The sequence below is a fragment of the Hevea brasiliensis genome, chromosome 17 (assembly GCF_030052815.1).
Source record: "Hevea brasiliensis isolate MT/VB/25A 57/8 chromosome 17, ASM3005281v1, whole genome shotgun sequence".
NCBI classification, from domain to species: Eukaryota; Viridiplantae; Streptophyta; class Magnoliopsida; order Malpighiales; family Euphorbiaceae; genus Hevea; species Hevea brasiliensis.
Window position 1 is genome coordinate 56,515,634 of NC_079509.1, and position 72,089 is coordinate 56,587,722.

The 72,089-nt window shown below is 31.7% G+C and overlaps 4 protein-coding genes, 1 long non-coding RNA gene and 3 pseudogenes across 5 annotated transcripts; 3 read left to right on the forward strand and 5 right to left on the reverse strand.

Annotated features, from left to right (window-relative positions):
- Window positions 1-7,033: 7,033 nt before the first annotated feature.
- Window positions 7,034-9,301, forward strand: LOC110672104 (disease resistance protein RPV1-like). The gene is made up of 3 exons (XM_021834774.2): window positions 7,034-7,810; window positions 8,000-8,441; window positions 9,006-9,301. The coding sequence occupies exons 1-3, from the start codon at window positions 7,034-7,036 to the stop codon at window positions 9,299-9,301; spliced, it is 1,515 nt and encodes a 504-aa protein (XP_021690466.2).
- Window positions 9,302-24,930: 15,629 nt separating this feature from the next.
- LOC131169233 (protein COP1 SUPPRESSOR 2-like) lies at window positions 24,931-28,243 on the forward strand. The gene is made up of 6 exons (XM_058139919.1): window positions 24,931-25,183; window positions 25,278-25,478; window positions 26,220-26,343; window positions 27,015-27,088; window positions 27,371-27,528; window positions 27,777-28,243. The coding sequence occupies exons 1-6, from the start codon at window positions 25,068-25,070 to the stop codon at window positions 27,935-27,937; spliced, it is 834 nt and encodes a 277-aa protein (XP_057995902.1). The 5' UTR covers window positions 24,931-25,067; the 3' UTR covers window positions 27,938-28,243.
- An 827-nt stretch (window positions 28,244-29,070) lies between these two features.
- On the reverse strand, window positions 29,071-31,628 carry LOC110637953 (subtilisin-like protease SBT1.8; annotated as a pseudogene).
- Window positions 31,629-35,061: 3,433 nt separating this feature from the next.
- LOC131175313 (protein COP1 SUPPRESSOR 2-like) lies at window positions 35,062-37,490 on the forward strand. Its single transcript, XM_058139040.1, has 4 exons — window positions 35,062-35,082; window positions 36,418-36,519; window positions 36,736-36,947; window positions 37,194-37,490. The coding sequence occupies exons 1-4, from the start codon at window positions 35,062-35,064 to the stop codon at window positions 37,354-37,356; spliced, it is 498 nt and encodes a 165-aa protein (XP_057995023.1). The 3' UTR covers window positions 37,357-37,490.
- Window positions 37,491-38,602: 1,112 nt separating this feature from the next.
- LOC131175604 (subtilisin-like protease SBT1.8) lies at window positions 38,603-41,035 on the reverse strand (annotated as a pseudogene).
- An 8,826-nt stretch (window positions 41,036-49,861) lies between these two features.
- On the reverse strand, window positions 49,862-55,730 carry LOC110642625 (subtilisin-like protease SBT1.8; annotated as a pseudogene).
- A 1,082-nt stretch (window positions 55,731-56,812) lies between these two features.
- Window positions 56,813-59,486, reverse strand: LOC110642624 (subtilisin-like protease SBT1.8). Its single transcript, XM_021794734.2, has 2 exons — window positions 57,697-59,486; window positions 56,813-57,556 (listed from the first exon to the last, which is right to left on the reverse strand). The coding sequence occupies exons 1-2, from the start codon at window positions 59,309-59,311 to the stop codon at window positions 56,892-56,894; spliced, it is 2,280 nt and encodes a 759-aa protein (XP_021650426.2). The 5' UTR covers window positions 59,312-59,486; the 3' UTR covers window positions 56,813-56,891.
- A 9,347-nt stretch (window positions 59,487-68,833) lies between these two features.
- LOC131175412 (uncharacterized) lies at window positions 68,834-69,411 on the reverse strand. The gene is made up of 2 exons (XR_009145602.1): window positions 69,172-69,411; window positions 68,834-69,055 (listed from the first exon to the last, which is right to left on the reverse strand). It is a non-coding gene; the product is annotated as an uncharacterized LOC131175412 (long non-coding RNA).
- Window positions 69,412-72,089: the final 2,678 nt, after the last annotated feature.

The window sequence follows — 72,089 nt, forward strand, 5'->3', positions numbered from 1 at the left end:
GTTAAAGGTCTTCCTAAGATTAATTATGAAAATGAATTTCAATGTAGGGCCTATGCACTAGGAAAGCATACTAGAGCATCTTTTAAATCTAAAAATATTGTTTCTACCGCTAGGCCATTAGAATTGCTTCATCTTGATTTATTTGGACCCATGTCTCCTGCTAGTCTTGGTGGGAAGATATATGCTTTAGTTATTGTTGATGACTATTCAAGATATACGTGGACATTCTTCCTTGCTCACAAAGATGAAACTTTTGAGAAATTCACCTCTTTTAGTAAAATGGTTCAAAATGAAAAAGGTTTTTGCATCACATCTATGAGGAGTAATCATAGAACTGAATTTGAAAATCATTTATTTGAGAAATATTGTGATAAACATGAAATCAACCATAATTTTTCAGCTCCTAGAACACCACAACAAAATGGGGTTGTAGAAAGGAAAAATAAGACTTTGCAAGAAATGACAAGAACCATGTTGAATGAAAATAATTTGCCAAAGTATTTTTGGGTTGAAGCTATTAATACTTCTTGCTATGTGTTGAATAGAATATTGATTAGACCAATTTTGAAAAAGACCCCCTATGAGCTTTGGAAAGGAAGACAACCAAATATTTCATATTTCAGAGCATTTAGATGTAAGTGCTATATTTTAAATAACAAGAAGGATAACTTGAAGAAATTTGATGCTAAATTCGATGAAGGAATCTTTCTTGGGTATTCAACAAAGAGTAAAGCATATAGGGTGTTTAATAGAAGAACGTTAGTTATTGAGGAAACTATTCATGTTTTGTTTGATGACGCTAACCCTTCTATTAGAAGGAAAAATGTTTTTAATGGTAATGATGAGCAGGTGTTTGGAAAAGACAATGTAAAATCAAGTAAAGAAATGGAACAAATTGATGACAAAGATGAAGAAACTTAAGGAGATATCACAATAGATGTCCATAATTCCAACGATGATGAAATCAATGAAGAAATGCCAAATTTAGAAGAATTACAAGTGAATGAGCCCCAACATGAAGATTTACCTAAAGAATGGAGATTCCATAGAAATCATCCCCAAAAAGACATCATTGATGATCCATCTCAAAGGATGATGACTAGAGCACAATTGAGAAAATATTTTGGCAATGTTGCCTTTGTTTCACAAATTGAACCTAAATGTTTTGAAGAAGCTCAAAATGATGAAAGTTGGAGTCTTGCCATGCAAGAAGAACTCAATCAATTTAAGAGAAAAAAAGTTTGGAATTTAGAGCCTAAACCCAAAAATCATTCAATTATTGGTGCTAAATGGGTTTTTAGAAATAAAATGGATGAAAAAGGTAATGTTATTAGAAACAAAGATAGACTAGTGGCTCAAGGCTACAACCAAGAGCAAGGTATTGATTTTGATGAAACCTTTGCCTCGGTTGCTAGAATTGAAGCTATTAGAATGTTGTGTGCTTTTGCATGTTACAAGGATTTTATGCTTTATCAAATGGATGTCAAGAGTGCATTTTTAAATAGTTATATTGATGAGGAAGTGTATGTTGCACAACCTCCGAGCTTTGAAAATCATGAACATCCAAATCATGTTTATAAACTTACTAAAGCCTTATATGGTTTAAAACAAGCTCCTAGAGCATGGTATGAGAGGCTTAGTAAATTACTTTTACAAAATGATTTCCAAAGAGGCAAAGTGGACACAACACTTTTTGTTAAGAAGTATCATAATGATATGCTCATTGTGCAAATTTATGTTGATGATATAATTTGTGGTGCTACTAAAGAATCTCTTTGCAAGAAATTTTCTAAGATTATGCAGAATGAATTTGAGATGAGCATGATGGGGGAGCTCACATTCTTCCTTGGACTTCAAATTAAGCAAATGAAAGATAGCATCTTCATAAATCAATCAAAGTACATCAAGGATATGTTGAAGAAATTTAAAATGGAAGATTTGAAGAGCATGCGCACTCCTATGAGTTCAACAATTAAAATGGACAATGATGAAAAAGGTAAAGAAGTAGATACAAAGCTTTATAGAGGTATGATTGGCTCTCTTTTGTATCTTACTGCATCTAGACCAGACATAAATTTTAGTGTTTGCTTGTGTGCAAGATTTCAATCATGTCCAAAAGAATCCCATCTAAGTATAGTTAAAAGAATCTTCAAATACCTCATTGGCACATACTCAATTGGTTTATGGTATCCAAAATGTGAATCATTCAATCTTGTTGGCTATAGTCATTCAAATTTTGCTGGAAGTAGATTGGATAGAAAAAGTACATCAGGTATTTGTCAATTTCTTGGTCTTGCACTAGTTTCTTAGCACAGTAAGAAACAAACTTCAGTGGCTTTGTCTACAGCTGAGGCTGAATATATAGCTGCTGGTAGTTGTGTTGCTCAAATTTTACAAATGAAACAACAATTGGAAGATTTTGGTTTAAAATATAATCTTGTTCCAATTAGGTGTGACAACACAAGTGCCATAAACTTAATCAAAAATCTAGTTCAACATTCAAGAACAAAACATATTGAGATCAGGCATCATTTTATTAGATATCATGTTCAAAATGGAGATATCAAAATTGAATTAGTTGCCTCTGAAAATCAACTTGCTGATATTTTTACAAAACCACTTAATGAGAAAACTTTTTGTAAAATTAGAAGGGAAATTGGCATGAGTGAACCACTTGCTTGAAATTCAATTCATATTGATTTAATATATCTGCATATTATCTAATATGTGAGTAATTTGCTGTAATATTAGTTTACTAAGAAAACTCTAAATAACATTAGCTAACTTATTTTTGTATTCGTGAAATTAGTTTACTAAGTTGTATGCTAATGTTGCATGCGTGTACTGTTCAAATTCCAAACCAAAAAGTGAGTGTGCTTTGAATTTTCCTTGTTCCAATCAATGCTCTTACCCATTCACATTTTCTTCGCTGTGTTAGATATATATATATAGATACATTTGAAATAAAAATAAAATTCAAATAAGGTACACTAGAAGAGGGAAAGCGCGGGACTCAAGAAATCTTACCCACTGCTATACGAAACCGTCACCCATCAATACTCTATTTTTTTTTTGCCATACCCGACTCTCTCTCTCCTCTGCATTTGGTTTATGGTATTACTATTACCAATTTTCTTGTCATTGACACTGACCCATTTTCATCAGAGTGCCTATCTAACTCTCTAATCATCAATTAAACCTCAAATCCCTCATTCATTACTCACTGCACCAGAAGCCATTTTAAAATTCCCAATTCTTCATCACCTCTGGTTCCCTATCTATGGCTCGCACCAAACGAAAAACCCCTACTGCTGTTGCCTTGCCGTCCTCATGGTCATCTGAAGAACTCCCTGTTGCCGCATTAAAGAAGAAATTGAAGGAAAAGAAGAAAACACCAGAAACTGAATCCACCAGTGTATCCTTCGACCCATCTAAGGAAGTCAAACCTGCTGTGATGGCACCAAAAAAGAAAAAAGGGAGGAAAATGTGCAAGATTGATACTCAATGCAAAAAGAGTGCTGCAAAAGCTTTGGGCTCTGTTGTTGACAAAGCGCTTCTCAATTGTAAATTCATTAAATGGGATAATTTTGATCAGGTAAATTTTCAATTCAAAGAACTCTTTGAATTTCAAGAACGGATGAATGTTTGTGAATGCACTGATGTTTACTACCCTAGACTAGTCCAAGAATTTTATAGAACTTTAAAAATAGTTGATGAAAAAGACAGAATTGAGGTCTCTTTGAATAACATAACATATGATATTTCTGTTGAGTTGATTGCTAAAGCCTTAAAATTGCCGAATGATGGAAATAAAATCTCTACTCATAGAGATGTTGCTAGAGTTCCAGGCTTTAACTTGGCTGAATTTGAAAATGAAGTTTTTCCTGCCAACACTACTACTAGTGAAAAGTCCACTAGCACAAAAGCTTTTCAGCACATTAAGATTATTCACAGTATGGTGAATTATATTTTTTGTCCTAAATTTGGCAGCTATGGATATTTGAGTTACTTGGATATGTGCATCATGTAGCATATTATTAACAGAGTTAGAATGAATTTGGCCTATCTGATTTTCAAGAATATGTGTAAAGCTTATGGGATTGGTAAATTACCTTATGCACATCTCTTAACTGCCTTGTTTAGAGAGTTGGATATAAGTGTCTCTAAGGAGAGTTCTAGGGCAGATTTAATTGTGCTTAGAGAAATTCATTCTGATATTGATGAAAGAAAGAAACGTTTTGAAAAATGTGGATTTTCTAAAGCTAAAGTTGATTCAGATTCTCAAAGTGAGATTATGAGTGAGCTTCAAGGGTTAAGAACATTTATTAATAAGAAATTCAGTACATCAAATCAGTCTATTGAACTTTTGAGAAAATTTGTGGATGTTGTTGATTACAAAGTGAGTCATTTGCTTACTCAAAATGAGGAGTTAAAGAAACAGATTGCAGATCTTAAGCAGGCATAGGAAACTGATTTTGCAACCAAAGTTGAGACTGATGTACCTGCAGGTGACCCCTCTACTCATGATACTCATGTTTTTTATCATGGTAATGTTGAGTGTGGAGGTACTGGGCTTGGTAAGTCTACTACTGATGTGGAACATGAAAGTGAACAAGTTGTTGAACCTGAAGTTGAACCTGTTGTTGAGCATGTTAGTGAATAGTTTGTAGAACCTATAATTGAGCCAACTGTTGAACTTGAGAGTGAACAAATTGTAGAACCTGTAGTTGAGTATACACAAAAAAAGGAAGACTCTCTGAAGGATCAGCAGGAGAGTGCTCCACCTAAACCTTCTGTAGCTGAAGCATCTCAAGCCAAGATAATTAGAAAAAGAATTAAGTCTACGGTGTCCAATCCATACCAGACTTTGGCTACTGCCCTTCAACCCCCATCTGATGAGCATGACCCACAGGAGCATGAGCCTTTGGCTGCCCAAGTTTCTCAGCCACTTACTACTAAACCCTCCAGGAAGAAGATGGTGCCTTCCAAAGCTATTCGAAGGAGCAAAAGACTTAATGATTAGAAACTGATCTGCATTTTTAGTTTACCAATATGTTTACTACTTTTGTTGAATGGTTTTTCAGTTTGCTACTATCTATCTTACTGATTTTCAGTTTATGCTTTCTTGGTTCTTTTTGGATTAATGTCTCTTGTTTCCTTTTTAGCTGATGACTTTTGTTTTGGGAGAATGGATGTGTGCTTTTGTTTTGGGAAATTGGATGTGTGCTTATACTTTGAAAATGAAAATGGAAATGGAAATTGTTTTGGGAAATTGGATGTGTGCTTATACTTTGAAAATGGAAGTATGTTTATGTTTTAAAAATATGTATGCAAACTATTGTGGCTTATGTGTGCAAACTATTAAGTTTAACATTTTGCATATTGAAATTCTGAATATCTTATGAACATGTTTTGTAGCATAAATTCAGGGGGAGTTTTGTATAGCTGTTAATACTTTTATTTTTTTTAACTTATATGCATATATTTAAGGGGAGTATTTTCCGCATACTAACTTGCTTGGATATACATAAACTTACGCATACTTTTATTTATTCTTGATTGATGATTTAATTGAGTTTTGTCATCATCAAAAAGGAGGAGATTGTTAACCCCGTGTAGCTCAAAATGAACATTGATTTTAATGATAACAAAACTCAAATAGAATATATCTAACTTAATTTTAAGTGATGTGTAGATTCTTTCTCTTATTCATAAAGAATCTTTGAAGTTGCATCTAAGGAGGAAGAACACTCAAAGGCATCTCAAGATGAATCCAAGATGAGAAAGAACAAGATTATGAAAGCTAAGACTCAAAGTAAAGGTATGAAAGTCATAGAGTTAGAAATTGAATTTTAGGACTTGTGTAAAAAGAATAGATGAAAGTTTAGTCAAATGGAGCTCAAAATTATTTTTCTTTCAATTACTTTATAAAATTTTCTCTCATCATGACATTGGATATTGCTATTGGAATATATATTTTTAAAGTCTAAATTAGATTTTTAAAGATTACAAGTTGAAACAGGTATCTGGTAAATTAGTTTGCTAACTTGTTTGCTAAAATATTAGTTTACTAATGTGTTTGCTAAAATATTAGTTTGCTAACTAGTTTACTACTTCGCCAAAATTTCATTAGTTTGCTAAATGATCAGAGTTGCTCAACTTCGTACAAAAAGACAAAATAACGGTTATTTTGCCTAGAACAGAGTGTATAACGTTCCAAAAAGGTTTCAAACGGTTTAAAATAATTTGGGACTATAAATACACCTTCTTTACTTCATTTTACACTTGATGAAAGCTTACAATTGCACTCCAATCTTGATTTTTCATTTATTACTTTTATTTAAGAGCTTTAAAGTGTTTGAGCTACCATTAGCAAATCAACTCATCTCTTATTTATAGTTTGATTTGTATTGAGTGAAAGTGAGTGTTAAAACATTAAATTGCATTTAAAAGAGGTTGTACAAGCACCTATTGAAGCTTGAGAGTGTGAGTGCTTGAGATAGCACTTGTCAAGTGTTCAAGCTATCTTGGTAAAAGCTTGGTGTTAAAAAATTGTAAAGGGCTTTTGGTCTCTTGCCTTTAAAAGAGCAAATAGTGGAGAGAAGACTCAAAGAGGATTCTTTGAGAGAGTGGAAGTAGGCTAGTTAAGCCGAACCACCATAAAAATTATTGTGTTTAATCTCTCTAACCTTAATCTCTTTACTTTTGTGTAATTTAATTTCTATGCATGATTTTGAATGTTGATTGAGTAGACTGAGTTGATATACTTGAGGATATATTGAGTAGGTTGAGAAATTAGTTGAATATTTTGTGATGCATGTTATGTTAAAACTTGCTATAAATATTGATTGAAACTTGAATTGTAATTTAGGGACACATTATTAAAACACATATCACTTTCATTATATATAAAAGAGCACCTAGTTGAACAAAGCCACAATTTTAGACAACAAGCTGCTTTCTTGCGGACGTTGCTGAAACATCAAAACAGCCAAAAGGTGTGAATAGCTTACAAGAACAACTTCTTTCAGATATGCACAAGGGGAAATCAGTAAAGATATGTAATGTAGATGAGGGAGTTATGAAGATCAAGGATGCTATGTGTTGCAGGAAAGTTCTTATTGTTCTTGATAATGTGGATAATCCGGAACAATTCAAATCCATTATCGGTGAGCAAGAATGGCTGTCCTCGAGAAGTAAAATCATCATAAAAACTCAATTTAAGAGTTTGTTAACTAAAGGTCGTTGGAAACTTCACATTGAGCCATTGAATGCTAATGAGTCGCCTAAGCTCTTTGCCTTGCATGCTTTTGGACAAGAAGATCATCCTGAAAATTTCAACGAGCACTGTGAATGTGTATTGAGGTTTTGTGATGGTCTTCCATTAGCTCTTTGTGTTTTAGGCTCCTTTCTCGGTTGCAGAAGTACAGATGAATGGAAAAGTGAAATTGAAGAACTGCAAGAAATTCCTGGTAGTCAAATTCAGAAGGTTCTTAGAAAAAGCTATGATTCTCTGCAAAATGATCGTCATAAAGAAATATTTCTTCACATAGTTTTTTTCTTTATTGGGTGGGATAAAGATGTTGTACTTAAAATTTTAGATGGCTGTGGCTTCAAAACAAATTCGGGAGTTCAAAGTCTCATGGATAGATGTCTCATTGAAATCAATGAAAGTAACAAGCTTACGATGCATCAATTGGTTAGAAACATGGGTAGAGCAGTCGTTCTCCAAGAATCTCCTGATGAACCGGGGAATCTTAGTAGAATATGGAATCATAAAGAGGCGTTTAGGGTGTTGACAGAAAAAACAGTGAGTTAAACTTGTCATGCACATTTTTTTTTTGTTTTTACATGCTTCACCTGTAACTCTTTTTGTGTATGCTTCTTGGTTAGGGTACCCAGGCAATTACCTGTAATTCTTTTTGTGTATGCTTCTTGGTTAGGGTACCCAGGCAATTACCTGTAATTCTTTTTGTGTGTGTTTCTTGGCTTGATGCAGGGTACCCAGACAATTAAGGGCCTCATTCTTGACATGCATATGTTAAGAGAAGAGAAACATGTCAGACCAATTTCAAATTATGAAAATCATATTTATGAAAATTCTGTGGAGGAATCAATGCTTGGTTGTGAAGATAACTATTCAATGTTTAATTGTCTTGGTGGCTTTTGGCAACTGATCATGAATTGTATCTCAAAAACTTCGTTTACCTCATCAGATGTGATCAAAACAGAGGCATTTGCAAATATGCGCCAATTAAATGTGCTTCTGCTCAATGATGTTAAGCTTGATGGAGGATATGAAGATTTTCCAAAACACTTGGTGTGCCTGCGTTGGCTCAGACTCCCTTTGAGCTCTATGCCAACGTGTTTAAATGTGGAGAAACTTGTTGTTCTTGATATGCGGCATAGCAGGCTAAAAGATGCTTGGCAGGGAAAGTTGTGTGACTCACTCTTCTTGTCTCTCTCTTTATAATCAATCAAACTATATGACAATCTATTGAATCCGACCTTTTTTCCCACTAAATTTTCAGTCCTTTCCATGCTTGAAGATCCTTGACCTAAGTCACTCTCATTTACTCACTACAACCCCTGACTTCACGGGACTACCTGGTCTTGAGAGTTTGCTGCTTAAAGATCGTATAAATTTAGTCAAGATTGGCAAATCTATTAGACACTTGAGGAGACTTGTCTTGTTAAATCTTGAAGGCTGCATAAAACTCGGGAAGCTTCCAGACACAACTGCTGATTTGAAATCACTTGAAGAACTATATTTGACTGGTTGCTGAGAACTTAAAGTGCTACCTAAAGAGCTGGCTCAGATGGAATCCTTGACGGTGTTTTTTGCTGGTGGAATTACCTTGAATGAATTAAGCTTTAGTTCGAGAGATGTAAGGGAACCTTGGTCTTGGTTATCAGGCAGAGAAGTTCCAGAATCCACTATGTTTTCATTTGCTTTTCTTCCACGTTCTTTGACCCATATAACCTTCCACACTGCAATTTATCAGATGATGATTTTCCCACGGATCTTCATTTGCCTTCTTTGAAACATTTAGTTCTGCGTGATAACTCAATTCGTACTATATCGGCTGAATATCTTGGAGGCCTGAGCCTCCCTTCACTCGAATATCTTGATTTATCGCGGTGCAACAGCCTCGACGTTATTGTACAGGTTCCTATTAATATAGAGGAACTGTATTTGATAAAGCGTAGGCTAATTACACGTCTGTCGGACTTGCTGAGTGTTGGATTAGAGGACATCTCCGGTGGCCGTGAAAGTCTAGCCAGCTATGAAAACAGGTAATTTTCTCTACGCTTTTATTTAAACTGGGCTTTCGCCCACCATATAGCTTTTTCAATATATTTATATTTAATATATTTAAATAAATTCTTATAAGGTGAAAATGGCTTTAATAATATTTGTGCAAATTGGCATTCAACTTCTTCCAATGTATTGGCTACTAAAATACCGTTTGATTAGTTTGAGAGAAAATTTTGATTTGACATTATATTTTATATTATATTAGGAGATGATTAATTTAATTTTTGATGTATGATATTTATTTATATGATTTATAACTATGAATTTTAATTTTTTTTTTAAATGAACTAAATTGTAACTATTTTTATAATTTTTTATTATAAAAAATTAAATATATAATTTTATAGAAAAGATGACTTTAGTTTATATAATTTATAATTATAATTCTTAGCATTTAAGTATTAATTAAATTATAACCATTTTCATAATTTTTTTATTAATTATTATTATGATTCTTAATTTTTTTAATATTAATTAAATTATAATTATTATCATAATAATAATAATAATAATAATAATAATTATTATTATTATTATTATTATTATTATTATTATTATTATTAAACTTTTTATCGGTCTATCATCAGTTGATATTATAAAATTACTTTGAGAATAAGGGTAAAATAGATAAATATGTTAAAGATCTAATAGAGTGCCATTTGTAAATTTTTAGTAAAGTTTATTTTGAGATTAGTTTTATTATATCTATTTAGATTTATATAGATATAGATTGCTACTTCAATGTTTTTTTTCTTTTTAAATGACATTGTTAATAAATAATTTGTAGGGATAGCAAAACTTCCTAAACTCGATTCGCCCCGCCTCGAACTCGATTAATTTTCTCCGACTCTATCCCGACCTGATTTGTGTGGAAGGAGATGGGAGGACCTTATTCTCACCCTAAAAGCTCGTAACCTACCATGTATAGTAATATATTATTATTTTTATTAAAATTTTATTTTTATATATTTAAATATTATAATTTTAATGTAGTATATAAATATATTATTAAAATAATATGTAAAACTTATATTTCTAATTTTATTTTATTTTTTAATAAATAAATTTATATTATATACTAATAAATTAAAATAAAAACAATAAAAAGAAAATTTTCCGCTGGAAAACCCCATCACGCCTTGCATCCCTATTAGAAATGCCCCATCCTGATCTCCAATTCCTATGAGATAAAGACAGAAAAAGCGATCCCCTCCACCAACTCACCTCATTGCCATTCGTAATAATTTTTGTTGTTGTGAAGCATGTTGCATATGTAATTAATTAAAATGTTATTGCAAATGTAATTAATTAAAATGTCAAGTTGTTACCTAATTAATTATATAGGCAACATGTAACATCCTCACTTTAGCTAGTTGACCAATGTCGGTCCGGGCAGCTAGAATGTTTAAAATTATAAATAGACTAGAGTGAGAAGTTATAAAGAAACTAAATAATGCTCATAAAAATCAAGAAAAAATTTTAGAAACCAAATACACTAAAGTTAAATGAGCCGAAACCCCAGGGATGAGTAACCCGAAGGGGAAGTGACGGTGAAGGCCGTTAGCAACCCTAGACCCTGGAGAAAAATTATAAAATAATTTTTGGGACTCCAGAGAAGGGTCATTGAGGTTCTTATGGCATTAGAATGCCAAGAAAATACTTAGAAAAATTTTTCTATCAGTACACACAATTTTGGCTCGTTAAGCCAAACGAAGGGCATTTTGGTCATTTCATCTTCAGAAATAATTTTTGGCCAACTTGTCCAGTTAAATAAATAATTACTATGACAAAAAATATGAATAAATATTGTTAAAAATTTAATTGAAATTAAATAGATAAGAAAAAGAGAGAAAATGAAAGAAAATGGAATTATGACATCATCATGATGTCATTGAAATTCTCCCAACCAATCTAATGTTGACACATGGCATAAACTTATTTAAAAGAGACCAAATGGGCTGAAAAATGAAAAAAAATCAGAACTCTCTTCTTCTTCTTCTTCATGCCGTCACCTCTCCTCCATAGCCACCCATGAACAAGCTTTTCAAAGCTTGATTTCCCTAACTTTTACCCACCAAAACCCTAACCTAGCAACACAAAAAAGTGTTCTTACATCTTGGCAAGTCTTTTGGGAGCAAAAAGAAAAGGAAAAGATGAACTCTAGCAAGTGGGAAATCTCACTCCATAGAGGTTTGTGACCTAACCTTGAATTTCACTTTAAATTCATGTTTAAGGACTAAGAATGAGTGCAAATCACAAAAAAATTGATGAAATACCAATTGTATGCCATCCCTAAATTTCAGTAGCCTTGGTTGGGGTATGCTTGTGATGAGTTTTATGGAGCTAACATGCTAGTATGGCTGCCTTTAATATGCATCTTGTAAGTGAAGTGATGAAATGCAATGATAATGCATGATTTGTAATGTTTGAGATAGGGTTTGGGGTGAAAAATTAGACTTTGATCATGTGATGATGAAAGTAGGTTTTAATGGTCAATTAGTAACCATTTGGTTCTGTTTAAATCAAAAATGAAGTGAATGGTGTAGTGGGATTGGAGTTTGGTGTGGCTGCCCTTGGTGATCTGCAGGACTGGGCATGAGTCCAGCAGGTTTGGGCAGAAATAACTGGAATTGTAGAGGTTCAATTGGTTCAAGGCCAATTGTACATGAAATTAGACACATAATGGCACAACTTTTGTGAAGAAACTATGCCCAGAAAACCAAACCAAGTTGACCAAAAGAGTGCCCTAATCTGGGTGACCTGCATTCTGCCTGGGCAAAATGACTAAATGAACAGTGTTTAGTCATTTGGCCATAACTCAGTGTAGAAAGGTCCAATTGACCTGAAATTTTACCAGCAATAAGCTGAGATATAGACCAACAACTTTCATGAAGAAACCTAACTCAAATTATGACCATAACATATTCAAAAAGTGACCTGAAGTCACTGTTCCTAATACTGTAGATTTGGTCAGTCCAGAAATTTTGGAAAACTTTCAATCCGGCTAGTTGTGGTTTTTGGGCCATAACTTGAGCTACAAAACTCTAAATGGAGTGATTCCAAAAAGGAAATGTAACTAGATAAAATAAGGAACAACTTTTATGTTGATCATTTTGCTTAATTCCCACTGCAAAAATGACTAATGGAACAGTAAACCCAAAGCTTGAAAACTGAAAATTCTGTCTAATTAACATTAAGCTTGGAAAATGGTATTGGTAACCAATACCAACAAATTTAGAATGCAAAATGTGGTATGTTGGGAGTATTAGAACCAATGTACCTATTGTTTATGCAAAAGTCAACATTTTAGTTGACTAATGAAATGAATAGTAACACTAAAATTTAAATTTCAAGAATTGTGAAACTTAAAAGTGTAATATGCCCTAGTATACCTAGCAAGATTAGTTTGGATAGGTTGGCATGCCAATAGGGTTCTGTTAGCAGTACTGCATATGGCTTCATGCCATTCTGTATTTCATGGCTTCCCATGCCATTCTGTGACATAATAGCCTTTGGTTATGTTATTTGAGTTGTTACACTCGGGTTTTATCCCTGATAATTATTACAGCTTATTAGCTGTTCTGTTGCACACCGAGAGACACAACGTGACCGATGGTGTGATGGTCCAAGGTACTTAGTACCCAGTGCCAGTCTACCCGTTTATCCAGTCCAGTCGACTATTATGGTTTACTCGGGCAATGGTAATAAATTTTACCAAATTTTAATCGAATAATACTGCAAAAAATATCAGAAATTAAGTCTACTCAAAAATAAAATTATACATTCTGCATATTTATTTTATTTTATTTTATTTTATTTTATTTTATTTTATACTGTCACCACTAAGCAGAATTACTTAGCACGTCGCTTTTGCCACGCGCAGATACTGGAGACATAGCTGGGGAGCCCAGCAGACATCAGACCGGGTGAGCCTTCAAATCTGCATCCGGAATCCAGAGTCACCTCACATCTGCAATGCATATGGTAGGACATTAGGACTTTGGTGTAGCATTTTGTATTTTATATTTTGTATTAGTTTTGGTTTATAACTATAAACTCTTGAAATTATTTGATGATGTAAATATATGAAATTTCATATTATTGAAATTTTCTGTATAATGTATGTGGAAAAAAATGAAATGTTGAGAAATATGTATAAATGTGCTTCAAGTGATGAAATGAATAGAAAAGTTCTGAAAATAGTATTGAGATTTTGAGATTGATTTGAAATGTATGTAATGGAGTTCTGGATTTGGAAAAAATATATTGGAAGTGTCTTTTAAACAGGTTCAGAAGAACTGTTTTTTCAATTTACAGCCGACATTCTGCCGGATTTTCTATAAAAATTTCGAAAAAATTCAGATTTATCAAAAATTGTAAATAAATGAATTAAAAAGGGATAAATTGTAATTAAAATATGAATTGGTGCTCCGGCACACTGAGTGGCATAACTTGCTCAGCTACACTGTAAACAGGTAAGGGGTGTCACACAACATTAAATGTGGTCTTCATTTAATAATAAAAAACTCTGAAAACCAAAAAGTCATGATGGAGGTTTTTTGGTTTTTCATTTTATCTTGCATGAAATTTTTTACTTACACCAAGCTGTATAAACACTTAGTTAATAAAAAAAATCTTTAAGTAGGACCTCTTATAATTTTATCTAAAATGATAATTATTGTTTAGTTAAGTGTATACATCAAAATTTATATTATGAATTGTATAATGAGATGATTTTATAATCATGGGGTGATAGAAGAAAAATAAATCCTTTTTTTATGAAAAATTCTTGTATAGATTAACTGAATTACGATATATAGTGTAATCTATGTAAAATATATAGAATTTATGTATTTATATTTTAATTTTATAATGAATAAGATTCGGTGAATTTTTCTTTTTTATGGAAAATTTTAAAGAGGTAACTTTTCAGATAAAATTTATTTTAGTTACTCAATTTTACTAATTATTTCATTTTAGTTATTATATTTTAATTTATTTTAATAAAATCATTTATCTTTTATTTTTTTATTCACCAGCAATCATTCAAGCCAAATTTTTTTATAGAATATCTAATAAAACCTTTATGTGACGTATCTTATATGGCTTAAAATCGTAATATATATATATATATAACTTCACTAGGTCTAATTAAAATTTATTTCTTTTTTCTATTTTTTTAGAGATCTAAAAATAGGAATTAATAAATATAATGAGTTGCATAAAAATAAAATTTGTTTCTTTTTTTAGTTTTTTTAATATGATCTAGCAAGAAAATAATTTTTTTATAATTTAAAATCATATAAAGCATGTTATACAAGAAATTCATAAGAAATTCTATCAAATTTTAGTATGAATGATTGGTACCAAAAAAAAATAAAAAAGAGTAATTTTATTAATATAAATTAAAATAAAATAATTAAAACAGAATAATTAATAAAATTGAGTGAGTGCTAAAGAAATTTATCTTCCATTTTTAACTTAATAAATTCCTAATCTATATTTATGCTTAAACTTCACCAAAAGTTTAGTGAAGTCGAGTGTTGCTGTGAATCGCAGGACATGGAAAAATAGAAATAGAAAGGTCTAAAATCCAAAATTTATCTCAGTTATGTTTTTCTTGCACATTCCCATTAACCAAACAATAAGCTAGCTCCCAAAATAAAGCTATGAATCACCATTGAAGAAATTGAGCTAAAACACAGTAGGCGATTTGAACAACAAAATCTTACACAATGATAGATCTACTAAAAAAAATTAAATATAAAACAAAGAAAACCAGAAAAAAATCAATAACCTTATACACCAGATTGTTAAACAATGGGGCTCCCATTCTGCATTAAAATTTCCCAATTCTTTGTGATCGGCATCCGTTCCCAAAATTAAGTGCTGATTTAAGTCTTTCAAAGCTAAGACAGAAATGGAATAACATTTGGTACATAGGTAAACTCTACTCTTCCTAATAATGTATTTTTCAAGAATTGAATAAAGTTTATTATAAAAAACAATCGATTTTACAATTGATTTTTGTAATCAACTAAATATATGATTAGCAATTAATTTTAAAATTAATTATTATTAACAATCCATTAAAAAATTGATTGCTAAAATCTATTACTAATAGTAACATATTCTAAAATCAATTATTAATAACAATCAATTTAGGGAATTGATTGCTAAATTAAAAAAATATTTAATTGACTTTAAAGTTAGCAATCAATTTATAATTGATTACAAAAATTAGTTAATAATAGCAATCAATTTTCAATTGCTAAAATAGATTGTTATTTGTAATAGGATCCTTATCGGTTGCCAAATAGTAATTGATTTTTATAATCAATTGTAAATCGGTTGCTAAATTTTTGCTTTTAAAAGTTATCGCCTAATTTTTAATTTTCTTTTTTTAATTTGTAACCAATTTGAGAATCAATTGCTAACAGCAACCGATTTTAATCGGTTGCTATTAGTAATCAATTTTATAATTGATTTTTTTCCTCAAAAAATGTTTGCCCAATTATTTATTTGCAACCAATTAAAATCGATTGCTATCAGTAACTGATTTTGCTTTTTACATTTTGATAATTTCATTAAAATGTTAAAACACTTACATATATATGATGTAAATACATATCATTGATTTAACATTATAATTAAATAATAAAAAATATTTTAAAAAATAGAAAAATTATTTTCAACAAAATAAATGGAACTTAAGTTTATAATAAAAGACTTAATTTTACAAAAACATAAAACAAAATCTCTATCAGCTAAAATAGAAAAATACACGGCAGCAATTTGAGCATTGAATTTTATGATTAAAAAATGTTATCTTATATCTTATTAAAAAGAAGAGTAATTCTTAATGAAATTTAATTTTATAGTGACAAGTTTTTTTATGTAAATTTATTATTTTTTATTAATTTACAAGTTTGCATTTCCATTTATATTTAATTAAAATAATATTTTATCTTACTTGGCCTTTTTTTAATTTATTTGTTTTACGGTTTTTATCTGCAAGTGGGTTGGTCCTTTGGTATTCCACATCGGTTATGAAGTGTATATGAGTGTCAGTTATACAAGAATAAGAATTCTATTAAAATTAGTCATAATTTTAATAGCGATCTATTATCGTTACTAACCCATATGTATTTGTATTTTATCTTAAAAAAAAAGTTAATTTAATTTAAAATGAAACGATATATCACCATAATTCTCAAATAAAACATATTATAATACCTATAATTTAATTTTAGGAATTATAAAAATACGAATAAGGGATAAACTTATCAATTGATAAAAATATCTTTATAAAATTGTTTAATATAAACTAAAATTTTTATTATAAATCAGAAATTGCAAAGGTATAGTGCACCTATATTTTAGCCGTTCACATTTGGAGATTAATTTATATTCACACGTGAATATTTATATTAATTTTTAGTTTAAAAATTTAAAATAAAGTCTAATAAATATTCCAAGATAATGTCATATTAAGAATTAATATATAATTAGTAGATAATATCTATATAATATTTATAAGATATCATTAATTTAATTTTTTAAATATTAAAAATACACATATTATATATGATATATTACAAAATTATGATTTCTTAAATATTATAACAATTAAGACAATTGTGAATGGACGATTAATTTGTGAACTCGATCAGGGAAAGTATATAGTTAATTTTATATAAATTAATAAATCATATTTTAAGTGGAATTTTGTTTATCCTAGACTTTTTATTTTGTTGGCTAAGCGTAAGTTCATATAATCTAAAATATAATATAATAATTAATATTTTATAATAATATTGTCACGACCCAACCTATGGGCCGGACCGGCACTAGGACCTGGGCCAGCCTAAAGCCCCCGAGGCCCGTAGTAAGCCTAACTGTTCATTAACCCAACTCTAAGGCCCATTTGGGCCCAAATTCAAGAAAACAAACGGACAGAGTCCGGCCATAAAATGAACTTTCCAACGGGGAGTTTTCGACTCACCCGACCTGTAAACACAATATATAGTCAATTGGGGAGCTCAGCTCACCCTCCACATACTCATCAACATAATAATAAATGGGAGCTCAGCTCCCTAATCAATCCATCAAACATGCATAACATATTAAGTTTACAGGTTCCAAAATAATAATTTAGTTTACAGACCCAAATTAAATAAACATTTCTAACACATGCGGAAATTCTAAGATTTAACAAGTTTATACAAACAGTAATAATTGACCTGCGAGGGAGAAAGCAGGTTAACCTCAAAAAAAATATCCTCCTGTGGCCTGTAAAAATTTTTGAACAGGAGTGAGCGTTCGACTCAGAGAGTAAAATATCAATTTTAACCATAATCTCTATAACTATCTAGTACTAATGCAACCTGTGGAGTGAAATGCAACAGCAACAACATTTTCACATCGTAGCATCAAAAAGGTAATTTGGAGCACTCACGCACCCTGTAACATCAATCATAATATATGGGAGCTGATCCCCTATACAGCTCTCTTAAATCCAACCTGGTGCCAGCGAAGAACTCAGCTCGGACTTCCACTTAATAACCAAATCGGGGTCCCAATAAGAACTCAAGCCGTGACTACCCCCCGAAGGATCGGGTCCCAGCGAAGAACTCAAGCCGTGACTACCCGTCCTATCCATAGTCCACACCACATCACACGCACGCCAACGCACGCACACTGCTCCAAATTACCACAACAACACTCATGGCACGTTAACAGTTATGAATGCAACATAAATCGTGCCTAGAGTTTAACTACATAAATATATGCATATAAGTGATGCATGGGCATGCTTGAACATATAATAATATCGAAATTACAATTAAAATTAATATTTTACTCACAGACTTGACAACAATCACTGGCGGCCGGGCGGAGGAAGAAGGTCATCGGCTCACCTGACAATTATATTACAATTATTTAATACAATCTGACTCAATACAAACAAAGAAAAAGACCAATTACGTCCTAAGTCGTGCCGAAAATCCGGCAGAGTCTCCCCTATACCTAGGACCTACCCAACCTGCAAAAGGGCTCAAAACACACTTCTATATTCACAATCCATATGTCCACAACTCAATCATATCACACAGCCCCTCCTGGGCCCATCAAATCAATCATCCATCACAATATGTAAAATTTCAATTTAGTCCCTATAATTGACCATTTTTGCAAAAACTGCCCAAATCAGCTCTAAAAATTCTAAAACTTTGCCCCGCGGTCCTTAGCAATATTACTAAGCTATTGCAAAAAGAATCATAATTTTCTAAGCTACCACGAATATTTTATGGATTTTTAATCCTATTTAAGCACTAGAAAATTACGAAAAAGCAAGGTTCGGGTTTACCTTTGCCGATTCCGACTTCGGGAACGCGCTCGGGACGTCTGACAATGGGGGGCTAGCCAAAACCTCGGTCCAATTCGGAGACTTTTCCGGTAACGGGTCTGTCTGGCCGGAATTTCGCAGACCCGGTCAACTGTCGAATTTCCGCGAATCGAGGATACCTACACGAAGCCCATAACACGGGGGTTAGTACATAAATTTTTCAGAATTTTCTAAGCTCATTAAATGCTCGAAAAAATACTGCGAAGTTCCGTGGGACCCACCGAAAAACGGTGTCGGAAAAATTCGAAATTTATGTCGCCACGAAGCTCTCGGCAGTGGAGCGTCTTTGGTACCCTCGGTTTTCTCATGGGATTCACGGTTTTCGAGAAATCTAGCCCAAAAGTTGAAATGAGCTAAAATCTTCCCGAGCAAAAATCGGACAAACCGCTCAATGGATTTCGGCGTTCTTGGTGTCTATGGAAAGCTCTCGCCGAGTAGATGATTTTAGACACAAGACCCGGTCCAATTGGTGGCCGGATCGACCGGATTTTGGCCGGAGAAGTCCAACAGTCCCGCGCGCGCTGCGCGTCCGTTCCAAGGCCATTTTCCGGCGTTCCAGGCGGCGGCCGGCCGTGGGGAAGGGTCGAGGTGGGGACGCAGGGGAGGCGGCGACGCGGCAAGGGGAGGAGGGAGGAGAGAGAAAAGAGAGAGAGAAGAGGAGAAGGTCGACGCGTGCGGGAGGGAGAAGAAAAAGAGAAGAAGACCGGTCCGATTCGACCGGTCCGATCCGGTCCGGTTCGATTCGGCCGGTTCGATTCAGAATACAAAATTTTGAATTTTTACTCTGCCTCGGGACCGAAAACGAGGTCCAAAAATTCCGAAAAAATTTCAGAAAACTCAGAAAAATACATAGACTCCAAATATATTTTTAGTTTTGCCACGTGGTCTTTAAATAAATTTTTAAAATTCATCAAAGTTTATATTTTCGGAAAATCGAACCCAATTTTTAAAATCCGAAAAATCTCAAAAAAATTTCTAAAATTAAATAAAATTAAAATACCAAAATGCTCATAAAATTTTAAAATTTTTGGGGTGTTACAAATATACATAAAAATATGAATGGGGATATTTATAATATTATAATTATTGTTATAATAATTATTTTTTAATTGATAAAAATGATAATTTTAATATAATTATAAAATTAATATTTATAAAATATTAATTATTATTTAAATTTTTTAAAAATATAATTTTAATTCTAAAATATTAGAAATTTCAATGAAAAAAAATTATAACTAAGTTGAGATTCTAAATAAAAAATTGTAGTTAAACTATTATTTTAATTATAAGAAATTTTTTTTAAAAGTTTTATATGCATAGGTTGTTTTAAAAAAGTTATAAACTTAATTAATTAAATAACAATTATAATATGAACTTTATTTAGTATAACGAAATTTAGATTCTTCAATTGGTTCAATTTAAAAGGAGTTATGAATAATTTAGTGAAATTGTCAATATATATTAACATTTCAATGCTACAAAAAATATTAAGTGAATATATTTAATAGATAAAATGGACACAATAAATTGTTAAAACAATATAAATTATATAGAAAAATACATTAACTGTTAAAAAAAGGTTAACTTATTTATTTATAATTAATTGATATGCAACCATTTTTGTTAACATGTACGTATAATAATGTATTTTAAAAAATATAAAAATATATTTTTGTAATAATTTTAATAGAATATTAACATGATATTGATATTTATTGAAATGAGAAATTGTGATGTTAGCATTTATTAAATAGACAAAAATAACATGACATCATAAAATCTTATAATATTAATTTTATAAAAATAAAAAGTTTGTCCTTCTAATAATAATATACTAAATTATGGGCTATGATTTTTGAAATTATCTCTAAAAATTATTTAAATAGTGTATACATATTTTTAGGATTAGAAATATAGTATTATAAATGTAAATTAGCTAAAGTGTGAATACATCAATTAAATAATAAATTTTAAACAGAAAAATTTTAGTAATTTTGGATTTATTGAACTCACGATCATTATCATTTGCACTAATATAACACAGGGATATCCTGTCCAGTCAACGCACTGAAATCCTCTTAAGTCCCATCCACGGGCCTAACTCCACTTGCGTAGACTCTGGGTTTGTTAGGCCCACTCTTAGCGCAGAGCTGTTTTTTACACAGGGGCGAGACTCAAATCAAGGACCGCACAGATCATTACGAGGCTCTGATACCAGTTGAACCGAAAAGGATATCCTGTCCAATCAAGACCCCGAAAATCCTCTTAAGTTCCGTCCACGGCCCAAACTAGACAGCAATGCACTGAATCTAAGAAAATCAAAACAAGTATATATTATTATTATAGTAGAAGTGTTGTCAACTCCATCAAGCCTAGATTCAACAATGAAACCATCCATTTTCTACAATAATTAATGTGAAGCAACATCAAAATAATAGATTATAAAATCCAAGAAAATGGAAAGAAAGTATATCTTGTTATTTTCTTTTGGTAGAAGTGGTACGAACTTCATTTTTAAAATAAACAAAATATAATAAAATGAATAAAAAAAAATTACTCAACTACATAAACATATGCTTTTCTAGAAAATCTAAAAATACGAAAAAGAAATTATACATTGTTCTCTTACGTAGCAGGAGTTATGTCAACTCCATCAATTTTATTTTGGAAGTGTTTAAAAATGGACATGTATTACTATCATTCCTAGCTCTAAAAAATTATAATAAATGTTTAAAAGGTTTTTTTTTTTTAATTGGTGTATTTTTAAAAAGAAAATGACTTATATTTCAATAATTTAAAGGATTATTTTTTTATCGGCCTGGTTAAATTAAAAAATTGATTGCTCATTTTTTAAATTTAAATTTTAAATAATAATAAATTTATAATTTTTTTTTTGTAATTTTTGTTTGATTAGAGTATCTGAAAACACAAAATATTGTTTTCAATTTCAATCATTTTCCCTTAAGGCCTTGTAAATATTAAATCTCAACTTCAGTCATTTTATAGTGTAGTGGGCTCATGATCATCATCACCAATAGAATTTTTATGATAAATAATTAATTTGAGGATAGTCAAAATCAAAATAACTCAAGATATAAGAAATGAAAACAGAAATGTTGTTAACTTTATAAATAATTGATGTGCTGCAACCATCAAGATAACAACGTGCAAAATCAAAGAAAACCAAAACAAGTATATCTTGTTTTCTTCTGTTATAGCAGAAGTGGTGTAAACTCTATCAATCCCACATTCAACAATGAAACTATCCATTTTTCTGAAATAATTAATGTGAAGCAACATCAAATCAATAGATTGCAAAATCCAATAAAATTTTAAAAAATGAAAAGTAGAATATCTTGATATTTTCCTAAGGAGAAATGATGTCAACTCTGGCAGTTATCAAAATGGAACCATCAATTTTGTGAAAAAAATAAAATCTAATAAAATGAAGAAAAAAGATACTTAACTATATAAAAATCCACTTTTCAAAAAAACCCAAGAATATGAAAAGGAATTATATCTCATTCTCTTAAGTAGTAGGGGTGGTGCCAACTCCAACAATTTTAATTTAGAAGTGTTTAAAAATGGAAATGCATTACTCTCATTTGTAGCTCTAAAAAATTATAATAAAAGTTTAAAAGGTTAATTTTTTTTGCTCATTTAAAAAAAAACAATGACCTATATTCTAATAATTTAAAATATTACTTTTAATTAGCCTAGTTAAATTAAAAAATTAATGTCTCATTTTTTAAAATTTAATGTTAAATAATAAAAAAATTATAAAAATTCAAATTATAAATAAAATACACAAGATATCCAGATCTATTTATTACATCTATCAAATACTGGATTTGGAAGCTAAAAAGTACATTGGTCCATTCCAATAAGTAAATATTGACTCTTTTTATTGGCATAATTAAATAAAAAATTAATAAGTTCATATTTTTTTTATTAGTTAAAACTAAATTAAAAAATTAGTGACCTATTTTTTTATTTTTTTTAATAATAAAAAATGAATTTTTATAAAAATTTATATGTAAGGTATACAAGAGACATATGTCAAAATGTTATATCTTATATTCGCTTTTATATTTAAATATTGCATTCCCCATTAATTAATATTTTTTATTTGCCAATTAAATAAAAATTTTGATGGTCAATATTATAATAATTTAAAAAAAAATTTAATTGGTTCAACTAAATTAAAAAACTAATATTTATATAAGACATTTAATTTAAATGCAGAATCTATCATTGTCCATTAATGACAAATATTACAATGAAACCATCCGTTTCTAAAATAAACAAAATCTAAGAAAATAAAAATGATTAAAAATAAATAAAATCTAAGAAATTAAAAATGATTAATAAATTTCTTAACTACATAAACATCCACTTTCTAAAATAATTAATTTCAAGCAAATAGAAAAGAATATTTAAGAGAAATATACTTTATTCTCTTTATTTCCATCGGAACTATTAGTAGAATCATTTCTACCAATGCTCATATTGAAACTTAGTAGAGCCATCCGTCCTAATATAACCATGAAACCGTCAATAGAGGTAAAATTGCTACTGTTTGAAGTGTCACCCTAGGCATTAAAATTAAGTTATTACTTAGAATCTTAATACTAATTTCTCACGATTGTTATCATCATACAAGGGTTCGAGTTCGCAATATTTATTGGAGTAGGACATTCTCACTAAAATTTGTCTATACTTAAAAAAAAAAAAAGAAAGAAAAAAGCGATCACTAAAAAGAGAGGATGATGAAAATGAGAGTTATTAAAAATAAATTTTGTATATATCAAATAAATATACATGAAAAATCGGTGGATACTCCAGTTTAGCACTTTTATATTTATAAATTTAATCTTCCTATTTATCTTTTCCTTTTCTTCTTATTTTTAATTTATTTTATGTAAACATACATAATAAAAATTAATTTTCAAGTGAATTTATTGGTTCCAATTCAATCTAGTTTTCTAAAGTTTAGGTTTAGAATGTTTTAAATATACTAATTTTTACCTTAATGTGTATTGCCCATTGATTTACACTAAAAAAAAAAAAATTAGTTTTGCAATCGGCTGAAAGCAATTAATTTTACAATCGATTTGTGATTCTATTTTTTTAGTAAAATAGTTAATTTTTAAAAATTTAGCAACCGATTCAAAAATCAATTGCTATTAACAACTGATTCAATAATCGATTGTTGTTAACAACCGATTTATAATCAGTTGCTAAATTAGTTGTTAATTGATATTAGAAAAACGTTAAATATACAATTAGTAGCTGATTTTAAAATTAGTTGTTATTAGCAACTAATTAAGAAATAAGTTACTAATAGCAACTGATTTTAAAATCGGTTAATAATAGTAATTAATTTAGAGAATCGGTTGTTAAATTAAAGAATTATTTTAATTAGTTTCAAAATTAGCAATCGATTATAAATCGATTATAAAAATCAATTGCTAATCGCAATTGATTTACAATCGGTTACTAAAATTAATTGTTATTTGTAATCGATTATTAATATTTAAATCATTAATTTCATATTTTTGATTAATTTTTTCCTCTCAAAATTTTTAATGAAGATTTTATAATAAAATAATAAAAATATAGTAATATAATAAGAACATTCTTTAAATATATAGAATTATTTAAAATTGATTTACTCATATAATTATTTTTATTATTTTAAATATTAAAATTTTGTTATATAGTTAAAGAAAGAATAAAAGAGAATTAAATGTATAACACCACATTACGATAAATAATAATACATGATAATATCATAAAAAATAATGCTACATAGCAATACCGTGAAATACCTTCTTACTTTACTTATATATATATATATATATTTTTTTTTCCTTAAATTTTAATATAGTCATTTGAATACCATTATAACAAAGCTTCACTATAATATATAGAATTGGGAGATTAGACTGCAATTATAATTACATCTAAAGTTTTTTTTAATTAATTTTTTCTAAATTTATCATATTTTAATTCACAAGTGTTTATCAATGATGAATTGTATTCAAAAAATGAACCGAGAAATATCACAAACTTGATTTGATTAATTAATTCAGTTTTTTTATTTAATTAACTGAATTAAATTAAAAAATTGAAAATTTTTAAAATATTGAATCACACCAAATAAAAAATATATTTCATTAGTTATTTCATTAGTTAATTCCCCAAAAGATTACACTGCTCGACAGAACGCTGCGTTTTTAATTAGGACCCTACTCCGTCGTCCGGTTCTTGGTAACCAAAGAACACCGGGAAACTCTCTCCAGATAGTTGGAAGAAAAGAAAATTGAAAGGAAGATGCTAAAAAAGAAGAATTTCCGTAAGAGAACTATCGAGGAAGCAGACGACCAGAACAACGACGACAACAACAACAACAACAACAAAGCCGCATCCGATGACGAAGAAGAGAGGAGGTAATTATAAATTTGAAAATTGCAATTTCAGTTAGGGTTTTGGTTATGCATTTGGGGATTGATTAATTAATGGTATTGAGATTGGGAATGGTAGATTGGCATTGGAGGAAGTCAAATTCCTGCAGAAACAGAGGGAAAGAAAGTCAGGAATCCCTGCAATTCCATCGGTGCAAATTGGGAATTTAGTATCCAAAAAAGTGACTGAAAAGAACGATGGAGATGGAGAGAAGGAAGAGCTCGTTCTTCAAGATACTTTTGCTCAAGAAACAGCAGTCATGGTTGAAGATCCCAACATGTAAAATTTCCCCTCATCTCTCGTCATCTTCTCTAAGCAATTCTAACTTTCATTGTTAGCATTTTCTAATTGTGCATATTAGCTGCTCTTTCAAATAATTTGTCGTTAGTAAAGGTAATTTTTTTCTGTAAATTACCCATCACTCTGCTTGGAGAGCTCGATTAGAGAGACTTCATGGATTTTAGTTCATTTCACGTTGTGGCGTTAATACTTGCTTTTTTAATGATGAAATTTTTGCATAAATGTTAATTCTTCACTGATGTTTATGGTTTCGAAAGAGTTGGTATAATTTGCCAATTAATATTAAGAATTACAAAGTAAAGTTTCTAATTGCAATTGCTCTCTCATATGTTAAGTTATAATTTAGTTTATAAAGTACTTGTTCTTCTACCTTATCTATATCTTTATTTAAATACATCCGTGGCGTTCAAATCATTCATTCATAATCTTGTTTTTATCTGAATTTTTTTTAGCTGTCTGTTTAGACACACTAGAATATTCTTATTCATTTGGAGGTTGCTGTTTATCAGTGTCATGCATAGGAATGGCTTGTGTTGTGGACGCATTCTAATTCTGTTTACAGTTTTGTTGGTTTAACAGAGTAGCTGGTAGGAAACGTAATATTTATTTATTTATTTTTTCCCCTCCAATTGAATCATTTTATTCTTTTATTATTGTTGTTATGAAATACTACTTTTTGGGTCCTTCAGTGTTAATTCATTCGTTGTGGTTATCTAACAGGTTGAAGTATGTTGAACAAGAATTGGCAAAGAAAAGGGGGAAGAACATTGATGAAACAAATCAAGTTGAAAATGACTTAAAACGTGCTGAAGATGAATTATACAAAATTCCTGAACATCTTAAGGTAAGCTATATGATTCTACAGTGTCCATCTTCTCATTTCTGGATATGTGGTCTCACTATTGCTTTATATCTCACTTCACACTTAACTCATACATGTCAGACACATATCATTCACTTATAACAGATATGTGTATGATCTTTTGCATATGAAGAGAAGTTATAGAATACACCTGTGTTGGATATGGGTATGTATCTGCTACTTGTTATGAGTCTGAGCAACATAGTGTTAGTATGGGCATCTTAGTCAATAATGACATCTCGTTTCAGTATGGAAACATCTTTAATTTCAACTCAAGATTAAATGACTTTCTGACATCTCGTTTATGAATGCATTTTATTAATTTTATGCTGAACATGCTTTTGTGGTCTGATGCTTATTCCTACCAGAGTTTTTTCTCAAAACTGTATATGTTTTACCTGTTCATTTTGTTCATTTGAATAGGAAACTTAGGTTAACACAAATATTTTGCATGAGGACTAGTGCTTTTTGGTCCTCCACATCCTTTATATTCATTTTATAACCCTTTGGTTCTTTCTTTCTTTTTTTGTTAAATATTAAATTTCTTGTTCTTGATGCTGGATTTTCAGTTACTGAAGACGTTTTACTATTGATTTTTCTTCTTATTTTAGTTTTATGTCTTGCAAATGTTTAACTACTTATTGCATCCTCAGGTGAAAAGGAGAAACTCAGAAGAAAGCTCTACTCAGTGGACTACTGGCATTGCAGAGGTTCAACTGCCCATTGAGTATGCCCTTTTTCTTTTATATATATGTGTGTGTGTGTGTATAACTTTGATTTGTATTTTGCTTCTCTGTCCTGGCTTGAATATAATTGGAGAAATGCTGTACTCAGTGTACTGAAAGAAAGAAGGAAGTAGGGTATTTGCCTTAAAGGCATACTTAGTTGGCTGGTTTTGCATCACTGCTGTTGGAAGATGTTTTAATGTGTATCATGATGTGTAAAAAGGTTGCTGAAAGTTGGATTTTTTATTTTTATGGACCACCTTGTATTGTCTTCGTGGTTGTAGGTACAAACTGAGAAATATTGAGGAAACAGAGGCTGCCAAGAAACTTTTACAGGAGAAACGGCTAATGGGTCAGGCAAAATCAGAGTTTAGCATCCCATCAAGTTACAGTGCAGATTATTTCCAACGTGGCAGGGATTATGCTGAGAAACTTCGAAGAGGTTGCTTATAGTTTCTTTTATTTTGTTCTTTACTTGTTTGGATGGATTAAATTCTTTGTTTTATCTCACCCTTTTATGAAAACCAAAATGAAACTCTGGTTAGTGTAGATTGCTTAGATGGGTATTAAATACTTGTAATTCGAGTTACTTTCTCGAAAGTTTTGTTTGGTCCTTTCTTTATTGAGCTCTTTCATATTCTTCATGCATCTTTTTTCTTTCCTTTTCTTGACTACAATAAAAAACTGCAGAACATCCTGAGCTATACAAGGACAGAAGTTCACAAGATGATGGTGCTGGAGCAAAGCCAGCTGAAAATAACGCTGATGCAACCCGTAGAGAAGCTGCAACAGATGAGTTCATGCTAGAGCGTTTCCGAAAGCGAGAACGGCATCGGGTCATGCGGAGATGACCTGCACTCTGTCAAGCATGATTTTCATGGTAGTTTATCAAGCTTTGTGGTGCGCTAGAGTGTATTAGTTTGTAAAAACAAGTACTGTAGCCATAGCGACCATTCTTGTGATTCAATTTACCTGCAATTTTTAATGGATGTTTTGTGTTTGTCTGCTCAAATGTTACAGCTCTGAGCATGCCAGCTCAATAATAAAAGAAAGCTGTCCATGGATCGTGTACAATCCCAGCTTATTTCTGGGAAATCATTTTGAATGCAGGTTGTGACATGTCTTAAGGGTTTATGGTTTATTTTGTTGGACTAAAACGGTGTCCTTTTCTGAATTTTTGTGGTCATGACAAAGTTTGACATGGCTGTACTAGCTATAACCTGCAAATGTCATTTGGATATCCAAAGTATGAACATGATACAATCCAGATGGTTTAACCTTTCAGGTTAGCCTTGTCTAATTGCAAATTTCATGTTATGCTTCCGATTCGAATCAGAGTTGGCCTGCTTAAATACTGGAACTGGTCATTATTTTTCGTTTTGGTTTTAAACTGAAATAGTTGAATTGGGTCTCTCGCAAATTTGAATTAGATTAAACTGAAATCGTAGACTTGGGTCAGCAGTTAGGTTTGGTTTTATCTATATTTTTTTCAGCTTGAACTGACATGGAATCAAAATCGAATTATGAAACCAAAATCGAATTATGAAACCAAAATCGAAACTGCTTATAAAATGAATAGAAATGAAACCAAAACCATTTAGATTCAAACCCATGCAAACTCGCCTCTTCTCGGGCCGATTTAGGGCCTGTCTTGCCATGAACTGAAACCAGTTTGTGACAAGGTCTATGTAAAGTACATGATTTTCTTATCATTAAGCCTAATATTTATTAAAAAAATTAAGAAATATTAAAATTTGAATTCCAATTTCTTAAATTATGAAGCAAATATATATATATATTCAACTATTGAAGAATTTTGATTACATGACATTCTCTTATTAATTTCTGATATTAAATAAACTATCCCATGTAAAATTACTGATATATTATATAATTTCTTTTCGACATTTTGAAAGAAAGATTAGTCTGCATTATCATTATATCATTTGACTTTACTGCTACTCAACCAAACATGGTGCGTAAACTCTGCCAATTTTTTTTGTAAGCAAAACTTTTATTGATAGCAATAATCAAGAAACACGACTTCAACTAAACTCAGATCAACAAGTCAATACACTCAATCACAGTACACACTAAACTTTGGCCATTCTTAACAACTAGTTCATGTCCATGTAAATGCAACAGGGCTACTAACCTTGTATTGAGCATTGCTCCAAACAATCCAACCAAATGCAGCTCCTACAGCAGCCTTCTTATTCTTCTTGTTCTTAAATGTTACCGTATATCTTTGCTTTTCTCCAACCTTTTTAAAAACCATCTTAGCAGGTTTCACCGACACTTGTACAGTCGATGGTGCAGTCACTGTCACTTCATACATAGAATTGACAGGGCCAACATTTGTCAATTCTCGACCATGCTGGATGCTTGTCTTGTTCTTGAACAAGACTGAGAATGATGGGTAATTGAGATCACCAAGATCACTAAATTTGTTTGACCAAGATATATTCAGTTTCAGGTGACTCATGAACACTTCAATAGTATCATGAGGATAACGCAATGAACATAAGAACTTCGTATAGTCTTCTTTAGAGATATCATAGACGAGGCCTGGAGAGAGAGCTTTTGTTGGGTCTATATGACCAGACCCATAGTCCCATGGGTTGGCAGGTTTACCAGTTACAACATCTCGTATTGGAGAAAGTGTGTTATCTAAGTTGTAAGCGGTAGTCATCATCGCAGATTTTATTGCACTTGGACTCCAACTTGGATGTGCCGCTTTGATCAATGCAGCAATTCCACTTGCATGCGGACATGCCATGGATGTGCATAACGAAATTCATCATATTAAACAAATAATTCATTTATTTAACTTGACTATATAATTAGACAATCTTATCTAATATAATTTAAAGGGAGTAAATTAAAAAAGAAAAAAGAAAAAAGAGAGCAAGCATATGCATACCTGACAGAAGGTTGAACTTGGTGGTTCTCTTGTCTATCTCTAAATTAGATGGACTTACGGCGTCAGGCCATGCGGCGAGGATGTTAACTCCGGGAGCTATAATATCTGGCTTCAAGATCTGTGGTGTCACCGGATTTGGTCCTCGACAACTAAATTCAGCCACCATCGGTGACGGCTGTACATTTACTTCCGTTCTACCAAACCCAAGTAAGACCTTTGGCTTAGGATCTGTCTTCTCATATTTTTTAATTAAATCACCCACTTTGGTACCTACTGCCACTGTCGGCACCAAATCTTGTTCCACAGACAATTCCTTCAGAGCTATTTCGTTCACTATTATCATCCCAACCCCTCCAGCCTTGCTCACTATTAGACCTTTCTCTACAGATCCCAAGTCTCCTACATCACAGATCACCACCTTCCCACGAACCAAATCTGGTTCAAGTGTACCCTCCAAGCAATATTTACTGGAACTATTCTTTCCCCTATGGTAGACTAACCCCACCAGCTTCTTCCCCATTCTTGGTCCATCATAGATAGACATACCTCTGTATAGATGTTTGTTGCCAAGCAAAATATAAGCCCGAAAGTCCCTGTCTATACTCCCAGCACCGACTGCCAAAATCCATGGAGCCACGTTTCCGATAATGGTTCTTATAGGTCCAGAGTTACCACCCGCACAAGAGACGACAATACCACGCTTCATTGCATTAAACGCACCAAGAGCGGCCGTGTTCTCATGATATGGAATGGCCACAGAGTCATTTCCAAATGACATAGAGATCACATCCACACCATCTAAAATGGCTCTATCCATTGCTGCCAAAGTATCAGCATCGCCACAACCTTTGCTCCCGCAGGCCTTATATAGATTGCGACCCGGGCACATACAGCCATTCCCCGGGCGGTGCCCCTCGCATAACGGCCGAACATACTCACATTCGCTACAGGCGACGCTGCGGCTGTGGAAGCAGTGTGCGTTCCATGCCCACTATAGTCCCGAGGTGAGAGAACCTCCGCACCAGGAAATTCTTTCTCGTGTTCTATTAAGAAATAACGTGCTCCAATTAACTTCTTATTGCACAGTTTGGGATTGAAATTCTTAGCAGATACGCACTTTCCCTTCCATCGTTTTGGTATCTCAGGCAATCCTGTGTCGTCAAAACTTCTAGACTCTGGCCACACGCCACTATCAATAACTCCGATAATGACATTGTGAGCAGCTTGCTCGATTTCTTGAAATTGACGACCATCACCCAAGCCGAAGTTGGAATCGATGCAAAGAAATTCTGGGGTGCGGGTGGTTTTGAGGGAATTCATTCTACTTTCAAAAACATTAAGGACAGCATCTATGTTCCCAAGAGAGTCGGCTTCTTCAGGGTCAAGATAGGCAGCGAAGCCATGGAATGCTGCGTTGTAGGTGTAGAGGATGGAATCAGAGGTGGAGGTGAGTGATTGATACCAATCACGGTGAGTTGCATGTGTGTGAGGCTTGGAGTTGTGATTCATATGGACTAAGTAAGTTTTCTTGGCAGCGGCTGAGAGCAATGAGAGGGCTGAGAGGAGGACCAGAGGAAGCAACCAAAGTTTTCCCATGGAGCCCATTGTTAGAAAATGGTTTGATACATGAAGCAAGCAAGCAAGCTTCACCTTATATTTGTAAAGAAGGCTTGTAATGAATAGTTGTAAACTTGGAGGACAAATCAAGGAAAGTAATTTTGATTGACAAAAGACAAGAGCCAACTCTTCATATCATCTTCAAATTGAAATACGTTAAAGCACCAAAACGACAACAAGACCCATCGGAAAAAAAGCATGGCTTCACTTCATCAAACACATTGTGACTAATGAAGTGAAGCCACATAATCACAAGTCATCTTTTGGCCTTTTGTTTCTTATCGATGCTTTTTATCATATTTCAAATGGAATCTTCAACTCTCTTTCAGCGTCTTGAGAAGCACAAGAACAAGGGTGCAATTGCCTACTTCATCATTTGCTCATAAGGCTATTCAAACTCCTCTCTTTTTCGATTTCTTTTTCATCAGTAACTGAAATTTTTTAATTTTTGATTATAATAATTTTTATATAATTAAATTAAAATTTAATGAATTTTACATAAAGTTCATATGCATTGAGTAATTCCTCTTTTCCCTTCTAACAGATTTCAACTGCAATCATATCTATGCTCTACGTATACGTATAAAGGCAACTGCTTTAGTAGCTAGTGACGTATAGCCATACCTACATCTCATTTGGTCTATATACACTAATTCACTTATTAATTATTTTTTTGAAATTTTATATACTTTACTTTATAATATTATACTTTTGCTGACCTGGATTTAATTAGATGCTATTTACTAAATTTTTCTTGAATTTTTAATAATAATATTTTTATTTATTAAAAAAAAATTTGTTTATACTTTGGAAAGGCAAAGTCGGATGGGTTTTTGAGGAAATTTATTCTGCACTTTTGCTGGTGGACAAAAGAAACTTAAAGAGTTTGAGAAATTATTAATATACCCCTGTAAAGTTTTGAAATTAAAGGACCTTTATGTCCTCCTTGGTCCTAGCGAAGTCCGTCAGTGGCTACAAGCCTGAGCAAAAATCTTACCTAACACAAAAGTAATGAAGAATGTCATCCATCATCATCACATTCACTGGTGGCAAAAGTAAAAGCACCTCCTTTTCATTCTTTTTTTTTTATTAAATAAAAAGCTTGAGCTATACATTTTAATAAAATAAAAAAAAAACTTAACCAAAGTTATAATTGTAATTTTTTTAAAAATATGTTCTTATGGCAAATGCAAAGAATTGCTATGCTTAAGTTATATAGCAGTGGAAAGAATGTCAAATTCACGAGTACTGAATTTAAATATAAAAAATTATCGAAACTGAATCAATCAAGTATGTTAGATACACTAATTAAGAATTTAATTTCTCAGAATAATAAAATCAATCCCAAGTTCAATTAAATAAAATTCCAAAATTATCTTAATAATAAATCTAGAAATTAAATTCAAAATATATAAAGAGAAAGAGAAATAAAGACTTTGGATAATATTAGAATATTCTTGTTCATTTGGAGGTTGCTGTTTATCAGTGTCATGCATAGGAATGGCTTGTGTTGTGGATTCATTCTAATGCTGTTTATAGTTTTGTTGGTTTAACTGAGTAGCTGATAGGAAACCTAATATTTATTTATCTATTTTTTCCCCTCCAATTGAATCATTTTATTCTTTTATTATTGTTGTTATAAGTATGTGTTGGATATGGGTATGTATCTGCTACCTGTTATGAGTCTGAGCAACATAGTGTTAGTATGGGCATCTTAGTCAATAATGGCATATCGTTTTAGTATGAAAACTGTAACACCTCTAATTTTTAAATTAATTATTTTATGGGTAGATATTAATATTTTATTTTATTTAAATTTTGAAAAATTATTTGAAATTTTTCGAATTTTTGAAATCGGGTTCGATTTTTCAAAAATATAAAACTTTGATGATTTTTAAAAATTTATTTAAAGACCACGTGGTAAAACTAAAAATATATTTAGACTCTACAAATTTTTTTGAGTTTTTTAAAATTTTTTCGTAATTTTTGGGCCTCGTTTTCGGTCCCAAGGCCGAGTAAAAAATTCAATTTCGGCTATCTTGAATCGAATCAGTCAAATCGAACAGGACTGGATCGGACCGACCAAATCGGATCGGCCCTTTCTTCTTTTCTTCTTCCTCCTACGCGTCCCGACGCTCTCTCCCTCTCCCTCATTTTCTCTCTCTTCCCTCTCCCTCCGCGCCGACAACCGCTCCCTCACCCCTCCCCTTGCCATTGCCGACCTCCCCCGCCCTTCCCCCGCCACCAGCAGGCCTCCAAGCCGCTGGAAAATCGTGCCAAACTCCTCCCCTACGTGCGCGCGATGTTTTCGTCTTTCTGGATAAAATCCGACCGATTAGGCCACCGATTGAACCGGGTCTTGTCCCAAAACACATCTACACCTCAAGAGCTTTTCATAGACACTAAGAATATAAAAATCCATCGAGCGATTTGTCCAATTTTTGCTCGGGAAGTTTTAGCCAATTTTGACTTTTGAGCTAGATTTCTCGAAAATCGTAAACCCCGCAAAAAATCCAAGAGTACTGGAGTGCTTCACTCGTCGAGAGTTTCGCAGTAATACCCATTTCAAATTTTTTTGACACCGTTTTTTGGTGGGCCCTGCGAAACTTCGCAGTATTTTTTCGAGTATTAAATGAGTTTGAAAATTCCATAAAAATTATATACTAACCCCCGTGTTGTAAGCTTCGCGTAGGTACATTCAATTCACAGAAAATTCGACGGTTGTTTGGGTCTGTAATTTCTGGCCGGGCAGACAAACTACAGGAAAAACTTTAGAACCGGGCTGAGAGTATAGGCTACCCCATCGTTTTCAGACGTCCCGGATGCGTCTCCAGGGTAGGAATTGGCATAGGTAAACCCAAACCCTACTTTTTCTTAATTATCTAGTGCTTGATTTCGATTAAAAATCTATAAAATATTCGTGGTAGGTTAGAAAAATATAATTCATTTTGCATTAGTTTAATAATATTGCTAAGGACCGCGGGGCAAAGTTTTAGAATTTTTAGAGCTCATTTGGGTAGTTTTTGCAAAAGGAGTAATTGTAGGGACTAAATTATAATTTTTCAAATTGTGGATGTGTGACTTGTGGATATAGAAGTGCATTTTGAACCCTTTTGCAGGTTGAGTAAGCCCTAGGTATAGGGAAAATTTTGCTGGATTTTCGGCACGACTTAGGGTGTCTTTGGTCTTTTCTAAGCTTGTATTGAGTCAAATATATTAAATAATTACAATGAAATTTGTCAAGTGAGCCGAGACAGCCTTCCTCCTCTGCGCAGCCACCACAGTGACCTTGGTTTAAGTCTGTGAGTAAAATATTAATTTTAATTATAATTTCAATATTATTATATGTTCAAGTATGCCCATGCATCACTTATAAATATGTATCTATATAGTTAAACACTAGGCATGTTTTATAATGCATTCTTAATTGATGAAATGTCGTGGTTGTTGTTTATGGTAATTTGAAGCAGTGTGCATACGTTAGCGTGCGTGTGGTGTGTGGTATCGGATATAGACAAGACGGGTAGACACGGCTTGAGAGACACTCGCTGGGACCCGGTCCTTTATGGATAAGTCGGGGTAGGCACGGCTTGAGAGACACTTGCTGGCCCTCGCATTTGGTTTATTAAGCAAAAGTCCGGCTTGAGAGACACTTACTAACAGAGATTGGATTAAGAGAGCTGTGTATGGGATCAGCTCCCATATATGTACTATTTGAATAGTATTGGGTGTGTGAGTGCTCCAAATTATCTTTTTACTGTTATGATGTGATTTGTATGAAAATTTTGATGATGTTGCATTCCACTCCTTGGGATGCATTAGCTTTAGATAACTATAGAAATTGTGGTTAAAATTGGTATTTTACTTTCTAAGTCAAACGCTCACTCTTGTTCATCTTATTTTTCTAGGCTATAGGAGGATTACTTGTTGTAACTAGCTTGCTCTTTTTCTTCGCAGGTCAATTAGTAATATCTAATGTATTTTGTACAATTTAGTCAGAATTTAGACTCCACATGTATTAGGAGTGTTTTAATTAGTTTGGAACTGTAATATATTGTTATATTAAATCTGTAAACCTATTAAATGCATGCATGACTGAATTGGATGAGGGAGCTGAGCTCTCATTGAATTTTATGATATTATGAGTATGTAGCGGGTGAGCTAAGCTCCCCAAATTATTATATATCGTGTTTACAGGTCGAGGGAGTCAAAAACTCCCCATTGTATGGTCCATTTTATGGTCGGACTCTATCCGGTTGAATTCTTGAAATTGGGCCCAAATAGGCCTTAGGATTAGATTGAGAAATAATTTGGCTTACTACGAGCCTCGGGGCTTTAAACTGGCCTAGGTCCTAGTGCCGGTCGGACCTATAGGTTGGATCGTGACAAACATCTTTAATTTCAACTCAAGATTAAATGACTTTCTAACATCTCGTTTATGAATGCATTTTTTTAATTTTATGCTGAACATGCTTTTGTGGTATGATCGATGCTTATTCCGACTAGAGTTTTTTCACAAAACTGTATATGTTTTACCTGTTCATTTTGTTCATTTGAATAGGAAACTTAGGTTAACACAAATATTTTGCATGAGGACTAGTGCTTTTTGGTCCTCCACATCCTTTATATTCATTTTATAACCCTTTGCTTCTTTCTTTCTTTTTTCGTTAAATATTAAATTTCTTGTTCTTGATGCTGGATTTTCAGTTACTGAAGACGTTTTACTATTGATTTTTCTTCTTATTTTAGTTTTATGTCTTGCAAATGTTTAACTACTTATTGCATCCTCAGGTGAAAAGGAGAAACTCAGAAGAAAGCTCTACTCTGTGGACTACTGGCATTGCAGAGCTTGAACTGCCCATTGAGTATGCCCTTTTTCTTATAGATACGTGTGTGTGTGTGTGTGTGTGTGTGTGTGTAAATTTGATTTGTATTTTGCTTCTCTGTCTTGGCTTGAATATAATTGGAGAAATGCTGTACTCAGTATATTGAAAGAATGTAGGAAGTAGGGTATTTGCCTTAAAGGCATACTTAGTTGGCTGGTTTTGCATCACTGCTGTTGGAAGATGTTTTAATGTGTATTATGATGTGTAAAAAGGTTGGTGAAAGTTGGAATTTTTTTTATTTTTATGGACCACCTTGTATTGTTGTCTTCGTGGTTGTAGGTACAAACTGAGAAATATTGAGGAAACAGAGGCTGCCAAGAAGCTTTTACAGGAGAAACGGCTAATGGGTCAGGCAAAATCAGAGTTTAGCATCCCATCAAGTTACAGTGCAGATTATTTCCAACGTGGCAGGGATTATGCTGAGAAACTTCGAAGAGGTTGCTTATATTTTGTTTTATTTTGTTCTTTAATTGCATGAATGGATTAACTTCTTTGTTTTATCTCACCTTTTATGAAAACCAAAATGAAACTCTGGTTAGTGTAGATTGCTTTGATGGGTATTAAATACTTGTAATTCGAGTTACTTTCTCGAAAGTTTTGTTTGGTCCTTTCTTTATTGATCTCTTTCATGTTCTTCATGCATCCTTTTTCTTTCCTTTTCTTGATTACAATAAAAACTGCGGAACATCCTGAGATATACAAGGACAGAAGTTCACAAGATGATGGGGCTGGGGCAAAGCCAGCTGAAAATAATGTTGATGCAACCCGTAGAGAAGCTGCAACAGATGAGTTCATGCTAGAGCGTTTCCGAAAGCGAGAAAGTCATCGGGTCATGCGGAGATGACCTGCATTGTGTCAAGCATGATTTTCATGGTAGTTTATCAAGCTTTGTGGTGCGCTAGAGTGTATTAGTTTGTAAAAACAAGTACTGTAGCCATAGCGACCATTCTTGTGATTCAATTTACCTGCAATTTTTAATGGATGTTTTGAGTTTGTTTGCTCAAATGTTACAGCTCTGAGCATGCCAGCTCAATAATAAAAAACAGCTGTCCATGGATCGAGTACAATCCCAGCTTATTTCTGGGAAATCATTTTGAATTGAGGTTGTGACATGTCTTAACGGTTTATGGTTTATTTTGTTGGACTAAAGCGGTGTCCCTTTATGAATTTTTGTGGTCATGACAAAGTTTGACATGGCTGTGCTAGCTATAACCTGCAAATGTCATTTGGATATCTGAAGTATGAACATGATACAATCCTGATGGTTTAACCTTTCAGGTTATTCTTGTCTAATTGCAAATTTCATGTTATGCTTCCGATTGGAATCAGAGTTGGCCCTATTAAATACCGGAACTGGTCATTATTTCTCCTTTTGGTTTTAAACTGAAATCGACGAACTGGGTCTCTTGCAAATTTGAATTAGATTAAACTGAAATCGACGAATTGGGTCAACAGTTAGGTTTGGTTTTACCTATATTTTTTTCAACTTGAATCGACTGGGAATCAAAATCGAATTATGACACCAAAATTAAAACTGATTATAAAATGAATCTAAATGAATCTAAAACCATTTAGATTCAAACCCATGCAAACTCGCCTCTTCTCAGGCCGATTTATGGCCTCTCTTGACCATGAACTGAAACCAGTTTGTGACAAGGTCTATGTAAAGTACATGATTTTCTTATCATTAAGCCTAAAATTTATTAAAAAAATTAAGAAATATTAAAATTTGAATTCCAATCTCTTAAATTATGAAGCAAATATATACATTCAACTATTGAAGAATGAGTAACTTTGATCACATGACATTCTCTTATAAATTTCTTATATTAAATAAACTATTCAATATAAAATTACTGTTATATTATACAATTTCTCTTAGACATTTTGAAAGAAAGATTAGTGTTAATTATCATTATATCATTTGACTTTACTACTGCTCAACCAAACATAGTGCATAAACTCTGCCAATTTTTTTTATAAGCAAAACTTTTATTGATAGCAATAATCAAGAAACACGACTTCAACTAAACTCAGACCAACAAGTCACCTCAACACACTCAATCATAGTACACATTAGACTTTGGCCATTCTTAACAACTAGTTTACGTCCATGTAAATGCAACAGGGCTACTAACTTTGTATTGAGCATTGCTCCAAACAATCCAACCAAATACAGCTCCAACAGCAGCCTCCTTATTCTTCTTGTTGTTAAATGTTACCGTGTATCTTTGCTTTTCTCCAACCTTTTTAAATACCATCTTAGCAGGTTCCACCGTCACTTGTACACTTGATGGTGCAGTCACTGTCACTTCATACATAGAATTGACAGGGCCAACATTTGTCAATTCTCGACTATATTGGATGCTTGTCTTGTTCTTGAACAAGACTGAGAATGATGGGTAATTGAGATCGCCAAGATCACTAAATTTGTTTGAGCAAGATATATTCAGTTTCAGGTGACTCATGAACGTTACAATAATATCATGGGGATAATGCAATGAACAGAAGAATTTTGAGTAGTCTTCTTTAGAAATATCATATATGAGGCCAGGAGAGAGAGCCTTCTTTGGGTCTACATGACCAGAACCATAGGCCCATGGGTTTGAAGATGCACCTTTTGCAAGATCTCGTAGGGGAGAGTTGGTGTTATCAACATTGTAGGCAGAAGTCATGATTGCAGATTTGATTGCACTTGGACTCCAAGTTGGATACGCTGCTTTGAGTAATGCAACAATTCCACTTGCATGAGGACATGCCATGGATGTTCCTAACAAAATTCACCATATTCAACAATAATAAAACAAAATCAAGGGGTCGTTCCAAGACGGTGAAATTTCGAGTTAAGTCTCAGACCCAATCTGACCCAGTTCTACCAAAGAAATCAACCATGAATGAAATAGAGCTATACCTGAAATAATGTTGAACTTGGTAATCCTTTTATCCTCTTCCAATTGAGATGGACTAACGGCTTCAGACCATGCAGCCAGGATGCTAACTCCAGGAGCTATAACATCAGGTTTCAAGATTTGTGGTGTAACCAGACTTGGCCCTCGAGAACTAAAACTAGCTACCATTGGTGATGGCCATACATTTACCGCCGTTCCATCAAACCCGAGTATAACTGTGGGATTAGGATCAGTCATCTCATAGCTCTTAATCAAATTGCCTATCTTATACCCCACTTCCACTGTAGGCAGCAAGTGGCTGTGAGCAGACATCTCCTTTACAGCTAGAAAGTTCACTTGTATCATACCAACCCCTCCGGCTTTTCGCACCACCAGACCTTTTTCTTCATATCCAATGATTCCTATATCGCATATCACCACCTTTCCACGCACCAGTGCTGGTTCAAGCGTACCATCCAAACAAAAATTGCTTGAACTATTCTTTCCCTTATTATAGACCAAACCCACCAGCTTATTTCCCATCCTTGGTCCAGTATAGAGAGAGACACCTTTAAACAACTGTTTGTTACCAAGCAAAATGTAAGCCGGAAAGTCCCTGTCTATACTTCCGGCACCAACCGACATAATCCATGGAGCCACGTTTGATACAGTAGATTTTATTGGTCCAGAGTTACCAGCTGCACAAGAGACGAAAATCCCATACTGAATCGCCGAAAATGCAGCAATAGCGGTCGGGTCTTCATGATATGGAGCTGGTTTACCACTGACATCGACAATTGACATGGAAAGCACATCAACACCATCTAAAATAGCCCTCTACCCCCGCCAAAATATCAGCTCCGTGACAACCTTGGCTCCAACAGATCTTGTAGATTGCCACTCGGGCACGAATAGCCACTCCTCGGGCTGTGCCCTTCCCGTAACCGAAGAAACTCACGTTCGCCACAGGGGAACCTGCAATTGTACTAGCACAGTGCGTTCCATGCCCGTCATAATCACGCGGTGAAGCAACATCCTTCGATGCATATACATTTTTATTATGTGCTCTTTGAAAATAACGAGCTCCAATTAACTTCTTATTGCAGTGTCGTTTGCCATCGAAATCCCGAGCAGATATGCATTTTCCCTTCCATCGTTTTGGGATCTCCGGCAAGCCCGTGTCGTCAAAACTTTTAGACTCTGGCCATACGCCAGTATCAAGAACTGCGACGATGACATCGCCAGCAGCTTGTTCGATTTCTTGAAATTCACGGCCGTCACCCATGCCAAAATTGGAATGGAGACCAAGAAATTGGGGTGCGGGTAGTCTGGACAGAGTAGATCCTATCTTCAAACACATTAAGGACAGCATCCTTTTTTCTAAGAGATTCAGCTTCTTCAGGGTCGAGATAGGCAGCGAAGCCATGAAATGCAGTGGTGTAGGTGTAGAGGATGGAATCAGAACTGGAAGTGAGTGATTGATACCAATCACGCTGAGTGGCATGTGTTTGAGGCTTGGAATTATGATTCATATGAACTATGTAAGTTTGCTTGGCGTTGGCTGACAGCAGTAGTGAGAGTGTTGAGAAGAGGACGACAAGAGCAAGCAACCAAAGTTTTCCCATGGAACCCATTGTTAGATTTTGAGGTGAGACCAGCAGCTGCAAGTTCATCCTTGTATGTACAGCATGAGGATTACGGTCCCCTCCTTAGTATTAAAGTTGGCAAGTTCACCGCGTCCCACGTTCACATGTTGGGCAAGGTTTTTTTTTTTTTTTTAATAGATAAGATACACACATTGGCTTCAATGATAGAAATTGGACCGATACCAAAATCATAATAATTTTGATAGTATTCTTGTTCCCATAAACTCAACAAATGGACAAATACCAAAATCATAATAATTTTGGTAGTATTCTTGTTTCCATAGACTCAACACACGAACTCTGTATAATCGATGTGGGATGCTGAAGGGTGTCCATGGAGCGAGCAGGACGCAATACACACAGCCTCAACTCAACCAGTATTTTGTTTTTTTTTTTTTTTTTTGAATAGATAAGATACACACGCACATTAAATTTAGTGGCGAGAATGAACTATTATCAAAATTATAACAATTTTTATAAGATTTTTATTTTCATAGAAATCTAATATATGCACTCTCTACAAATGATGTGAGACGCTAAAGTGTCATGTTGGGCAAGTGGACTATACAATTCTATTGATATCTGGGCTTGACCAAATATTCTTTAGATGAAATCCTAAACGGGATTATAAATGCTAATGGTGTCATGGGCAATTCTAGAATACATACATGAGTTAGCATGCCTTTGTAGTGAAAAAAATGGCTACCTTTTCGTGTGAAATCCATTTGTTGTTACTTAATTTAAAAATAAATATGAAAAATATTAATAATAAAATAATAAAACTTATTAAAAATATTTTTATATATTTCATAAATTATTAAATTTTTAATTTTTTAATTACATTTTTCTTTAGACAAAACTCTTTTATTAGAAAGATAATTGAGAAAATAATAATATGTAATAAATATATTATATATATAAATGTTCTATAATATGCATAGAATTTTTATAAAAAAAAGGTTAAGAATGAGAATTATTACTTGCATTTATTATCAAATGATATATTTTTTATTTAAAAAAGTTTATAGTACTACTTACATGACCAATTTTTTAGGGTTAGGATCTTTTCATTTTATTCAAAATAAAAACATTAAAATAAGAAATTAGTAAAACCCACAAAAATATACATTTTGTAGCCTTTATAATTTTAAAATTATTCATTTTAATCCTTATGTTAGGATTTTTTTTTGTGAAAAATCACACTCCCAAAAAATAAAGAATACAAAATTTAATGTTGTTTGGCGTAAATCTACCGTACCAAACAAATCTACTATAAAAGGAAAAATAATTACAACAACAAATTATTTTTCTCACCCATAAATCATTTAAACAAAACTCATAGCATTTAGCACACTTCTCCACTTTGTGAGCTCTCTACAATACCATATAATGCTAACTAACTAATCATATATATAGGAAAGTAAAACCTAATCATTTTAAAACTCTAATTATTAAACTTTTTAATTTAAATTCTACTAAATTTTCTAAACTAATTATACTTCCTAATTCTAATTGTACTTAGACTCTAACAATCTCTACCTCCAAGTCAAATGGAATTAATTTTCACAATTACTGCAAAAGTCAATTTCCTCCTGAGTATTTCCTTACATTCTTTATTTTTGATATTGTCTCTTGTCTCAACTTGCATTTTTTCAATCAATGTACTTCCTTCCAATTCACAGAGATTCTTTGCACCAATCTTCTGACCTTTCATGATCACAATAGCACCTCAGTTAACTCTTATGACTCCACCATAAATTGAACCACCATAATCCAAAGAATCTAGTTTACCTAAGGAAATTAAGTTCCTTTTAAATTTAGGAACATACCTTGCTTCATCGAACAATTTCACATGATCACCATACAGCTTGATTTTCACTTTTGCAATACCTTTAACTTTCATTTTGTTCCCATTGGCTAACTTTACGTTATCTTCTTTCTTCTCCTCAATCACATCGAACCATTCATTCTTTAAGCATATATTGAATGGGCAACCAGAATCCATTAACTACTCATCTTGTAATGAATCTTTTGCCTTTTCCTCATCATCATCCACATTTAAACATTTATCGTCAACACCATCATCAATTGTAATTGCAGCCGTTCCTTCTTTTTTTTTTTTTTTTATTCCCGCTATTCTTCTTGAATTATGTAAGCTCTACAAGTTCTTTCTTTATTTTCATACAATGGTATTAAATGTGACCCTTCTTATGACAGTAGTAGCATTTTCTATCTTCAAGGTCTACCGGTGGTTTTGAACTTAATCTACTATTTTTTCTTCAATTGTTTCCACTTGGGTTGTCTCTACCACGACTAAAACTAACAACAAAAGCTCCGCTTTCATTGTTACCACCTGTCTTCTTGAACTTCTCATCATCCAAGATAACAGTGGTATCCGCCTCCACCTTCAAAGTCTCCTTCCTAACTATTAGGGTGGTTACCAGACTTTTATAAGATTGTAGAAGAGGCGTTATCTTATTCATTTACCTTTACACTAACATTAGCCAATTGGGTAATTAATTTATTAAAAACATTAAGATGATCCTTCATATCAGTACCTTCATTCATTTTAAGTTGGTACAACTTCTTATTCAAGTTCAAGCAATTTGTGAGTGACTTTGTTATATATGGTCTCTCCGATTTCTTTCACAAAATAACTGGCGAAGTCTCCTCCAAAATATCATACTTCATTGTTGAAACTCCTCCCAATCATCTTTCATGGTCAGCGATTGCTTCTCGTTCAATGCTTTAATTAATTCTTATTGTACAAGACATCCTTCACAGTGCTTTGCCACATACTGAAATAATTTTTTCCATCGAATGACTCTACCTCAAATTTGTGTTCACCATCTTGAACCACAGTTCTGATACCACTTATTGTGAAAAACCGCACTCACACAAAATAAAGAACACAGAATTTGATGTGATTTTATGTAAACTTGTTTTACCAAATAAATCTACTATAAAGGGAAAAATAATTACAATCACTAATTATTTTTCTTACCTACAAATCACTCAAACAAAACTTATGAAATTTAGCACACGTCTCCACTTCTTTAAACTCTCTACAATACCATACAATGCTAACCAACTAATCATATATACAGTAACTAAAACTTAGTCCTTTTAGGATTCTAATTATTAAACTATTTAATTTAAATTCTACTAAACTTACTAAACTATACTAAACTAATTATACTTTCTAATTTCAATTAGACTTGACTCTAATAGGATTAGTGAAAAGTATAAGATTTCAATTGAATGAAATATTTTATAATATAATAATATAAGAATAAAAATATAATATTGAATTCATCTTCAGAGCTGAAAAATCTCAAATTTTAATTTTAATTAAAAGTAATTTTACAAAAAAATACAATTAAATATCAAGATTTTAGAGATTACAATATAGTCAAATTAATTTAAAAGCTAAAAGCAAATTCAATATAATGAAAATTTCATATCTTATATGTCAAAAAGTATAGAGTCAAAAGTACAGAATGTGTATATCCAAATAAAATAAAATCTCACGAAGCTAAGGAGTAACTAATTAATTACCCTGTTGGAAAATGAATATATTTCTCGTGCATGTAAGCAGATTCAGAAGTTAACTTCCCTACATTCTGCCAATCCAAGAAGATATCAAGTAATATATAATTGTCAATGACCCACAGTGTCTTCCTGGCTTTGGCTGCTATAAAGTTACGACAAGGCAAGAAAAAAAAATCATGTACTTGACGGAGCCATAGCCATTCATTGCAACGTTCTTGATTTTTTTTTTTTGTTTTTTTGTCCTATTTCAATTGATCATTTTCAATGACTAAAGCTCATCATATGTGGTTAATAAGAAGTTGTTTTTAGTTTACTTTGTCTTTTTCTTTTCTGTAACATGATTTTTAGTTTCCAAGGAAAACATGTATCGTGATTTGTTTCAGAGCATGCAGATAAATAATTGCAGAATAGTTGGATCATTGTTAAGTCATGGAATACGAACGAGGGCACAACATGAAGAAATTTCGCAGGAGAACATTGATAGGTTTGACAGAAAATAGAGACATTGGTATATATATATATATATATATATATATATATATATATATATATATATATATATATACACATTTGGCTTGGATTAGTAATATAATCCACCTTGAGCAGAGCCAAAAATTAGTAGAGCCAAGCATCAGCCCACATAGAAGCTAAAGAGCTGAGTATGTCGAGATTAACGCCACTGATTTCACAATGGCTCTCTAGAAATGTCAGACTATGAATTAAAGGACAAGACTCTAATCAGGTATGCTAACTTTCTTTAAATTACTAGAACTCCCTCAAATTTCTACCTCTTTATATCGTTTAAGAACTAATGTCTAATTTAAGTATCGGAATGATTGGCTGTTAGGACACTGACCTCATTATATTTTTTCTATCGTGCAGGCTAACTTGACATTAGAATTGATCAAAGAAGCTCACAGCAACATCAATTAAAACTTGAATTTAAAACCTCACATAATTGCAGTATCATTGAACTCAAAAGTCACATTGATTTTTCTTTTTATACGTTATCGTATCTTCCCTATGATAAGGATAGCTTTATCGGTTCCCATTTTATGATATGATCTGATCGATCTTGCAATGATGCTCTTCAACCATATTAGCTGCCTAATCGAAGGTGTAAATTTCAATTGATATAAGTAACGAAAATAATAATATAATTATGTTTTTTTAAAAGACGACAATAATTATGTAATTAATTATACTTTAACTTACTCGCCCGAGTTTTTAGCAAAATATTTATTATTTTAATTTAATATTATAATTTGATATGTATTTCTTTATATTTTATATTTTTATAATTATAATATAATAATTTTATTAATGATAAAAATTTTAGCTAATTGTAATTTTATTTCAAATGTTAATATATAAATTTTTTAATAGTAATCAATATAATTTTATGTTTGATAATGTATCATTTAATTTTAAATTTTGAAATAAATTGTTTGATCTATTATTTTATATTTTCTATAACTTAGTTGTCATATACTAATAAAAGGATAAAAAAAATATATCATGCGGCAATTTTTAAATTATTATTATTAAAAATTTTAAATTTTAAATATAAGAAATATTAAAAAAAATAAATGTTAAAATTTCATAAATAATTTTTTACTAAATAATTATTTAATTATATATCTTAACATAATTTTTTAAATATAATTCATCCATTCTAATTTAATTGAAATTTTAATTAAATATTTTCTTAACAATTTTTTTAATTATAAAATAAAATTTTAACAGTTGAAATTTAAAAATATTTAAATATAAAATTGATTTATTTCAATTGTTAATATACTGTCAATTATGATAAGTTTTTAAGTGAAAGATAACAAAAATGAATTGTCGGAGGAAAAATAAAGAGTATCATAAGCACAATGATTATCTAACTGCATAGTGCACTTTCAGCTTCAATAATGGCAAAAACCAAGGACAAATATATATGTGAGTATAGGTATATTTAAATGGGCAATACTATACAGATGAGCTGAGATATTATAATATGAATCAACTAGAGATGAAAATTGGAAAGCAGAAGGAAAAAGGATGATAAGAATTTAAAATAGGTATTTAAAATTTTTTTAGGGAAAAAAATATTTAAATATTCTATACTTTTAAAATTTTAACATTTGAGGATTTAGATAACTTTTTCCTTCTTTTAGTGATATGTAAACAGCATTATATTACAAGTCCATAAATGAAAAAAAAAAAAAAAATCTCATGCCATAGTACTTACATGCGCTTAAAAAAAAAAAAAAACACACACACACACATATATATATATATATATAATCTCTTATAATTTTAGCGGGTTAATTGACTCCAGAGTACTCAAACTCATTGGCCAAATTCATTAAATGAAAAAAGAAAAAAATCAATACCCATGGAAAGACAAGAAAGCCACCAGTCTGAGCCATAAAAAATCTTCCCGAAGAGCATCTAATAATGAAGAATGCCATTTATCATCAATTTTACTGTAACAACCTAAAATTTTTAAATTATAAATAAAATAAAAAAAATATTATGTTATTAATATCATAGGATTTATTTAAATTAATTTTAAAATAAGAAAAGATAATAATAATAAATAAAGTAATAATAAATAATTAATTAAAGTTAATTTAGGGTAATTAAAAAAGAAAAAAGGACCAAAAAACGCTGCGCAAGAAATCCCCCCCCCCCCAGCTTTCCTTCTCTTTCTCCCCGACTCTCTCTCCTCCCTCTCGTTTTTCTCCTTGTTGGTGAGAGACCCTTGTCGGTGACCACCTCAGCGGCTCTAGAGTCGATCAATCCACCTCCAGCATCCATGAACACCAGCCAGAAGAGCAGCAGCAGTGGCGAAGAGCTCAACCAACCACCCAAAGGCGCGCGACGTAGGAGAGCTTCCAGGTCGTTTTCGACACCGAGAAGCCAGCAAACGGTGGCAGCGTGGCTCAGGTGTCCCTTTGGGACCTCATTCACCGGTGATAATGGAGTTTTTCCGGCAAGTCGAAGAGAGAGAAAGAGGAGAGAGAAAATTTAGGCAGTGGCTTTCCGACCACTTTTTTAGCGATCCGACCGTCGGATCCGAAATTCGAGGCCACTGATGGACTCAGGACGATGAGATCTTCGAGATAGGACCGGCCCCGCTCCGATCGGATACCGTTGAAAAAAAGCGATAATCGGACGGTCCAGATTGCTTGATGAGATTTTTGAACTTTTTCGATTCTCAAAATTAAAAAATAATTTTATGATAATTATTAATAGAATTTGGACTTAATTTAGGTGTGATCAGATCGAGGATAACTCACCGGCGTTGGGACCACATTTTTAGCCTGTCTCAGAATGTGGTCAATTTTATAGTCAATCCTAACATTTTCAGACGTTCTGGATGCGTTCCAGGTATCAGAATTGGCATAGGTAAACCCGAACTCCAAGTTGCTCATTTCTGGATAATATCGATTTAGAATAAAATTCATAAAATATTCATGAATGATTAGAAAATTATGATTCCTTTTGAAATAGCCTTATAATATTATTAAGGACCACGGGACAAAATTTTAGAATTTTTAGAGCTTGTCGGAGTGAATTTTTATGAAATGTCAATTATAGGGACTAAAAAGTAATTTTTCAAGTTCATGACTATTGTCTGATTTGGAGAGCCCAGGAGGGGCCATATGATGTTGATGAGATGTGATTGTAGAAATTGAGAATTTAGAAGTGTTATTTGAATCTTTATGTAGATTGGGTAGATCATAGGTATAAGGGAAACTCTGCCGGATTTCTGGTATGAATTAGGTTGTCTCTTTAGAGTTTTATTTTGACTTAGTATTAATAAATTTATAATATAATTATTTAGGTGATCGAAGTAAATTATTTTCCTCCATCCAGCAGTCACAATAGTCCTCGGTGTACTGTGAGTAAAATATTAATTTTAATTATAATTTCAATATTATTATACGTTCAGGTATGCCCATGCATCACTTATAAGTATGTATGTATATAGTTAAATAATAGGCACTTTTTATATTGCATTCTTAATTGATGAATTGCCATGGATGTTGTTTGTGGTAATTTGGAGCAGTGTACGTGCGTTGGCGTACGTGTGGTATGGTTTTGGTTATGGACAGGACGGGTAAACACGGCTTGAGAGACACTCGCTGGGACCCAGTCCTTTATGGATAAGTCGGGGTAGACACAGCTTGAGAGACACTCGCTGGAACCCCGTATTTGGTTTATTAAGCGAAAGTCCGGCTTGAGAGACACTCACTGGCAGAGGCTGGATTAAGAGGGTTGTATAGGGGATCAGCTCCCATGTATGTATTGCTTGATATTGTTGGGTGTGTGAGTGCTCCAAATTGCCTTTTTACTGTTATGATGTAATGTGTGCAAAAATTTTGATAGTGTTGCATTCCACTCTTTATGATGCATTCACTTTAGATAGCTATAGAAATTATACTTAAAATTTATATTTTACTCTCTGAGTCGAACGCTCACTCCTGTTCACCATATTTTTCCAAGCTATAGGAGGAGACCTTTTTTTCAGAATAACCTGCTTCTTTTCTCGCTGGTTATCGATAATTACTTAATTATATTATTATTCTCTAAATTTATAATTTAGAACTCTGCATGTACTAGTAATAGCATTAATTTCCTTTGGGACTACATGCATTTAAGTTTTTGTATTAACAAATGAAAAATTTTTATGAGTTTTAAATAGTTTGTAAATGATGTAACAGGGTTGAGCTGGGCTGCTCTAATTTTAGTTTCTGATAATTACTGGGTTAAGTTGACTCGAAATAAAATTTTAACAGTTTAATTTAAATTATTTTATATACATATTGGGTCTAAATTGTGGGCTTGGTCATGGATTTGAGAACAATAAGGTTTACTACGGGTCTTAAAGATTTTATGCCGGCCCAGGTCCTAGTACCAGTCCGGCCCATCGGTTGTGTTGTGACATTTACATTCACTGATGGGAAAAGTAAAAGCACCTAACAATACCTCCTTTTCATCTTTTTCCAAAGGAGGTGACGGAAAGAGAGTAATTCGTGCTTAAAAAATAAAATTAAAAAGCATTACCACTAAAAAGAAAAGCATGAGTTATACTTTTAAAATAAATAATTAAAAAGCCATTTTAGCTAAAGTTTATCCATTTTAATAAAGGGTGTATGCTGTAGTGAAAGGTGGAACATGATGTGATTCCATTAAGCATACGAATCGTACATTAAACACTTAATTTTGCTCTTCTTCTGCTGGGTCACAAAGGAGTTCCTAATAGTTATATCCATTTATATGCAACTGGGCTACTCACCTGGTTTTTAACATTACTCCGAACGATTGAACAAAATGCTACTCCGGCAGCTGGCTTTGAATTCTTCTTTGCCACAAATGTTACTGTATATCCTTTCTTCTCTCCAATACTATTGAAAACGAGCTCACTTGGTTTCACTGTCACTGCTACATTCGATGGTGTAAGCACTTGCACTTTATAAGTAGACTTCGCAGTGCCTACGTTTGTCGATTCACAAGTGTACTGGATAGTTGTTTTGTTTCCAAACAAGACTCAGAATGATGGGTAATTGAGCTCACCATCATCTTAAATTTTTTCGATCAAGTAAGATTAGGGTTTTCGCTAATTTCCTGGACAATTTCAAGAGGGTAATTCAAAGAATACAAAAATGTCATGTAATCTTCTGTCTAGATATGGTAAATGAGGCCTAGAGAAAGACCTTTCTTGGGATCCACATTTCCAGAACCACAAGCCCATGGGTTTGAAGACATATCAAGGTTGTCTTTTTTTTTTTTTTTCAAGAAATTTTATTATTAAAAGATAGAAAACATAACAAGAAATAAGCAGGAAGATTCAACTGGTTAATCTTGGTATGCTTTGGATTTCACTTTGCCGCATACTATAGATTCTTGATCTGTTGTATTTTTTTGCTGATGATTTTGGTCTGTATGTTTTGGTTCTTTGCTTCAATTTACTTTTGTCTAGGTGCAATCTCTTAGATTGGATTTCTCAGAGTTGGCCTATTGATCAGAGACTAGTAAAAAATTATTTTGCTAAGTTGTCCATAATAATTTTAAAATATAATTCTAATTTTTTTAACAAAATTTACTTGTTAAAAATTAAATTAAATTACTGTTAATTCAAAAATATAATGAATATTTAATAATATAAATTATTAAACTTAAATATATTAATGGCCTAAAAAACACTTGTACTATTTATCGTAAATTTAATTATTTTAAAATAATCATGAAAAATATATTCAATTAAAATTATAGAATAAATAAAATAAATAAAATAATTTTAACTTATAATATTATGAAAGAAAAAACTTTTTTTTAATCTGAATATAAAAAAAATTCTAGCAAGAGATATTCTAAAAATAACAATAAAATTATAAAATTGATAAAAAAATATGATTGAATTATAATAGACTTTCCTTTGATGATCTTATCCTATAATTTAAATTTTTAAAAAATACAATAAAATGAGGACAGAGTGATACACATCTAAACAAAAAAATATTCTTACAAACACATAACCATATAGCCAACTTATGTCCATGTAAATGCAAATGGGCTTCTTGCTATGTATTTACCATATCTCCATTAAATTGAACCTAATGCTGCTTTACAAAATTGGCAGTCCGAAGACCACTGAGTTATAAAGCAGGCAAAGGCTAACCAATCGGACGGCCCACAGACCCACGACCAAACCTTAGAGCAAATATAGGGAAGAAGCTGGAAGAGGGTTACCCATTCTCAGGGCCGTAAAGCTTTCATCCACTGTTTGGAGGAAGATCAACGGCTCTTCAAAAATGAGCAACAATTAGTGCATGAGGAAGCCATTACTAGCCATGAGGCCATTCTTCCAGAACCCAGAGCTAGGCCTCCAAAAAAGAACTTAAATCGAACTAATTATTCGAGAAAAGAGTTGACTGGCAGAGCTCAATCGGCTTTTTCACCTTAATGGCTCAGGCGATCATCAGACCTGCCGGCATTGGGTCCCTTGAAGTTAGTTGACTAGACAATGCAGCCTTAATTGGCTTTCCTATTGTTCTTGAGTCCATAAATGTTCCTGTATATCAAAGCTTTTCGCCTACATTTTCAAATACCAACTTTTTATTGGTTTCACTATCATCGTCACAATATACGTAGTACCATTTTCATTTTTCCAAGCGAGAACAATGATGGGTAATTCAATTCAGCAAGATGAGTAAAACGTCTTAAGAAATTGAGATTTGAGTTTAGGGCAGGGATAGGCAACAGAATGGGAATTTGTTTGTATCTAAATCTTAACTAGATGAATTTAGGTAATATATAATTATATTTGAAAAAATTTAAATTTAAAAAATAATATTTATATTAAATTTAGATAAAGTTTAAATTTTACATTTTATTTAAAATTTTAAATTTATTTATATAAATAATTAATTAAATAAACAATATATAATTTTTATAATAATATTATAACTTTTTATATTTTACACTTCAAATAAAATAAAATTTTAAACAATCGTTAAATTTTTTAATATAAATTATTAATAAAAATATATTTATGCATATTATTAATTAAAATATATATAATTAAATAAATTTAATTTTTTTAATAATAATTAGATTTAGGATAAATTTAAATGTTTAATAATAAATTTTAGTTAAATTTAAGATAAATTTGAATATTAATTATATTAATAAATTTAAATTTAAATAGAATGGTTTTTAGGAATTGAAATCCCTACATCAAGGTAATTGCTTGAACAATTCAAAAGAATAATTGAGTGAACACAAGAATTTTGTTTACACTTCTTTGGAGATATGATAAATGAGGCCATGAGAGATGGGCTTCTTTGGATTTATTCAGGCAATGCATTCAGGCACTTGCATTGGATGAACCACTTGTAATTGACAGTGGATAACCCACTTGTACCTGACATTGTCCTACAAAAATTAATTTAAAAAGATAGATAAAATCAGCTTTATTCAGGCAAAAACTAAGTCATACACAATTATCTATACACAAAAAGAAATAAACCCTGCTGTTTGTATAGAAATGGCTATGCATAGAAGAGATAGATAATGAGAGTGTTTGGTTTTTTTAATTTAAAATTTATTTTTTTAATTTATTAATTAATTTAAAAATAAATAATTAATTATTTAATAAAATTATTTAAAAATTAATTTTAAATAATTTATATATTTAATTAAAATATACTTAAAAATAATTTTATTTATTAAAATAACTAAAAATGATATGTAATTAAGTATTATAATTATTAAAATGAGGACAATATTAATATTTTTAAAAATTATGAAGATAATATAATATTTTATTTTATTAAATAATAATTTTAAATAATTTTTTTAAATTTATAAATTAAAATAAATATTAATTTATTTATTATTTTTTATTTATAAATAAATTTGATCGATTTACAAGTGAAATCAAATACACTCAAAATAAACTCAATCTTGATCCCAAGAAGTCTTCCCAGCTTTCTTCTTTTCTTCTTTTTTTATCTTTTCTTCTTTTCTTCTTCTTTTTTTTTTTTTATTTTCAGAATATAAATTTACTCTTTGAAAAACTCACGTTTCTTCTTTGTGTAATAGAAATAATATGCCATATTAATACTAGAGATAGAGGGAAAGAGTAGTCCAATTCCCATCACTCAAAGGGCATTTCTGCTGTTAAAATTTTTTTTTTACTATTTTATTTATAGACTTTTTCTTTGATGAACGATAAATTGGACTAAAACTTAACAGAAGGATTAATTTGTTAATAGACTTAAACTTTAAGAACTAAATTATTATCTAAACTTCACGGTCTAGCCTACGAGTTTTATTGAACTTCATGAGCTTGACTGTAATTATTATTATTATTATTATTATTTTAATTATGAGAGTTCTTTAATTAATAAGTTTTTCGTTGAATAGTATATGTAGTCTTTAATGGACGAGCCATTCTTAATTCTCTTTTGTTTGGATTAAGTTAGCAATCACCTATATGTTAACGGAATCAGATAGTTTTATATGTGATCTATGCTTTGTCTTGTGACTTTTCTCGATTAATTAAATGATATTTCATTTAAAAAAATTTGTGAGGTCTTAGGTTAAATCCTAATTAAAATTTTAGTAAAAAATAATAATAATAAGAGAGAGAGAAGAAAAAACTTTTAAAAGATGGAATATGATGGTGATTCCATTACTTGGTTTCAAAAGCATGCAAATCGTACAATAACTCTTATTTTGCTTTTCATCTAATGGATCAACTTCTGAAAACCACAAAGGAGCTCCTAATAAGAGTTATGTCCGTGTAAATGCAACTGGGCTGCTTACTTTGTTTTCAACGTTTCTCCAAACCATTGAACCACATGTAACTCTAGCAGCAGCAGGCTTTAAATTCTTCTTTGCCACAAATGCAACTATATATCTCTTCTTCTCTCCAACATTATTGAAAACCAGCTCAGTTGGTTTCACTATCACTGCAACATTCGATGGTACTGGTACAAACACTTGCACTTTATAAGTAGACTTCACTGTGCCTACGTTTGTCAATTCAAGAGTGTACTGGTTAGTTGTTTCCAAACAAGACTGAGAATGATGGGTAATTGAGCTCACCAGGATCTTTAAATTTTTTTGAACAAGTGAAATTAGGTTTTTGAGTAAATACCAGGACAACTTCGGTAGGGTAATTCATTGAACACAAAAATGTTATGTAATCTTCTTTGGAGATATCGTAAATTAGGCCTGAAGACATCTGTTACAGAATCCCTTGTAGGGGAATTGGTGTTATCAACAGTGTAAGCAGTAGTCATCAGAGCTGATTTTATAACACTTTTTGGATTGGATTGGAGGAAAATAAGAGAGGAAGGAAAATTATGAAGAAAAATAAAAATATTTTTTCTTTTCTTTTGTTTGGGAATAATTAAAAGTGAATTATAACAAATGAATGTCATTGTTCATTTTCTCTCCATTTTGAAGAGAAATTGGGTGAAAAATAAATAAAATTATAATTTTATCCTTATAATTATTTACTTTAATTTCAAATAAAAATGACAAAATAGATATTTTACTATTTAAAAAGTAACTTTCCCTCTTTATATTCCTCCTTCAAACAAAGAGAGAAAAATAACTTCAAAATTATTTTTATTTTTCTTCCTTATTTTCCTTTCTCTCTAACAAAGTTCCCAAGTACCCAAACATAGTGTAAAGCCCCATGTTGGATGTGCTGCTTTGAGTAATGCAACTATTCGACTAGCATGTGGGCATGCCATTGATGTGCCTGAAAAATTTTCACTTCATCAGCAAGAAATACTCAATGGGAATTAGGATCTTGTCTTACGAGACCTGAAATAATGGCAAATACCTGAAATAATGTTGAAGTCAGTGATCCTCTTATCCTCCTTCAATTCAGTTGGACCTACTACAGGAGACCAGTCAGCAAGGATGTTTACTCTAGGAGCTATATTATCAGGCTTTAAGATCTGTGGTGTGACGGGATTTGGCCCCCTCGAGCCAAAAGATGCCACTATCAGCTATGGTCGTACTGTTGGATTCGGGTCAATCCTCACGTAGTTCTTAATCAAATCGCCGGCTTTCTTCCCCACTGCCACGGTCGGCGCGAAGTAGGCGTCAGTTACCAACTCCTTCACAGCTGTACTGTTCATCAGTATCATCCCAACTCCTCCGGCCTTGCGCACTACCAGGCCTGTAGCTGCACTTCGGATTATCCCTATATCGCAGATCACCACTTGGGCTCAAGGCTGGTTCAAGCGTACCATCTAAACAAAAATTACTGGAACTATTACTTCCCTTATGATAGACCAACCTCTGGTTTACTTCCCTATCTTTGTCCAGCATAAACTGAGACACTAGTGAACCGATATTTGTTACCGGGCATGGCATAAGCCGGAAAGTTCCGGTCTATTCTCCTGGCACTGACTGTCAAAATCCATGGAGTCACGTTTGCCTGGTCTATTTTCGTTTTGGTTTTAAACTGAAATCGACGAATTGGGTCAGCAGTTAGGTTTGGTTTTACCTATATGTTTTTCAACTTGAACCAACCTGGAATCCAAATCGAATTATAAAACCAAAGTTGAAACTGCTTATAAAATGAATTGAAATGAAACCAAAACCATTTAGAATCAAACCCATGCAAACTCGCCTCTTCTCAGTGCGATTTAGGGCCTCCCTTCACCATGAACTGAAACCGGTTTGTGACAAGATCTATGTAAAGTTCATGATTTTCTTATCATTGAGCCTAAAATTTATTAAAAAAAATTAACAAATATTAAAATTTGAATTCCAATCTCTTAAATTATGAAGCAAATAGATATTCAACTATTGAATATATAATTATTCTAATAGTTAGGATGTGTAAAATTTAATTTTAATAAATTAATTTGGTGTTAATTATACAGTTATCACATTCTTCTAAAAACACCACATTGTAATTAAGATTAAGCAAAAATGCCAAGTTTTCGTGGGTGGCATCTTTCTTTTATTTTAGATTATTGTTTTTTTGTAAGCAAGAATATTATTATTAAAAAAAAAATGAGGAGAAACTTAGTCTAAAAAGCTCAGCTAAATTCCGGCCAACAGGCCTCCCAAGAAACCGACTAAGAGCAATTTTTGCTAATGAAAAAAAAAATCATTTTGAGTATTATCAATTGAGATTTTGGACTGTCTACTAAATGAATTTTTAGACATGTTGAGTTTAGAAAAAAAAAATCTCTATTCACAAAATAATTACACAGTTCCATTTTGTATACATTTGAATGAGTTGATGATGCTTTTTATTTTTCCTATTCAATTTTGAGGAGAAATTTTATTATTATTATTATTATTATGAAACTGTGATTTTATGTACATTAATAGTGAGTGATCAAAAATAAATTGTTATATAAGCAAATGTAGTTATTAATTTCAAAAAATAAAAACTATTTTTAAAATAAAGATATAAGAATGAGTAATTTTGATTGCATTACATTCTCTTATTAATTTGTCATATTAAATAAATTATCTCACATAAAATTATTGTTATATTATATAATTTCTCTTCGACATTTTGAAAGAAAAATCAGTCCACATTATCATTATATTATTTGACTTTACAACTACTCAACCAAAAACTTTGCCAATTTTTTTTATAAGCAAAACTTTTATTGATAGCAATAACTAAGAAACACTTAGCGTGAACGAGTTCAACTAAATTCGAGTCCAAATAAATTCAGACCAATAGGTCAGCCCAATACACTCAATCTTATTACACTTAAACTTAGCCATTCTTAACAACTAGTTTATGTCCATGTAAATGCAACAGGGCTACTAACTTTGTATTGAGCATTGCTCCAAACAATCCAACCAAATGCAGCTCCAACAGCAGCCTTCCTACTCTTCTTGTCCTTAAATGTTGCTGTATATCTTTGTTTTTCTCCAACCTTTTTAAAAACCATCTTTGCAGGTTTCACAGATACTTGTACAGTCGATGGTGCAGTCACTGTCACTTTATACACAGAATTGACAGGGCCAACATTGGTCAATTCTCGACTATATTGGATGGTTGTCTTGTTCTTGAACAAGACTGAGAATGATGGGTAATTGAGATCACCAAGATCACTAAATTTGTTTGAGCAAGATACATTCAGTTTCAGTTGACTCATGTACATTTCAATAGTGTCATGGGGATAACCCAATGAACAGAAGAATTTTGCGTAGTCTTCTTTAGAAATATCATATACGAGGCCAGGAGAGAGAGCCTTCTTTGGGTCTACATGACCAGAACCATAGGCCCATGGGTTTGAAGATGCACCTTTTGCAAGATCTCGTATGGGAGAGTTGGTGTTATCAACACTGTAGGCAGAAGTCATGATTGCAGATTTGATTGCACTTGGACTCCAAGTTGGATACGCTGCTTTGAGTAATGCAACAATTCCACTTGCATGAGGACATGCCATGGATGTTCCTAACAAAATTCACCATATTCAACAATAATAAAATCAATCAAGGGGTCGTTCCAAGATGGTAAAATTTCGAGTTAAGTCCCAGATCCAATCGGACCCAGTTTTACCAAAGAAATCAACCATTAATGAAATAGAGCAATACCTGAAATAATATTGAACTTGGTGATCCTTTTATCCTCTTCCAACTGAGATGGACTAACGGCTTCAGACCATGCAGCCAGGATGCTAACTCCAGGAGCTATGACATCAGGTTTCAAGATTTGTGGTGTAACCAGACTTGGCCCTCGAGAACTAAAATCGGCTACCATTGGTGATGGCCGTACATTTACCACCGTCCCATCAAACCCGAGTATTACTGTGGGATTAGGATCAGTCATCTCATAGTTCTTAATCAAATTACCAATTTTATACCCCACTTCCACTGTAGGCAGCAAGTGGCTGTGAGCAGACATCTCCTTTACAGCTTGCAAGTTCACTTGTATCATCCCAACCCCTCCGGCTTTTCGCACCACCAGACCTTTTTCTTCATATCCAATGAATCCTATATCGCAGATCACCACCTTTCCACGCACCAGTGCCGGTTCAAGCGTACCATCTAAACAAAAATTGCTTGAACTATTCGTTCTCTTATTATAGACCAACCCCACCCGCTTATTTCCCATCCTTGGTCCAGTATAGAGAGAGACACCTCTAAACAACTGTTTGTTACCAAGCAAAACATAAGCCGGAAAGTCCCTGTCTATACTCCCGGCACCAACCGACATAATCCATGGAGCCACGTTTGATACAGTTGATTTTATTGGTCCAGAGTTACCAGCTGCACAAGAGACGAAAATCCCATACTGAACCGCCGAAAATGCAGCAATAGCTCTCGGCTCTAGATGATATGGAGCTCGTTTAGCACCGACCTCGGCAATTGACATGGAAAGCACATCAACACCATCTAAAATAGCCCTCTCTACCGCTGCCAAAATATCAGCTCCGTGACAACCGTGGCTCCAACAGACCTTGTAGATTGCTACTCGGGCACGAGTAGCAACTCCTCGGGCTGTGCCCGTCCCGTAACCGAAGAAACTCACGTTCACCACAGGCGAACCTGCAATTGTACTAGCACAGTGGGTTCCATGCCCGTTATAATCACGCGGTGAAGCAACATCCTTCGATCCATATACATTTTTATTATGTGCTTTGTGAAAATAACGAGCTCCGATTAACTTCTTATTGCAGTGTCGTTTGCCATCGAAATCCCGAGCAGATATGCATTTTCCCTTCCATCGATTTGGGATCTCCGGCAAGCCCGTGTCGTCAAAACTTTTAGACTCTGGCCATACGCCAGTATCAAGAACTCCGACGATGACATCACCAGCAGCTTGTTCGATTTCTTGAAATTCACGGCCGTCACCCAAGCCAAAATTGGAATGGAGACCAAGAAATTGTGGGGTGCGGGTAGTCTGGACAGAGTAGACTTTATCTTCAAACACATTAAGGACAGCATCCTTTTTTCTAAGAGATTCAGCTTCCTCAGGGTCGAGATGGGCAGCGAAGCCATGAAATGCGGTGGTGTAGGTGTAGAGGATGGAATCAGAAGTGGAAGTGAGTGATTGATACCAGTCACGGTGAGTGGCATGTGTTGGAGGCTTGGAAATATGATTCATATGAACAATGTAAGTTTGCTTGGCGTTGGCTGAGAGCGGTAGTGAGAGGGTTGGGAAGAGGACGACAAGAGCAAGCAACCAAAGGTTTCCCTTGGAACCCATTGTTAGATTTTGAGGTGAGACCAGCAGCTACAAGTTCATCCTTGTATATACAGCGGAAGGATTACCGTCCCCTCCCGCTTTTTAGTATTAAATTTGGCAAGTTCACTGCGTCCCACGTTCACATGCTGGGCAAGTTGATTGTACAATTCTATTGATATCTGGGCTTGAGCAAATATTATAAGTTATCACGGGATTATAAATGCTAATGGTGTTATGGGCAATTCTAGAATACAAACATAAGTTAGCATACCTTTACGAAAAATATTAATAATAAAGTAATAAAACTTATTAAAAATATTTTTATATATTTTATAAATTATAAAAATTTTATTTTTTTTTTACATTTTTCTGTTGACAAAATTCTTTTATTAGAAAGATAACTGAGAAAATAATAATATGTAATATATATATATATATATATATATATATATATATATATATATATATATATATAGAAATGTTTTATAATATGCATAGAATTAAAAAAAAAAAATAGTTAAGAGTAAGAATTATTACTATGAGATTGAATATTATCCAAATTGAGACATGCATTTATTATCAAATGATATATTTTTATTTAAAAAAGTTTTTAGTACTACTTACATGACCAATTTTTTTAGTGTTGGGATCTTTTCATTTTATTCAAAATAAAAACATTAAAATAAGAAATTAGTAAAACACAAAAATATACATTTTGTACCCTTTATAATTTTAAAATTATTCAGTTTAATCCTTAGGATTTTTTTTTGAAAAATCTCACACACAAAATAAAGAATAAAATTTAACGTGGCTCAGCGTAAGTCTATTTCATCAAATAAATCTATCATAAAGTGAAAAATAATTACAACAATAAATTATTTTTCTTACTCATAAATCATTCAAACAAAACTCATAGAATTCAATACATTTCTCCACTTCGTAAGCTCTCTATAATATCATACAATGCTAATCAGCTAATCATATATATCGGTAACTAAAATATAGTCCTTTTGGAACTCTATTTATTAAACTTTTTAATTTAAATTTTACTAAATTTTCTAAATTAATTATACTTCTTAATTCCAATTACATTTAGACTTTAACAATCTCTGCCTTCAAGTCAAATGGAATTAATTTTCATAATTTTTGTAAAAGTCAATTTCTTATTGGGTACTTCCTTACACTCTTGATTGTTGATATTACATCTTGCTTCAACTTGCATTCTTCCAATCAATGTGCTTTCTTCCACTTTGTAAAGATTCTTTACACCAATCTTTTGACCCTTTATGATAACAAGAGCACATTGGTTAACTCTTAAGACTCCACAATAAATTGAATACCTATAACTCAAAGAATCCAGTTTACCTAAGAAAATTAAGTTCCTTTCAAATTTAAGAACATGCATGTAACACCCCTAATTTTTAAATAATTATTTTATATATAAATATAAATATTTTAGCCTAACTCCTTGTGTTATGGGTTTTGTGTAGGTACTTTTATTTTATGGCAATTCGACCGTCGCTTGAATATGCAATTTTAGGCCCAGCTGATAAGCTGCCAAAATCTCTTCGGAACCGGGTCAAAGTTATAGGCTACTTTACCATTTTTAGACACCCCAGACTAGTTCCAAGCATCAGAATTGGCATAAGTAAACCCGAACTCCGAGTTTCTTTAATTTTATATTGATAGGTTTAAAATAAAATTTCATAAAATATTCGTGGATAGCTAGAAAATTATAATTCTTTTTGCGTTAGCTCTATAATATTGCTAAGGACAGCAGGATAAAATTTTAAAATTTTTAGAGCTCATTTGGATAGTTTTTGCAAAAGAGTTAGTTGTAGAGACTAAATTGTAATATTTCAAAATAGTGATTGTTAATTGTTTGGATGGGCCCACGAGGGGCTATGTGATGTGATTGAGATACGGTTGTGTGACTTGTGGATGTAGAAGTATATTTTGAGCCCTGTTGTCCTAGGCATAGGGAGAACTCTACCGAATTTTCGGCATAACCTAGGGCGTCTTTGATTTTTTTTTAAGCTTGTATTGTGTGAATTATATTAAATAATTATAATATAATTGTCTGGTGAGTCAGTACAGCCTTCCTCCTCCGCCCAATCATCACAATGACATCGGTTTACGTCTGTAAGTAAAATATTGATTTTAATTATAATTTTAATATTATTATATGTTCAAGTACTCGCATGCATTACTTATAAATATATATTTATGTAGTTAAATACTAGGCATGTTTTATATTATATCTTGATTTGATGAAATATTATGGATGTTATTTTATGGTAATTTGGAGCAATGTGCGTGCGTTAGTGTGTTTGTGGTGTGCAATATTGGATATGGACAGGACGGGTAGACGCAGCTAGAGCTCGACTCGCTAGGACCCGATCCTTTTATGGATAATTCGAGGTAGGCATGGCTCGAGATGATCTCGCTGGCCCCCACATTTGGTCTATTAAGCAAAAGTCCGACTTGAGATGTACTCGTTGGCAGAGGTTGGATTAAGAGAGTTGTATAGGGGATCAACTCCCATATATGTACTATTTGAATATTATACGGGTGTGTAAGTGCTCTAAATTACCCCTTTATTGTTTATAATGTGATTTGTATGAAAACTATGAAGGTGTTGCAATATTCTCTTTAGGATGCATTAGCTTTAGATAGCTATAGAAATTGTACTTAAAATCGATATTTTACTCTCTGAGTCGAATGCTCATTCTTGTTGACCTTATTTTTCCAGGATACAAGAGATTTCTTGTTGAGTTTTAACCTGCCTCTCTCCTTTGCAGGTCATTTAGTAGTATTTGTTATGTTTTGTATAACTTTACTAAATTCTAGAACTCCACATGTGTTAGAAGTATTTTTTTTTTTTTTTACTTTGGTCTGTAATATAATGCCATGTTGGATATGTAAATCTATTGAATGCATGTATGATTGGATTAAATGAGAGAGCTAAGTTCCCATTTAATTTTATGACATGATGAGTATGTGAAGGGTGAGCTGAGCTCCCTAAATTGATATATATATATATCGTGCTTACAGGTTAGGCGAGTAAAAAATTCCCCGTTGGGTGGTCCATGTTACGGTCGGACTCTGTCCGGTTGATTTCTTGAAATTGAGCTCAATATGGGCCTTAGGATTGAGTTAAGGAATAGTTAGGCTTACTACAGGCCTCGGGGGCATTAGGTTAGCTCAGGTCCTAGTGTCGGTCCAGCCCATAAGTTGGGTCATGACAATACCTCACTTCATCAAATAATTTCACATGATCACAATGCAACTTGATCTCACTTTTGCAACACCTTTAACTTATATTTTGTTCCCATTAGCTAGCTTCACGTTATCTCTTTTCTTCTTCTCAATCACATCGAATCACTCCTTCTTTGCGTATATATGGAATGGGTAAATAGAATCCATTAGCCACTCATATTGTAATAATTCTTTTGCCTTTTCCTTATCATCATCCACATTCAAACATTCACCGTTAACACCATAATCAATTGCAATTGCAGCAGTTCTTTTTTTTTTTTTCCTTGACTCATCTTGAATTATTTCAACTTTACAAGATCTTCCTTTATCTTCATACAATGGTATTGAATGTGACATTTCTTATGACAGTAGTAGCAGTTTATATCTTTAAGGTTTACCATTGGTTTTGAACTCAATCTACTATTTTTTCTCCAATTGTTTCCACGTGGATTGCCTCTACCACCTGTCTTCTTGAACTTCTCATCATCTAAGATAACTGCAGTAACCTCCTCTATCTTCAAAGTCTCCTTCTTAATTGTTAGGGCTGTTACCAAGCTTTTATAAGATTATGGGATCATGTTAAAAGCAAGAGGGCTTTATCTTCATTATTTACCTTCACACCAATACTAGCAAATTGGGTAATTAATTTATTAAAAACATGAATGTGATCCCTCATATCAGTACCTCCATTTATTTTGAGTTGGTACAACTTCTTCTTTAAGTACGAGCAATTTGTGAGTGATTTTGACATGTATAGGCTTTCTAATTTATTTCACAAAACAACTGGTGAAATCTCCTCCAAAACATTGCACTTTACATCTACGGCTAATGTCAATCTAATCGTACTCATATCTCTTTGTTGAAACTCCTCCTAATTATCATCTTTTAGGGTTACCGGTTGCTTCTTGTTCAATATTTTAATTAATTATTGTTATACACAGACATCCTTCACGGTGCTTTACCACAGACTGAAATTATTTTTCCCATTGAATTGCTCCACCTCAAATTTTGTATTCACCATATTGAACCATAGTTCTAATACCACTTGCTGTGAAAAACTATACCCACACAAAATAAAGAACATAAAATTTAATGTGATTTGGTATAAACCTACTTCAGCAAACAAACCTCCTCTAAAGGGAAAAATAATTACAACCACTAATTATTTTTTTCACCCACAAATCACTCAAATAAAACTCACAGAATTCAGCACACTTCTCCACTTCATGAACTCTCTACAATACCATACAATGCTAACAAACTAATCATATATATAGGTAATTAAAACCTAGTTATTTTAGACTCTAATTATTAGATTTCTTAATTTAAATTCTACTAATCTTACTAAATTAATTATACTTCCTAATTTCAATTGGACCTGGATTCTAATAGGATTAGTGAAAAGTATAAGATTTCAAGTGAATGAAATATTTTATAATATAATAATATAAGAATAAAAATATAATATTGATGTCATCTTTAGAGCTAAAAATCTCAAATTTTAATTTTAATTAAAAGTAATTTTATAAAAAAATACAATTAAATATCATGATTTTAGAGATTACAATATAGTCAAATTAATTTAGAAGCTAAAAACAAATTCAATATAATGAAAATTTCATATCTTTTATGTCAAAGAGCAAAGTATAGTATCTTATATGAGGTGGCAACTCTGTTTTTAAATGTGTGGTTAATGGCAAGGTACAATTATATTATTGTTAATAATTCAGGGTGCAACTGTTAAAAAAAAATTAGAGTGCAATTACAAAAATAGTAAAGTTTGTATTTTTTTTTTCCATTATTCTAAAACAAAATAACACTTTGTAATTTTATATAATAATAATTTTAGATTTTTAATGTGTATGCAAATGATTAGTATTAATATATAATGTGAAGGATAAAAGATGTTCAAATTGAAAATAATTATATAAAAAAATATAATTAAATATCAAGATTTTAGAGATTACAACATAATCAAATTAATTTAGAAGTTAAAACAAATTCAATATAATGAAAATTTCGTATCTTTTGTGTGAAAGACTAAAGTACAGAGTCAAAAATTACCTTGTTTGAAAATGAATATATTTCTCGTGCATGTAAGCAGATTCAGAAGTTACCTTCCCTGCATTCTGCCAATCCAAGAAGATATCAAGGATTATATAATTGTAAATGACCCACAATGTCTTCCTGGCTCTAGCTGCGATCAAGTTACGACAAGGCAAGAAAAAAATCTTGTATTTGACGGAGCCATAGCCGAGCAATGTTCTTGATTTTTTTTTTCTTTTTTCTCTTATTTCAGTTGATCTTTTTCAACGACTAAAGCTCATCATATGCAGTTAATAAGAAGTTGTTTTTAGTTTACTTTGTCTTTTTTTCTTTTCTTCAACATGATTTTCAGTTTCCAAGGAAAACATCTATTGTGATTTATTTCAGAGCATGCACATAAATAACTGCAGAATAGTTGGATCATCGTTAAGCCATGGAATGCGAACGAGGTCACAACATGAAGAAATTTCGCAGGAGAACATTGATAGGTTTGACAGAAAATAAAGACATTGATTTTTATATATATATATAAATCAATGTCTTTATATACATTTGGCTTAGATCAGTGATATAATCCACCTAGAACCGAGTCAAAAATTAGAAGAGCCAGCATAGCAGCCAACGTAACAATAAAAGAGTCAAAAGTCAGTACGAATAAAACGGGCAAGCAACTCGACACATTGCTTGGTCCGGACTGAGCAGAGCCAAGCATCAGGCCACACAGAAATTAACGAACATCAGGTCACATGCTTGTCTAGCACACCCGACCAAAACCTAGCTAAATATGGCAAGTCAAGCTTTAAGATAGAGTTGTTGGCGCGAATCTCAAAGAAAGAGCCGACCATGTCGAGATTTGCGTCATTGATATCACAATGGAGATCTCAGACTGTAAATTAAAAGATAAGATAGATTATTTTATGTTTTCTATAAATTAGTTGTCAGACACCAATAAAAGGACAAAAAAATATACCATGTGATAGTTTTTAAATTATTATTATTAAAACTTTTAAATTTTAAATATAAGAAATATTTTTAAAAAATAAATATTTAAATTTCATAAATAATTTTCAACTAAATAATTATTTAATTATATATCTTAACATAATTTTTAAAATATAATTCACTCTCTCTAATCTAATTGAAATTTAATTAAATATTTTCGTAACAGTTTTTTTAATTATAAAATAAAATTTTAGAGGTTGAAATTTAAAAATATTTAAAAATAAAATTGATTTATTTTAATTATTAATATATATATATATATATTTATTAACATATTGATATGTTAGCTATGATAGGTTTTTAAGTGAAAGATAGTAAAATTAATTGTCCCACATAAAAAAAAAGGAGGAAAAAGAAAGGATGTCATAAGTACACAGATTATCTAATTGTATAGTGCACTTTCAGCATCAATAATGGCAAAACCCAAGGATAAATATATATGTGAGTATAAGTGGATAAAAGTGGATGATACTATACAATTGAATTGAGATGTTATAATATGAATCAACTAGAGATAAATATGAAAAAGCAGAAGGAAAAAGAATGATAAGAATTTAAAATAGGCATTTAAAATTTTTTAGGGGAAAGAATATTTAAATATTTAATACTTTAAAATTTTTAACATTCAAGATTTAGATAACTTTTTTTCTTTTATATTGACGTCAGTGATATGTAAACAGCATTACATTCAAAGTCCATTAATGAAAAAAAAAAAAAAAAATTTTCTCATGCCATAGTACCTACATATACATAAAAAAAAAAAAAAAACATGTGTGTATATATATATATATGAGTTTAGTGGGTTAATTGACTCCAGAGGACTCAAACTCATTGGCCAAATACATTAAATAAAAAAAAAAAAAGAAAAAGCCAATACCCATGGAAAGACAAGAAAGCCACCAGTCTGAGCCATTAAAAATCTTCCATAAGAGCATCTAATAATAAGGATGCCATTTGTCACCATTATTACATTCACTGTTGGGAAAAGTAAAAGCACCCAACAATACCTCCTTTTCAGCTTTTTCCAAAGGAGGTGACGGAAAGAGACTAATTCATACTTAAAAAATAAAATTAAAAAGTATTATCAGTAAAAAGAAAAGCATGAGTTATACTTTTAAAATAAATAATTAAAAAACCAACTTTATTTATACTTCAAAATATATTCTTATAGATTTTAGCTAAAGTTTATCCATTTTAATAAAGGTTTATGCTTTCTTCAAAGATGGAACATGATGTGATTCCATTACTTGGATTCAGAAACATACATATCGTACATTAAACACTTAATTTTGCTTTTCTTCCAATGGGTCAATTTGTGAAAACCACAAAGGAGTTTCTAAGAGTTGTATCCATGAATATGCAACTGGGCCGCTTACTTGGTTCTTAACATTACTCCGAACGATTGAACAAAATGCTACTCCAGCAGCTGGCTTTGAATTCTTCTTTGCTACCAATGTAACTATATATCTTTTCTTCTCTCCAATACTATCGAAAACGAGCTCAGTTGGTTTTACTGTCACTGCTACATTCGATGGTGTACACACTTGCACTTTATAAGTAGACTTCACAGTGCCCACGTTTGTCAATTCACGAGTGTACTGAATAGTTATTTTGTTTCCAAACAAGACTAAGAATGATGGGTAATTGAGCTCACCATGATCTTACATTTTTTCCAACAAGTAAGATTAGGTTCAGTAATTTCCTGAACAATTTCAAGAGAGCAATTCAAAGAATACAAAAATATTATGTAATCTTCTGCGTAGATATGGTAAATGAGGCCTAGAGAAAGACCTTTCTTCGGATCCACATGTCCAGAATCACAAACCCATGGTTTTGAAGACATACATTTCAGGTTTTTTTTTTTTTTTATTAATTTTTTACCAAGCAAGAAATTTTATTATTAAAAGATAGAAAACATAATAAGAAATAAGGAGGAAGATTCAACTGGTTGATCTTCGTATGCTTGGGGTTTCACTTTGCTGCAATGAGAAATAGAATAAATAAAAAAACAATTTGAAAACATTAGAAGATAAGAGAAAGTTTACTAGTTTTCAAATGGTACAAAATATTTACTATTTATAGGCAAGATAAAGAAATTTTGTAGCATATATATATATATATATATATTCTATTAGTGATCACCTTTAAGTTTGCACTGCAGTTACCCCTTGCTCAATTATCCACCTCCGAGCTACTTGCAGTGCAAACTCAAAGATGATCACTAATATATATATATAAAAGAATTAATGAGTAATCCACTGCTATTTACATCTAAGTGAAAATACATAAAGAAAAGCTTAACATGATTTAATAGCTGAAAACATATCAGATTTGAGTCTCATTTCCTTATCCTCTACTAAAAAAATAATAAAAAAAATGCACAAAGAAAATACCAATTGAAAATATGCAATTAGTAGAACCTGTGCAACAGTCTTTCCATTCTTCTTGGCTATCTCTTTCAGCTCTTCATTGCACATAACCAGACTGCTGCCCCACTTGACACCTATTGCTCCTAAAGGAGAGTAAGCAGTCACTAGGGCTGTGCACGGTTGTTGAGGGAACCGAATCGACAGAAATCATATCGAACCGAATTTATTTTAATACTTTGGTTCGGTTCTGATTCTTCACTAAGAACCGAATAGGAATCGTGCCGAAATCGAACTGGAACCGTACTGAACCGGTACCGAATTGAGAACTAAATTTATATATATGTTTTTCTATGTTTTTTTAGATGTATTATATATTTTCAATATAATTATATATACTTTTGTATGTATATATAATTATGAACTAAATATAACTTAATATTACATTTTATTTTTCTATATTTTCTTAATAATTTTAGTTATAAATACATTAAATTATCTTATCATTCTTAATTATATATATATATATATATATATATATATATATATATATATATATATATATTAATTCTTAATTATATTTCTATCTTATAGTTAAATATTATATAATTAATAAATAATTAAAATATACATTATATGATATACTATTATATTATATAATATATTTAATCATAAATTATATATGCACTTTATAATTAAAGATTATATAATTTAAGTATAGCTAAAAAATATATTATATGATATATTATGTCTTAATAACTCAATTCAAAACTTAAGTGTTAATTCAAGTTTGACGTTTTAAGGAAATAATTACATAAAATTATTTTAATAATGGAGAATTGAACTGGAATCGTACCGAACCGAATCAGAATAGAAAAACCGATAACTGTACCAAACTGAAACCAAAGCAATGAAGAATCGAACCAAAACCGTACCAAAATTTTAAAATACCGATTCGGTTCTGATTTCTAGACAAATCCTGGACTGAATTGAAACCAAACTGGAACCGAACGCTCCTAGCAGTCACTATGACATTTTGGGTCTTGCAAAATTCTATAAGCTTCTTTTGTTGCCATACAGGGCTTATCTCGACCTAAATAGAAATATATATGTACATAAAACATCTCCAAAGTATCATCTATTGCCCATAAGTCTCTGACATCAACAAATTAAATGAACATAATTAATCATAAATTGGCAAAGACTTACTTGGTTCACTGCAGGAGGAATTGTAGCAAAGGAAAATATAGTTTCAAACCTGTTACGAGAAAAGTTGCTGACTCCAGTGGACTTTGTGAGGCCTAGCCTCTGGCACTCTTCCATGCCTGCCCACACAGACTTGTAGTCCATTGGTTGAAGCTCCCCTTAGGTATTGGATATTCATACTTTCCTGACTCACAAGTGATAAGCCAGTGAATAAGATAAAGATCTAGGTACTACAATTGAAGATTCCTGTACACATTAGCAATCAATTAAGTACTTAAAGCTAATTGAATTGACGAACATTTTTTTATTTTTTTAATCTAAATTTGAGAGATGTATGATTAATTGCCTGAGAGAATTCTTTAGACCAAGGACAACACGGTCACCATGTGCATCGCTGCACCAGAGCTTTGAAGTGATGAAAAGTTCCTCTCGAGAAGCAAGGAGGCCAAGTTTAAGAGCTTCGGCAATAGCTTCCCCAAGAACCTGCTCTGTGCCGTACACGGCGGCGGTGTCAAAGTTCCTGTATCCCAAGCTGATGGCATCTAGGACCGCATCTCTCATGGCGGATTCAATAAATTAGTCGCTGGCTGTGCCCAAAGCAATCACGGGCATGTCCAGATTTCCAGAGGATGATATGAGTTTCACTTGGGGGATGTTAGTCACCAGAGTCGCCATTTGGTTTAACAAGTCCTAAAAGAAGAGAATGAATTGATTTCTCTGCTAAGAGTCTTTGGCTTTATATCCAAGCGTTGAGTGAGTAACTGTCTAGCTTGTGGTGCACAACTCATGTTGCCAACTCAGCTTAAACAAACTAAGAGCTCATACCTCTTTCCCGCCAAGCCATCTTTTATATTTTTAACTAAATAAATTACAATCCTTCAAAAAGATAAGATGAGCCACCACACACTCATAACTATATATTAGGCTGTGCACGGTTCTTGCAGAATCAAATTAAACTGAAAATTCGTATCGAATTAATAGAAATCGTATCAAACTAAAATTATTTTCATACTTTAATTTGATTCTAATTCTTTATTAAGAACCAAATCGTATTCAAACTGAACTGGAACCATATCGAACTGGAACTGAACCGAATTTATATATATGTTTTTCTATATTTTTTTAGATATATTATGTACTTTTAATATAATTATATATATATATATATAATTATGAATTAAATACAATCTAATATTATATTTTATTTTTCTATATTTTTTTAATAATTTTAGTTACAAATACATTAAATTACCTTATAATTCTTAATTGTAAATATATATACTTAATTATATTTATATTTTATAGTTAAATATTATATGATTAATAAATAATTAAAATATATATTATATGATATAATTATATTATTATAATATATAATATATTTAATTTTAAATTATTTATGTGCCTTATAGTTAAAGATTATATAATTTAGAAATAGCTAAAAGATATATTACTTGATATATTATGTATTAATAACTCAATTCAAAACTTAAATATTAATTTAAATATGATTTTTTAAGGAAATAATTATATAAAATAATTTTAAAAATTGGAAACTGAACCGGAACCATACCGAACTTAACTGTAATAAAAAAACTGAGAACCATACCGAATCGGAATCAAAACAATAAAAAATCAAACTAAAATCATACCAAAATTTTAGTTCGATTCTGGTTCCTAAGCAAAACTTGAACCGAACCGAAATCAAACACTCCTACCACATAACATATGCCCTACACTTATTTTAGGGGAAATTATTATTTTATATATTATAGTAAAATTAATGATTTAATTTTCATATTTTAAAAAACATATCAGTTACCGTCTAAATTTTAATTCTATTATGCACTTTTTACTGAATTTTTACTATTATCAGTATTTTTATCTCTCATTGATTATTTTTTAATTCTTAGATTAATTGTTAAATTAATAAAAATAAACGGAGGGACAAATGTGAGGGATCAAAATATTAATTTTATTATTATTAAGAAACTGAATAATAATTTATCCTTTATTTTATATCAACACTAAGTTTAGATAACAACTATGATTTCATGAATCAAAATTGAATTGTAGGATTTTATTACTTCCGAGTTTTAACTTTATTTTTAGTTTGATTTTGATTTTAATCAAAATGGATAATTGATTTACATTAAAATTTAATTTTAGCTGAATTGATTTTCATCAATTTGGATCTGATTTTAATTTTAGTCTATTAAATCAATTTATTCTAATCTAATTTTAAATGAATCAAATTCTATCAATTTAGTCTCTTATATAATAATTCCATTTTTCTTTTTCTTTAGAAAAAAAATGTCAAAGTAATTTAATGGAATTTTAGTGTTACCAATGAATTTTAATTTAGTAATACTAAATTCATTTTCAAGATTATGAAGTTTTAAGTTTGAGAATTATCGTAATCAAATATAAAAATGAAAAATGAGATCAGAATGCTATTAATAATGCTTTGCAAGGTAATAATAATTATTGTATATAATGAATTATTATTTAATAAGAAAAATAATTAATTAATATATTAATCTCCTCTTCAATTAGTAAATTAATTAAAAAATGAAAATTGATATGAGAATGGTATTAATAATGATTTACAAAGTAATAATAATACTTTGCATATAAAGAATTATTATTTAATAAGAAAAAAATTATTAATTAGCATAGTTATCATTTCATGAATTAACAAATTAATAAAAAAAAAAGAAAATGGATATAAGAATGGTATAACTAATGTTTTGCAAGGCAATAATGTTGTATAGAAAGAATTATTATTTAATTATAAGAAATCATTATTGATTAGCAATTTAATCTTTTCATTAATCAGTAAATTAATAAATAATGAAAATTGATACAAGAATGGTATTAATAATGCTTTCCAAGACAATAATAATTTTATAGAAAGAATT

What these genes read in the sequence shown, in the direction of transcription:
- LOC110672104 (XM_021834774.2), top strand. Translation starts at nt 7,034, where the DNA reads ATGCACAAGGGGAAATCAGTAAAGATATGTAATGTAGATGAGGGAGTT. An exon ending in GGGTGTTGACAGAAAAAACA is followed by an intron (nt 7,811 to 7,999) that starts GTGAGTTAAACT and finishes GGCTTGATGCAG; the next exon opens with GGTACCCAGACAATTAAGGG. An exon ending in TGCTTGGCAGGGAAAGTTGT is followed by an intron (nt 8,442 to 9,005) that starts GTGACTCACTCT and finishes GCAATTTATCAG; the next exon opens with ATGATGATTTTCCCACGGAT.
- LOC131169233 (XM_058139919.1), top strand. Translation starts at nt 25,068, where the DNA reads ATGCTAAAAAAGAAGAATTTCCGTAAGAGAACTATCGAGGAAGCAGAC. An exon ending in AAATTCCTGAACATCTTAAG is followed by an intron (nt 26,344 to 27,014) that starts GTAAGCTATATG and finishes TTGCATCCTCAG; the next exon opens with GTGAAAAGGAGAAACTCAGA. An exon ending in GAGGTTCAACTGCCCATTGA is followed by an intron (nt 27,089 to 27,370) that starts GTATGCCCTTTT and finishes TCGTGGTTGTAG; the next exon opens with GTACAAACTGAGAAATATTG.
- LOC131175313 (XM_058139040.1), top strand. Translation starts at nt 35,062, where the DNA reads ATGTCGTGGTTGTTGTTTATG. An exon ending in TGTCGTGGTTGTTGTTTATG is followed by an intron (nt 35,083 to 36,417) that starts GTAATTTGAAGC and finishes TTGCATCCTCAG; the next exon opens with GTGAAAAGGAGAAACTCAGA. An exon ending in TTTTTCTTATAGATACGTGT is followed by an intron (nt 36,520 to 36,735) that starts GTGTGTGTGTGT and finishes GGTTGGTGAAAG; the next exon opens with TTGGAATTTTTTTTATTTTT.
- LOC110642624 (XM_021794734.2), bottom strand. Translation starts at nt 59,311, where the DNA reads ATGGGTTCCAAGGGAAACCTTTGGTTGCTTGCTCTTGTCGTCCTCTTC. An exon ending in CAAGTTCAATATTATTTCAG is followed by an intron (nt 57,557 to 57,696) that starts GTATTGCTCTAT and finishes GAATTTTGTTAG; the next exon opens with GAACATCCATGGCATGTCCT.